This window comes from Molothrus aeneus, chromosome 5 (genome assembly GCF_037042795.1).
Source record: "Molothrus aeneus isolate 106 chromosome 5, BPBGC_Maene_1.0, whole genome shotgun sequence".
In the NCBI taxonomy this organism is placed as follows: Eukaryota; Metazoa; Chordata; class Aves; order Passeriformes; family Icteridae; genus Molothrus; species Molothrus aeneus.
In genome coordinates, this window is record NC_089650.1 from 18859981 (window position 1) to 18911466 (window position 51486).

The following is a 51486-nucleotide window of genomic DNA, read 5'->3' on the forward strand; positions in this document are numbered from 1 at the left end:
TGAGGTAAAGGTGAGGCATACAGTGAGGATGGTTTGTGTTGACACTGATCGATATCCTGGGATATCAGTCTTCCTTTCAGTGTAAAGGGCACAGATGGGGACAGACAAGAGGATCTTGTGCAGCCGCATCTCTTCAATATCATCATTTAAAGCCACAATCTGGCCCTAATATGAGCTTTTGCCATCTAGACCTCTGCAGCCACAGAGGTATCACTGGGGCTTCCTCCATGGACAGACTTGGTCTCCTAGGTCTGGTGGTACTGACACAGACAGTACTGCAGGACAGCTATGCAAACTTTCATCTTTAGGATACCCCGAGCTTTTCTTCTGTCAGATAGTTTAGGGTATCGGGGCAGGAATATTGGACATTTAACTTCTCTGATGCTCAATTAGTATATCAGGGTTAAAAGGATTCTTGAAGGAACATCCCAAGAAAAGGAAGAGAAATGGTTAGTGTCTAGGATAGGCTATTTTATCCCTCTGAATTTTCAGAGGGACAAATCAAGAACAGCACATATCACAGCACCTATTCAGGAGCTCAGTGAGTTGGCATTCTGAGAGAATTCAGAATCAGCATATCCCACTGATGCCAGAAACAGGCTACCAATTTTAATGTGAGAAGGATTTACTTCTGTAGTCCCACATAGTCAGGGAGGCATCCCATGAGGTGTAAAAGCACCTAAGACACTGTTACCAAGCAAGTCAGCTGACACATCATGACCACAGAGCTCTTGTATTGTATGAATTCCTAACATTTGTTTTCACATTACCATTGTAATGGTTTAGGATCCCTCAAGTGAATTCCTATAGAGGAAGTAGGTTAAACACATCAGATTAAGCCAGTAAGATGCTAGACTGGAGCACTATGGTGATGCATAGAAGAGTATTCCATGGATAGAAATTGTCAAGAGGTGGTATTCTCTGCCTTGGGAATAAAGGCCTACTTTAAAAAAGGAAGCAAAACACATAAGTCTATTTAGGCTTCTAACTCCATGTTTAGACAGTGAGGAACTGTCCTGATTTTCAGTTGTGCTAAGGAGTCAGCATCTCATGTTGAATTTAGAGGGGCTCTAAACACCTCTGAAAATCCAGATTTCTGTTTTGATGTTTTAATGTCGTTTAACATAATAGTTTTGATCTCATGAACCAACACATTTCTTAATAGAAATTAAATCAAAAGTTCCAAGGCCAAATAGTGGGTTCATCAGTATTTGACACTTTCAGTCATTTACTGCAGCTCCTCACCACTTTTAAAATTTTCTGGGAATGATCAGAAAGCAGCATTCATTTATATGGTGGCAAATCATGGGAAGTGAGAAGCCTACTGCAAAGCAAAACAATTCCCAGCAGTGCACTTGTTTCATACAGCCCCACCAGACCACGCTCAGGGCCTTGATGATGCCTCTCTGCCACTATGTGGGTCTCTTTGGCAGCTGACCCCAGCATAGGCTGACCAAACACTCCAGCCCATCCTCCAAGAGTGTGGAATTATGGCTCTCCTTTGTGCTTCTCTAATTTATTTGCTCAGTTGTTGTGCTCTTTAACAGAGCGAGCTAGTCTGGCAGAGGACACAGGGAAGCATCTCTCAGCCATGCTCTGAGTCCATAGCAGAGACATGGGAACATACACAAGAGTAGGCAGCTCAGAGCAGGAGAAAGGCTGTTTTTTCCCTGGGTTACGGGGGCGGCTGGGAGATGAGCAATTCCCTACGCAGAGCTGGTCCTCCTCCCATGCTCATCACTACTGCATTCTCTGACAGGATACTTTTCCTGTGTCTGTTAGATAAAACTATTCATTTGCCATCTTTCCACTAGCCAGTTTGAAATGACAAAACACTTCTCTATTTCACAGACCACTGGGACTCTTTGCAACTGACCTATATTGGTTATAAGCTTCATTTGTTCTGGCCTGCACTCCTCTCTCTTCTCCCACATGGAGCACATGCACTGCTCCTCCCCCTCAAACAAACACCTTTACACATCCAAGGACATTGTAAAAATAAAATTATCACAACCTGGCCCTCCGGGAACCTCGGTTTTACAGTTTGTCCCACTCTGATGCCAACAGAATTCACAACCCAGTTCAAGAGAGACAGACAGTGAGTGAGAGAAAGCAGGCAGACAGGCACAGACAGAAGGAGATGGAGGAATCGGGGAGAGAGAAAAGGAGCAGAAGGAAAGAAACAGGGCTCCTAGTCCAGAACACAATGGAGAAAGGGGGATGGAGTTATAGGGACAATAAAAAACTTAAAATTATAGAAAATTGAAGGAAGAGAGAAATAAGTAGATAGAAAAAAAAAGCAGAGGAAAGTACAGAAGAAAACAAATGGTCAAAGGGAAGAGGGGGATGTCAAGTCAGGCAGCAAAGCAAACTGGTGTCTGTGAAACAAGACAGAAGAAATAAGAAGGTGCTTGTGAATCTGGGCATGGGCACATACTTTTTCATGTCTCCTTTTCTATTATGAGTACACTGTGAGGAAAAGGGCAAGAGGAAAGGGAAAGGAGCATAAATAAATACCTGAGCTGCCATCTTAAACAGTTTCTAATAGTCAAGCAGATATGCTTGAAATAGGCAGTCCACAGGTTGCAAACACTCAGGTACAAATTGCAGTTCAGCAGGTAGGAAACTGTCTGCACTAGCATAGTGGCATTTACATTTCTGGGTCCACTGGGTCTCTGTGCACTGGCAGCAAGCCCTGAATGCATAAAAATGCTTCTGTTTAGTACTGGGGAATAGTGCTTTGATGGCTGCCCTGCCACCTCTTTCAGGTTCCAAGAAGAAAACCTCAGCCCCAAAGATACAAATGCAGTTAGTCTCCCTTCTTTTTGTACAAATCCCTTCCTCCCCACTGCCTGATGCCAGCTTGTTTGCATTCCAAGGGTTCATCTCTATATAGCATTGTTCTTTTGTTGCTCTGCTTTCACTCTCCTCTTTCCTTATGGCTCCCCTTCCTCAATTCCATTCATTCAGCTCACCCTTACACAGGCCTGTATGAACACACATGCACACAGAATTTACCTCTGTAGTTATCCACTTATCTATGAGTGCAGTACGTGGCTGGCACACATCTCTCTCCCACAGACAATCCATTGATTTCCACACCACAACCCTGCCAAATCTGCCTGTCTTTCCTTCCTTCACAGCCTTTCTCTTGCTGCCCCCCAGCCACTCGGTTTCTTTGTCTCTCCCTGCACAGTTCTGTATGTTTTTCCCTCTCTTCAATCCAGTCTTCCTTCTTCCCAACTCTGCCCATCTGTCTGTCTGTCCCTCCTTCCCACAGTTCTCTCCAGCTGATACACATGTACCCCAGTGTCTCTCTCCCTTTCTCCCCCTGCCACATTTCATTTCTTTGTGTCTCCTACACACCCAGGCCCACACTTGCTCTCTCCCATACTGAGAGAAGGCAGCAGCAAAGAATTTGCTGCTGACCGCTGCATTGCTAGGAGGCAAACACATGGCCAGCCTTGTGCAGGCCAGTTTCTGCCTGAGTGCCCCAAGTCACATATCCCCAGCATCATCTCCAGCACTGGGAAAACAGATGGTAAAATAAATGAGCACAGTCTGATAAAAGCAGGAAAGGGTGCCTGCCTCGGATGCTCCTCACCCGCACAGAGATACACATCCAGCATGGGGACAGCCCTCTCGCTCCTATACCAGTCCAGCTTTGTGCCAGAACTAGCCAGCTGAACAGGGCACAAGCTCTTCCCTAGCACCAGATGGACAGGGGTAGGAGAGGGTGGTAGTAGATAGAATGACCAGTGGCTATTTTTCTGACCACAGCTTCTAATCCTGGAAAGCAAAGTTCATGGGAGGAAATAAGCAGTCTTAAGGTCATGGGGAGGGCTGGTGTCATGGGAGGTGCAGCAGAATTGTGGGGACATATAAGACCTCCACATGCAGAGACAGGAGGAAAAACATGGACAGGGAAAGGAATCAGGTATCAAAACAGCTGTGGACCAAGATGGCATTCAGGGATCACTTTTATCTCAGTGAAGAGGGAAAGCCAACCTACTGGCAATCTTAGCTGTGAGGGTCATCAAGAGCAATGACATACTCTGCTGAAGGGAAATAGCTCCATACCTCAAAAGGGACAGAAACCAGAGAGCAGGGTTTGCATTACTTTGCTTTTGCTCATACAAGAACCATCCTCCTGCTCTTATCCACTTCCATAATACTGCCCAAGAATGTTCCTTTACCTCCTCTACTACCTCCCCAGATACCTCCATCCAGTGACTTGTAGCATTCTTTCGTCTGCATTTACCTGTTAGAAGAAACCTATACTTGTTACCCTTTCCAAACCCACCAGAATTCCTTCCTAACATTTTCACATTCATTGCAGCCTCTCTTTGCTGACAACAGCACTGAAAAGCATTATCTTAACCCTGCAAGACATCTTTCCTAGATACTCTGTTCTTCTGTGCCTACAAGCTGATTATATGCTTGATGCCTTCAACTGTAACCTGAATCTCAACACTTTCAGTTTTACAGTCCTCAAACAGAAGCCACCCATCACAAAATAAAGTCCTATAACTGGCCCACAATGGCCACACATAACTGTTAGACTAAGAGAGAGCAATGCTTCACAGGAATCAAAATGAATTAGCAAAAGCAGAGAAGGGAAACCAACACAGAAAATATTCCTTCCATCCCTTTTGCTGTATGAACTGATTGTGAAGTTTCTGTTGTGAGATATCAAGGCTCAAGTAATAGCAGGCATTTCTGCCTGGTCAGGTGGAGGTGCAGGTTCTCTTTCCATTTCCTGAATGTATTCATGATGCAGCATCACAATTAGGCATAAATGTATGTGTTGTTGTCCACTTTCCCCCTCCCCCTCACCAAAAAACAAAAAAAAGGGTTTAAGCAGAAAGGTCATGATAATTTTTGGCAAAGGAAAATAGAGATTGCGTATATAGCATTGGAATTATTTGGTGTTTAAAATGTGTTTATGAAGATGTGTGGGTACCAGTTGTAGATATCTATTTCCCTTCACTCAGAAATTCCCTCAGAAGAGCTGTACTCAAATATGAATTTCCAACACCTCTTCATACTCTTCCACCCTGATAGTCTGATAGTGCCCTCAGCATACCTACTCTATGTTTTCTGGTCTCGCCTAGGTACGCTGTCTCCAGCCACTGCTGCTCACAGCATCACAGCTTGCTGTGCTTATCTCCCCACACTATTCCTAGGTTTACCATTCTGGATTTTTGCTACTGCCCTTTCAAATTCCAGCGTCAACCCTGTCACACAGACTTTAACTCTTCCTGCCTTGTTCTAATGCAGGCCCTACATCTTAAACCTAATCTGATGGCTACCAGTAGCCTTCCTCATCATGGCTCTGAATCCCCCATGTCTGCCCTTGGCCCTGAGAGCTTGGCCTGGAAAATCTCCTTTCAGTAATTTATTCTTATCACTTGCCCTTCCACCTGCAAGGTCATCCAGCTGTACCCTGTATCCTCATTTTCCCTCAGTGGCTCATGCAAAAATTACTTTCCCACCCACTTCATTTCCATACAGCATTCTAAAAGACAGGAAAAGCCTCAGGTTTTCACATCCCTAAATCCCACCCTCCCAATCTGCCTCAGCAAATCCTTTGGGCTCTTCATGAAGGAATACAGCCCTACGTATTTCCTACATATTTCTGTTCCCCTAGTGCTCCTGCATTTTCCCCTGTCTGGGACACAGAAGTCGATACTTCTGCCTTTATATCCTTTTCCTCACAGTCCCTAACTGGCAGCCCTTATATTGGCTATTTTTCTAGTACTTGTGCAGAAAGATCACAGGCTCCACATATCTCTAATTGATGTATATCTGGCTGGAGGGAAACTCATCAAACTGACCCCATCCCTGACCCCAGCTTGACATGTAGGTTCTGTCACATTTCCCTTTTAAACATTTCCAGATTAAATCTCAGAAACCAGGAAAGGGAGCAATTCTAAGCTTCTTTTGACAAACAACTCTAGGGGAGGAAATACGTGAAGACATGACAGATAAATGAAAGACCTCCAAGAAGTAAAAAAACCCTACCAAAAATTCCCACCAAAACCCCAGGTTAGGAGGAGAACAGCCAGTGTCTGACAAAGTTACACTGCAGCAAGCTCTGAAGAGCCCAGATGAGGCTGCCAGGACTCTGTTAGTGGTCTCCTGCCAGGAAATTACACCCCAGACTGAGCAACATTCCCATCTCTCAGGTGACTTCCACAGGGAGTCACAACAGCTAAAGAGCCCTGAAAAGACTCAAGACTGAGTCTAGCTCTCTTCTTCCTCCCTCCCCCAAGCATTGTTGTTCTGGGTCAACAGAACCAAGGGCAACTGGCACATAAGACATTATTCTCCAGGCAAAATGACAGCAGGAGGAGGAAATAGGACACAAGGAGTAGAGAGATGATGTGCCCCTAGGCCAAAAGGGATGTTGTGGAGGCCAACATGGCCCTTGAAGTGCTCCTGCTCTGACTCCACCTTTGAGATGTCCCTCAGCCCTAGCTTCCACAGAGTCTCATCTGCAAGATGGAAAAATTACTTGTTAAGAGCAAGTAGAGGTGGATACTGTCCACAAAGGAGCAGATATGAGATAGGAAAAGGACTGAGAATGCATGGGGAGAGAGGGGTCCCATCATGCAGGTGTCAATAACAGGGATGTCTTCCTGTCACCAGCAAATAATCTGACATGATGCTGCTGACTTCGTGTAGGCAGATGAGACCACAACTGCAAGCAACTGCCACCTGAACATGAGAGATACAGTAATTATTAAAACAGAGCACAGCCTTGAGTTGCGTAAGGACCCCCACAGATCTGCACAAGCAGCAGCAGAAAGCAGTTGCTGCCTCCAGAACAGAAATGCAGAGTTTTCCCTGCTGTCAGCACCTGCGTCAGGCTCCCAGTTTCTCTTGAGATACAGCTCTTAATTGGGATAGATTGTACGTTTTCTGCCCAGCTCCCAGTTTAATTGCAAGTTTATGACTTAGCCTGTTTTGTGCTTTCCACGCTACTTCTTTCCTCACTTAATCTAATAGAATTATAGAAAGTATTGCTGGGAGGACCTCAGGAGGCCACACAGTTTATCCTTCTGCCCCAAGGCAGTATTTCATTTTCAACAACATCATGTGTCTTTTGCTATCAGGTCAGATCGGTCCAAGATGTATAGTGGGTAAAGAAATGAAGCTTACCCAGGGGAGTCAATTGGCATAAAAGACTAAATCCAGCTCTTCAAGTCACTGAAGTTATATCAGAAATAACCCTGATCCAAATGGTGTCATTTATCAGATCAGTCTTTTAAAAGATGTCCTTTCTTAAGTTTAAAGTCTTTAAAATGAACAAATCTCTAGAAGAAACTGTTTTGACAGCCCCATTTCAGTATATTTAATGCTTCATTATGAACAGCAGTGACCACTCCATTGTTAAGACTTAAGAGATCTTATCACAGTGTCATCAGCTTTGAAACTCCTATTAATTCCCACAATAAAACCTGATTTTTCTGGAATTTTACATCCTGAATTTCACTCCACAGTAGACTATGTCTGGCAAGACAAAACAAAACCATTAAAGCATCTTTAATATGACAACTTTACACAAATGAATTTCCAGTAAAATTTCAGAATGTCAGACAGCTTCTTAAGGCTTTTTCTTCCAAGACAATTTGACTAAAAATTCCACTTTTGTTTCCTTTTGTCTATTAATCTAAGAAGAAATGTCTTGCAGCCTTGGGAATAGATAATGTAGAAATTAGAAGGATAAAAAAAAATCATCTGGTGATGTATCAAGCTAAGTAAAGCAGGGCACAAGTATAACAGAGATTCTGTGCAGACCCATGAGGACCAAAGAAAAGGTAAGAAGGAGGGACTCCAGGGAGGAAAGAAATGGTTTTGTCTAATCAAACAAGCAAGCAGGAAAATGGATTACGTATCTATTAAAACCAGTTAAAGGACTGTTTGTTTCCTTCTCCTTCTTTTGAAATTTCAGTCCTGGTTGAGCTGAGTCTTTTCTGTGTTGTAACACTCATGCTGAGCACCTGCAGCACTGCACAGCTGGACAAAGCAGGGGAGCTGTAAGAAGACAACAAGCTTCCTGGTCAGCAGACAGGCTTTCTGTCTTCCTCCCACTGTTCTCCACAGCATCTGTAATTCAGACTGATGCTAAGCCTATAAGCAGCAAACACAAATCCTCACTCTACAGATGTGACTGCCAGTAAACAGGTAGGAGAAACTTAATAACAGCTCCAGACTGTTACTCATCCTGCTGGTCCAGCTCACTTACTCACCACCATGAACTCCTTCACATGGAGACAAAACTATTTCCCACAATCTTCCCATGTTTGGCTTCCATGCTTTCTACCCCCTCTTCACTCCTAGCCTCTACAACCAAGGTCACGATTAAGCCAGGAAAATAGCAACAACCACTACTTGCATCAGGATGGTATTATACAGCACATTAGCCAGGAAGGACAATATATTACGCTGTTAAAATAGATTTGAAAGGGTTGAGATTGTTATTGTCAAACACACTATTTTGAAGGACATTAAACTGTGTCCACACTAGTGCTTGAAACAGTCCTGTAAAAAGCAAGTTGGACAACATGCTTTAGACATGACTTCTTTTCTAATTGTGGTTGTGGCCTGTGGAAGAGGGAAAGGGGCAGTGGGTGAATCCCTACTGTTAGCTAATTAGATCATACATTTCCTCTCTCAGGCAATACATCTTTCCCTGCACGGGCTGCATTTTTCTTCACTAACTTCTCAAAAGCAGCTTCCCTATAAATCACAAATCACCACTGCAAGCATTCCCTTAATGAGCTCCTCCAGCCTTTGCATTTATTTTATAAAACAGCATTCACCAATCTTCATCTTACAGGTGCATTTAGAGTGTTTATTTGAAGTTAAGGGAGGTCCTTCAGGTGCAGAGAGACAGACTCCCTGGTTAAAGATTGCACAGAATTCATTTTATTACCTATTCCCAAGGCATTCTTCCCCCTAGACACACCACGTCACAGGTGACATACACAGCTGGTATGTTATTTTCAATATGAAAAAATACGAGTCTTGTTTTGTGATCACATTGTCAATAGAACCAGAGGGAAATGAAATACCAAATAAAAACAAACCTTCTTTAGTTCTTTAACTGGATCAGCACAGCATCCAAAATAGCTTTTATTCTTACTAGTCAGAGTAAGAATAAAAGGTGCAGATACCAGCACCTGCAAGGAAGAGTCTATAAGGCCTATGTAAATCAACAGAAAACACCCAGGATTAACAAGAAAACCCGTGCTAGATACAAATGCCAGTAATGCTAATCTGGTTGAAAAAGAGTGAGTCTTCTAGTTACCCTAAGTCCATAGAGGACTCCTTCCTTCTTTGGAGAAAGCAGGAGCTTTCCCAGCTTGTTCTGTCATTTTTGAGTTGGCTTTTAGCAAAAGAACCTCTTGTTTTTACTTCTTATAGATTGAGCTGCTACTCATCCTCTTTAACTGGTATTCATGCTCCCTAGTGAGTTCTCAGCATCAACACACTGTTGCCAGTGAAATGAGGCCACTGCTTCTCCAGATTATTGAAGTGCTTCATAAAGTCTGCTACAACATCTGCAGCCATATTTCTTACGTTCAATTTAATGTACTTTTCCTAGCACTGGGTATAAAAATGATTATAAACCACACATATAGAAGTCTTGAAACACAGATTCCTGAAAAGGCTGCCTGAAAAATCACTCAGTGCTCAGTCTTTACAAAACTCAGCTTCCCTTGCCCAAGGGAGTCTACCATAATCGGGAAGATAATGGTTAAATTTTTGAAACTCTTGGTGTTAGGCTCAGTTCAAGGCAGTGCCTTACCACAGATGCTTTTGCATACTGCATTAGCAAAGACTCTACAATGGAACATCAGTACTCCACACAATAGAGCAACTCTCTCTAGGCTTTTACCCTTTCTAATATGAAACTTCTAGTCAGACACAGCTGAGTCAGAGTAACTTAGCCAGGCTGTCTTTCATTTCCTTAGTTCTGTTTCCACTAGCAACATCAGAACCATGGTCTTTTATCTGAAATTCAATGACAAGCAGAGAGACTTTAATAAGAGGACTCTGATTTTGAGATTGAGAGCTGAACCTAATCAGAACAGTATTGCCAAATTCAGCTGACAAAAATGACACAACAATATGTAAGATGATAAAGACATGAAGAAGAAAAGGTAATTTTTTGTAAGTTTTAGATTCATCTTTAGAATAGAAAAGGTATTCTTGCAATTTCACTCCATTTTGCAGCTAAGCCAGATTGGATGTGCCTGCAGGAAGCCCTTCCTGCTCACTTCAAGGGAGGTGGCAGCCTCTGGAGAACTCCTGTGACCTGGGACCAGCAGAGGGCACTGCGTCACCAAGTGACAGCGGTTGGACGCGACACAGCTCCCACCAGGCAGGGACAGCGAGCCACGCCGAAGGAAAGAAACAGATTCTGGAAATTAGAAACATGCATTAGTGACCAGCATATCAATCCTACAACTGATAAAGGCAACACTGCTAAAACTGGCCTCCAACTCTGCGTGCTCCTGGAAACACACCGAAATCCATCTCTGCCTCCACACATCTCAGTCTCTAGGTGTTGATTATAAGGCACTAAGCCTCCTCCTGAAAATACTTTTCAAGGGGTAGGGCCAAATCGGTCCTGCCCTGCAGTATATGCATCAAGGCTGGCTTAAGTCGAAAAACATCCTGTCAGCTTCCTCTCTCCTTTTCCAAACCTCTAAATCCCTGCTTGTAGCAGCAGGAAGTCTGTTCAGACAAAAAGATATTAAAGTAAAGAGCTGGCAATTTCCATTCTGTCCTCCCCTTTTACTCTCCGCCTCCTCCAACCTAGCTGACTTTCAATGAGCAGAGAACCAAGTTAGAGGACATGAAAGGAATGCTGAGGTAGCAGCTTTAAAGAGTGTCTTTCTACTTGCCTATTTCTAGTTTATTTTGAATTACCAGAGGATGACCATGAAGTAGCAAATAGCTCATATTTTTTCTTCTCTCTGTATTCAGTCCAGTGGGACTCTCAGTACTAGAAGAAGCTTAAAGGATAAATAAATCATACCAGTCAGGCTAGTGAGTGAAAAGTTTCCACTTTCTCTTTGTACAGTTGGTGGAATAACTTTGCCAGGATGTGGAAAGGGGCCTCAAAATTTTTCATTTCCTTCTGTAAAGAAATAAGAAAATTGTCAATTGCAGATGGAATAAGCATTTGACTATTTCTGCTCTATTTCACCAAAGAAGGATTAAAACTGAGTTAGATGACAAACAAGGTGAAGAGAGTCCCCAGTTATCTTTCTCTGCCTGAAAGAGAAGATAACTTTACCAACACCCCCTTGCACAGATGGTGAAAGGAGCAGATACTCACCACTGACATCTCACAGTATTCCAGGCCATGTTTCTCAGCCCACTCCTGTGCTTGTTCCTGCTCCACAACTCGACGATCAGCTAGGTCTGTTTTATTTCCCACTAAGACACCTACAGAAAAAAAGACATGGAAAGAAATAAAAAAACCCCAGCTCATCAATGCTGACTTGTAAGCCATAAATACTGGAGTATTTGTAGAAGTAACTGAAGAAGTTGTAGGCGTGGCAAATAGTCTATAACTACCTAAAAAAGATTCCAAAAAGGAAACATATTCAAGCCTTATCTGTTTCTTGATAAAAGCAAAGGAGTTGGAGGAAGCCATGTCTGCCCCAACTTAAAATAAATGCTCTATTCCACAGCTCAGCAGAAACAATTGCTATCATACAAGAGGGGAGTAGATAACAAGAATCACACATTCTTACCTGGGATGTACATCCCAACTGCTTGAGCCCTCAGCTTCTCCAACCATTTGTTACAGTTGTTGAAGGATTGCTCACTAGTGACATCATACACAAGGCACAGGACGTTGGGTTGCTCCCACTGCACAGCAAGAAAGGAACACTGTCACCTCTAATGAAACTGATGTGGTCAACAGCCATGCTGTAAACGTAGCAAACACAGCTGCTAAGATGAAAATAAAAAGCCTAACACCCAGGAATCCTATGCCCTGGCTGAGGTTTCACATTTCAATTGACCCAACTAAATCACTGACATTGGGAGAGGTGGTTTTGCTTTCCTCCCCAGTCCTGTCTGTGCAGCCCTGCCCCTTGTATCAGCTCTGGCACTCATCTGATCCCCGAGGAAGCTGATTTTTCATGCTGAATCAGCACAAAATTAATCCTAGGAAAAAAGTAGAAAGGTTTTCTTCCAGTTTGAGAAGCTGAGCCAGCTTCTAGGGAAGACCCTTGCAAACCAGATCTAGTGCAAGTGTAAAAGTGGAATCGCTTTTGTAGACAATGAACCATTAGGTTGACTTAGCCATCTTATGAAAGCTTACATCAATTAACTGGTTCTGCTTCTCAAAATGAGATAACACAGTAGAGAACTGTATAGGGAAGGTCACAAATATGTGAAGGAAAAAACCCAAGGGCAGGATTATGCTCAAGGACAAGAATGAATCCTGTTGGACTAAACACATCACTGTAACACAAAAAAAACCTCCCACTGTTGAAGTTGCAGCAAAACAGATGTTTTTCTAAGAAATAAAAATAACTTTAAACAACAGTACACAGAAATTCTCCATTAAAGTTTCCTATTCTTTTGTAAGAAAACTGCCTCTCTGCTTTCCTTTCTCTGGAAAGTATTTCTTCTAGTACTTATGCAAGTTTTAGAGAGGTAGAACAGGATGCGTTGGCAACTGAGGTAATTGCTCCCATTTACACTAAAGACAAAGTTTGCTACATCTGCCAGACTGGGGAGCTCAGATCTTCAAAGCAAAAGCACTTCTTTGGAAGAAGAGGACTGTTACATAAGACTTACCAGTTTCTCCAGCATTTCAGAAAATAGATCTTTTCCTGCAGAGTCAAAAATGAAGAATTCCTGAAAGCGGAAACAGAAAGAAGGCTCTTGCCAACAAAAATGCAGTGTAGGGAAAGGTTTTGGAAGTAAATACTGCAACTTGTAACTCCAACATTTTATTCAGGACAGCAGTGTCATGTCCCTAAGGGACAAATTCCCCGCACTGAGAAAACTCCAGATAGTATGAGAAAATAAATAGCCATTTTTCAAGTATAAGCAGTAAAAGAGTTACTTCCAAGGCCCCAAGTCTAGTTTCTATCCCTACTGGAAACAGAATATGTTAAGTGGGACAGTAACTTCTACTATTTATACAAAATCATATATATTCCATTCGTGGGAGTATAGGGCATTAAGGAAAAATAACGGATAAGCTTCAGCTTTTGTAGTTCCAAGAATCATGAACTAAACCTGTGTGCCCTAAAGGACAGAACAGAATCTCAACAAAGCTGGCAATAACTTTGGTTTAAAATTTTGTGTTGGATACAAGTATATAAAAATTACACTTTTAAGACCAAACTAACCCTGGAGCATCAGCAATTACACATGATCAGCCTCATTTCCTTAATGCAACTTAATTGCCCTATGAACATGCATAGTGATCTTCTACCAGAATGAGACTTGTGTGAGGCTTGAGCTCTGGATGTCTCTTTCTGACCAAATTTGTGTCACAGAAAAACTCACCACACTATCATTTGTCTCTGGAACTGATACAGCCTTCACCAACAATTCTATGCCCGCTGTCTGTCAAGAAGAATCAGGAAAATGAGGATCAGGAGAGTTTTTAAGAGCCTGTCCAACGGCATACCAACCGTGCATTGGATTGAGGCAATTCTTGTGAATCATTACAATTTCATCAAACACAGACCGCTGGATACTCAGCAATACTCCTCCTAGCTCTGGTAACCTAATCTCACCAATATGTCAAAGGCTCATAGATTTGCTCAGCTGGGGGAAAAAGGAGGAGAACCAAAGAGATTTGCTTATTTACAGCTCAGAATATTAGCTGAAGTCTGCAGGTCTACGCTCATTCTCACACTGCTGCTCTAACGCACGCCTTAGAACGTTCTGCACTAACCATGTGATGAGCTAACATATGGGACTGAGATTATTTGTGCTTCTCCCACCTTTTATCTCATTCTGCTTTGTAGCTCATTTGTTTGTTCTATTTCTATCCTTAAATTCTGGTTTCCATCTTTATTTCAATGAATAAACATATTTTAGGGGTTTTTTTCCTCCACACTCATATTTTCCTTTTTTTACTTTACTTATATGTACTTTTATTTTTATCCTGCTTCTGATTAGTCATCACCATTGATTCTTACACTGAAAGACTACAAACTGTATCCTCTTCATCTGGGAACAGTTTCTGTAGATTATAATTATCTTGGGGCTATGCAGCACATCTTGGTGTTTGCACAGTGATAAGCGCACTGTCCACATCCACATTTAATAGTTGGAATTAAAAGCTTTCTCCTTCAGCAGGGCTTTTTCATAGAGTAGTCCCTAAAGGGGGAAGCTCTCTAACACCACAAAACCTTGTGAAAACATTGGTTCAATAGGAAAATCACAAGATTAACTAAATTATTCTGCCTTAAGTTTCAACACCAGCACCTACATAATGCAGACTTACAAAATGTTAAGCTCTTTCTCTTCAGAATCTAGGGTGCAAGAAAGAAAACCCTCTAAGATCCCACCTTGAATGCCTCAACTTAAAATCATATTTATTTTGTTCTAGGCCTCTCAGTTTTCCCACTCATCTTAGAAAAAATTTAGACAGCAGTCTGAGCCTGTTGTATGCTTACCAGTGTGTAGTTCTTCTGAAAATGAGCCCCATCACTGCGAAACATCTGGGCTAAAGCACTCTTACCCACAGCTGGATCACCTGCAAAACCAAAAACATAAAATATTTTTGTTTCATACTAGAGAATCTTATTTTTCCTCAGTTCTGATACTATGAATGTTGTAAGAGCCCAGGTGCTCTGACTCTGAATACAGGTAATTTAACTGTCACATGAAGCACAAAACCATCTCAAAGGTAATACCCACACAAGGAAATGAATATTGCCATTATGCATACTGGTGGCTGACATCTGATTTCTGATCTATGCACAACAACAAATGACTGCCACATTAAGGTGGAACTGCTGTTTGTTCTAAAATTCATGCTTACTCCACAGCCCTTACCTAGGAATTAAAATTTCCCAGATATGTTATCATGTAGAGAAAACTACAATGTGAAAAGGGACTGGGCTTCCTAGGAGGCTATTTCTTGTCCTTAGGTTACCCATCTCCCCAGACTCAAATCCTTGTTATATACTGAGACAAAGGTGCTTAAGCTGGTAACATTTCTCAATGAACTCTTCTTGCTGACCCTGCTAAGAGAGCAACTCTTGCTGACTCAATGCTGCTGGTGGCTCATTAGTCGCATCCTGGGCATAACAGAAGCAAACGTCAGAGAGAAAGCACATGGCTGGAGAGAAGAGCCTGCTGATTCATCCCTGTATGGAAGGAAAAGCAAGGGGCTTTGGTTTTTGCTCTTCTAGAGCCAAGGCTTTCTGATATGGCTTGCACAACACTCCAGGCAAACCTGATAGCTGCCTGCTTTGGCTTGCTCTTACAAAACTCTGAGATCCAAAGCAATCACAGGATCACAGAACAGATTATGCTGAGTTGGAAGGGACCCACAAGGATCACTGGGTCCAACTCCTGGCCCTGCACAGGACCATCCTCAAGAGTCACACCATGTGACTCTCAAGAATATTGCCCAAATGCTTTTTCAACTCTGTCAGGCTTAGTGTTGTGACCCCTTCCCTGGGGAGATGTTACAGAGCCCAATCACCCTCTGGGTGAAGAACCTTTTTCTAACATCCAACCTAAACCTCCTCTGACACAACTTCAGGCCATTTCCTCAGGCTATGCAGAACTCACATATGCCCATATCACTACATGAAAAAGATGATAAATCATAACCCTTCCTAAACAAAGACTTAATGCTTCCAAAGAGCTTATCATTTCTCCACATAATGTCTCGCTAGCCTGGATAGTTAAAAGGACAAGAACCAGTAATTAAAAACCTCAGTGCTTCAAGCTTTACCCTCAAAGGCACACTCATAACAGCCAAGCCTGGAATACAAGTCTTTCACATTATGTTGTTAATAAATAAAGCCAGAAAGGAAGTATTTTACATTAAGTTGTTAATAAATAAACCAAGAAAGGGGCATATTTTTGACTCCATTACAGCTTCCTAATGGTGTTTTGAAGGAAATTGATTAAGCCCTCTGCTCACTATTACAGAGGAGGAAGGGTGTTTTGGATAGTGACAATTACCCCTAGATGCATTAACCAAATGTAGTTCTTGTTTAAACATTTTTAGCATGCTTGCTTACTTTGAGCTGAGTTGGGCTCATAATATTTAGACAGGAAAATCTGGTAAGTCAGCTTGTTTGTTCTCTGATCAGTTCAAGCCTGTGCGGAAGACAACACTCTGTTCTGAGTGGAAGCTATTCTGTATTTCAATAGACAATTAGATCTGTCTTTGTAAAATGAGATAGAGAGGCACACATTGCTCCAAACTGTGCAGGCATCAGCCAGCACAAATTCTTAACTAATGCATTGCCTTTCTTTCACTTGACAGCCCCGGGCGTTCTTTCCCTCTTTATTCTTTGCCATCCTCTTAAGCCCATCACACCAGTACACTTCCTCAAAGTAAATTTCCTTGCCCTTTTCAGTTTAGTCTGGTGTGCCAGTAGGGCATCTCACAGTATATATTCTATCCATATTTCTGTTATTCTGCCAGAATCTGTAGAGTCTTTCAAAAATGCCTGCTACTGCCAGCTGTTTCTCTACAATGAAAACCTTTGTGTAAGTGTCTCCATAGTAAGCTCAGACAACAGATCTTTTTACTTTATGCCTGTAAATGACCCTTGAGCTAACACAGGAATCATCTTCTATTGTCAACTCAATAGTCTCTGTTTTGCTAATAAGAGCCCTTTTCCCCTGTTCTTTTTGACCTTGGTGTAGCTCCCACTTCTGTGTCACTGGCTCTTCATAACCATTTCCTTAGGTCCACAAGAGCTCCCAGTTCCATTTCTGATGGGTTTGCTCCTATTTACGTAATTGCATGTTCTTGTTCCCTTTAGGTTGTTGTGGTTACTCATGTCTTTGGTCCCTTTCACTTTAGTGGCTTTTTCTGCAACAGAAAATCTATTTTTCCTGGTCTGCTTCACTAATTTATTATTTTTAATAATACATGGATATTATTGTGGCGCATAGAAGAATGACATATGGGATAGGACATTCCTGTTCTTTGTGCTGGGAACAGAATTGAAAAGGCCACTCCAGACCCCATAAGGATTAAGGACATAAACAGGTCATCTAAAGAAAACCTATGTGATTTTAAAATGGTTGTGGAATTGGCCTTTGGTAACACTAAACAACAAAACTGGATAGACTTCAGCAAAGCCAGTATACTGGGAGCAGGAAACTTCCAAATTGGAAATGATGCCTATGTTTCAAGTGTGGAAGATAGGTAAGATATTCATGCTGTTCACAGCAGTAGAGCCACAAGGGAGATCAATTCTTCTGCCTTTGCCAAAGAACACATCTGGCTTTGTGTGAGTTGATGGCCAGCTGCTTCTGAGGTTAAAAAAGGCAAACATTTTATTCCGGATGAAATAATTTGGAACAAAGAGTTAAACCTGGGAGCTGACTGCACACAAAGGTTTTATGAATTTGTGATTTTGGCTGAGGCTGCACAGAGCTTCAATGTAGAAGGAGGGGAAAAAATGAAAAGATTTTTCACAAAGTTCTAACAGCCAGCTGTACTCACTTTCAACACCTCCATAATCCATCCTGACTAAATAAAGTGGTGTCTTCACCTCATTTTTTTCTCAGGTTAGCCTCTAAATTGTTTTGGGGAAAGGATGCCACTGTGAAGTGCTCATCCTTCTACTCTTTATCTAGGCTTTACCTTTCTATCATACTCTCAGAACCATCCTAATTTCTAACATGAACTTTTCACATCAGCCCAAAGCAAGGCTCACAAATTAGGCAGGACTCAGCTGCCTAGCCTGCTCCCTTCACGCTTTCTCCAGTCTCTGTATCCACCTTTCCACACTGCCGAAATACTCTTTTTGGTTTGGGTTTGGTTTTTTTCCTCTTTCTCAGATCCTGTCCTCGCATTTCAGCCGATCCAACTGCACCTCACACCCTCCCTGGGCACTGCTCGACTCCACGTGCTAGGCGAGGGCGGGTTCCGAGTGCTAATAACACACACGACCTCCGCTGCTCCCGTCCCCAGGCAGCCGAGGTCTCCCTTCTCTCCCACCGCCTCTCTCCCCACCTCTTCTCCGGCGGGGCGGCCCCGGCACGAGGGGCTGTGGGAAGCCGGGCCGCCTGCGCTGCCGGCCTCGCCCGACCCCGCGGCGCCCGCTCTAGTCCCGTGTGGGCAGCGGGGCGGATGGGAGCGGGCGGGCCGGACTCACCTGCCAGCAGGCACTTGGCAGCGAGCTTCACCATCGCGCCGGCCCGCGCCCGGACGGCGGCGGCGGGACCGCCACCGCGCTGATCCAAGGCCTTGGCAACCGCGTGGCCCTGGCAACCGCGTGGCCCTGGCAACCGAGCGACCGACCGACCGCCCGCCCGTCCCCATTGGCTGCGGGCCCTGTTCATCAAGGTCACCCACAGTTATTATTGGTTTTCTCGTTTCTCCCCGCCCACTAGTCGTGCTGTCAATCAAAACAGGCGCCCCGCCCCTCCCGGTGGCGTCGCGCCCGTACGGGAGACGCAAAGGGGAATTCTGCCTGGCAACTAAGGACGTCATCGAAAGCCGGCTTGTTATTGGGTAGAACACAGGGGCCTTCACCACGGGGCTGAAATGACCCTCTGGGGGTACGACAGAAAATGATAAAAGTTACGGGCAAGGAGCTGCGGCAGCCTCTAGGCGGGAAGAGGCGAGCGGGGGGAGAAGCCTCCACTTCCTGCCTGTGAGCCCGCGGAAAGCGATGTTCCGTGCGGAAGGGCCCCGGCTCCGTGTGCCTTGCTGCGCATGCGCACGGCGGGAGCGTGGCCTGCCGCGGCCTGCGCGTCCCTCGCGCCGGGCCCGGCATTCGGGTCACGCTTCCCGCAGGGCTCGGGCAGGAGCGGAGCTGCCCCGGGCCCGGCATTGGCGTCACGTTTCCCTCAGGGCTCGGGCAGGAGCGGAGCTGCCCTGGACCCGAGCTTTGCTGCGGCGGCTTCAAAGTCCGCCACGAAGCCGGGTCAGCGCGGCGGGAACAGGCCGCTTGTGAGGCCGCTGTCGCCCTGTGGGAGCGGAGCTGCGCTCCTTCCCTGGCCGGGCAGCAGCTGATCCGCTCTCCTTTGCTTCAGTACACACTTTTCCTTGTTTGGCAGTGTTGATGTAGTCACGGACAAAGTTCTCTTGCTTGCTGATTTCTTAGCTGCTTTCTCCTTCGCGCTCCCGCCCCTTGTTAATTTTTGTATCCTTTCACTCTGCAGTGGGTTAATTTCTTTGTTTTTTTATATTTTAAAAATATTTCTACAAAGCTCTCCTTTGGCTACTATTAAACTATTTCTGTGCCTTATTTTATTCTTTGAACTGATTTTCTGTCTTCCTTAAGCAGTCCAAATGAGTGGATTTGGGTAGGAGTCGGAAAAGAGGACCACGAAATTTCCTGGGTTTTCCCCTCCTAGCAGCTTCTTTGAAAGATCTGTGCCACCAAAAAACATACCATTATTAGCAATCCATACCTTTTTTAGGGTATAAACTTTGCTTGGCTGCACTTTGGGTTGTTTTTTCTGGAACACGTGTGCTTACTGCGGGAAGCAGTGAGTAAGGTTGGGAAGAACAGAATAATCAATAATGCATCTGTATTTGGGTTATAACACTGGACATTCCAAGGGTCAAAAATAAAGTTTTCCAAGTTATATTTTAATGTCAACATTTTATTTTAATGTGACTGTTTAGAAGGCAGCTCTTTCACCTTTCCTGGGATAAATTGCCTGTGACATGTCTAGCCAGGCAAGCAAATAACATAAAATCAATGAGAACCTATAGCTGAATCAAAGGAGTCTTCTATATGCACATAAAATACCATTGGGTAGAACATTTTTATCTATGTGATAAAAACATGAAGGGGACTTCACTAGCCTGAGTGGGCAGACTTCAATTGTAGATGATGACTTGTAGTAAAATATAGTGATGGAGTCACTACTGTTCCTTTAAAAGAGAAAAGAAAAATTAATCCCGGGTCTCATTATTTCCCTGTTTTCCATCCCCAAATCTTCCACCACATAAAACAGATGTGGGCTATTGATGTTCTCCATCACTTATGTCTAAATAGCTTGCCTCCTCTTTCATCTTTTCTGCCTTCCACTCCATCCTCTGAGAAATTCACTTGTCTCTGCATTGTTCCATTTTTGCAATCTTTGCATTATCCTTTGTTGTCTATTTGTAATATTGCCCCAGTTTACTGACAGGTCTCCAAGAGAAGGCTTTGAGGCTCCATGATTATGTACTTGAGGTTTACTGATCGTGGCTGCAGTGTGGTGGGATCCATCAGCATTCACTGAGGTCACAAACATCCCCGGCATTTTACACTGGGATCGCTGCAAAGGAAGGCATAGATTATGTTGCAAGTGGGATTTTCATTGCTACTGAAAATTTTTGCTTGGAATCTGAATATCTCCTTCCTGCTTGCTGCTTTCACATTAGCACCCTGTTCCTTTATCCCATTCCCTCATTTCCTGCCTCTGCATGCATGTGTACACAGAACTCTTAATGGATTTGTATCCTCTCTATTTCTGCTGTCCTTTTACCTCACAATATTTTTTTTTTGTACCAAATCTATCTTTTCCTCTGCCTGACTTCTCACAGGTATAAGTTGTTCCCCTAGCAGCATTGACAGTGATAGATTAAGGATGGAATTACTTATCTGCACCTTGTAATCCAAACAGAATCACAGTCTGCTGTTAGCAGTCCACAGGGGTTGCTGCTGAATAAATTGGAATGCTGGTAGCTGTGCTCGCTGAAGCTTCTCTCATCTTGAGTACGTGAGAAAGAGGAGAAGAGGAACCCTGTGGATTTAAACAAAAGAAAAACCCCAACAACAGAGGGTGATGCCCTTATCCTAGAGATGTGTTTATTAGGTTCAATCCTGTATTTATTAGCTAAGGAGGAATAGAACATTCACACATTTAATTTTTCCCTCAAATGAAACAAGATAATTTTGAATGGGAAGTGCCCCTTCTTTCATGTGAACAGGCAAAGTTTCCTTGCCAGCCACAAAACCCTGACATTTGAAGTCACATTCCCTTAGGTAGTGGTCATAAAGCAGCAGCCAAACTGCACGTGTGTCTGTGTGCTGTGTGTGGCTCGCATTTCATCCGGCTGCAGAAGGCAGCGGTGGTGGAACTGCATCTCCAGCAGGAGTGGCAGGGAATTTCAGACACCAGGTAAGGCTCTACAATGGGGATTAAACAAACAGAGGTCGTGTGGTCTTTTAGACTGAGGTGTGGTTGGTGTTCCAGGTTCTGTCAGGCACTGCATAGGTCACTTCATTATTTTCTTCACCGAGCAAACCTGCTAAAAAGTGATTTTTTTCTGAGGCAGAATTCACTAATATTACTAGGACTTGTTTTCACAGTTGTTCATCCATCGATGGAAACATTCTGGATGTGTTCAGAACTGAGCAGGTTACAACCTGTAACTTGAACCTGCTTCCTGATAAAAGCTAATGAGGAAGAACTGTAGCTTTCTTTGGAGTAAGCAGTGCTTCTCAGGAGGGCATTAATGTTGAGGAAAGCGAATTAGTAGGTCTTTCTGTAAGAAATCTCTCAAATACAAAGTATTTCATCAGTTCTTTTTTAAATCTTATGTTACTAAAAGGGAACAGTGTAACAAAATGTCTTCAGAAGTATCTTGTGAATGAATATTCAGAGTTCATGCAGCTTTTTAAATCTGCATAGATTCTTATAGGATTGACTATGAATGTTTACTGGTATGTCTGGAGAGTTGTGAAAGCTGCAAGAAAGGATGTGTAAATTTTATTGTAGATTTCCATTCTTTACACTTCCCCCAAGCGGTGGAATAAATAGATACTCCATCTATTTTGAGGGCTACTTCATTTGGCTTCCCCCAAACCCAGCTTTTATTTCTCTTCAGAGTGGGGCTATTAGCACAGAAGTGAGAATTTGGATGCTTTCTCTAGCTCTGTTGATAACACCATTATAGTTCAGGTCTTCAGATTTTGCTCTTTTATGGTGGGGGCTCAGGCACAGATCTGAAGGCTTTTTGGCTGAGAGTCAGTGCACTGAAATGTAAGATGATTACAAAATGGTTGAATCAGCCAAAGGATTTGTTGGCAGCTACAACAGCCCTTCTGACTGATCTGGCATATCTGCCATTTGTTTCTGATCTACTCCGTTGGGAGAGTGGAAGTTAGAAATGGATGGCAGTTGTGGCATCAATGGAAAGTGGTAAATTACTAAATGTAGGGTAGGTACCTCTACAACTTGGTTGGAGGATGCTGATTGTAACTGTTATGTTCTCTCTTCTGATGAATATGAAAGGAGGGAAAGATTTCTCAAGGATGCATTCAAATCCACAAGGATGAAGATAAAGAGAATTTCCAGAGAGTAATTATTCTGCATATGTCTGGAAAAATTCCAGCTTGAATCTTTATTTTCTTGTTCGTGCACATGGAAGCTTGAAAAAGTGCCGGGAAGAGGCCCTGAAATCTTTATTTAATTTTTAATACTACTCCCCAAAGCAGCAGATAGTGGGCTGTTGATCAGGGAGCTGGAACATCACAACAGAAAGTTGTCTGGGTTTCTCCACGGGGCAGCGTCTGTGACAGACTGAGGGCTTGCTGTGTGGCCTGAGCCTTCCCAGCTGTGAGAGCTGTTACTGGAGCCATCTCTGTGCTCTCCTGCACAGCGGGATTGGGTGCTGGGGAGGGAGCACCAAGCGTGCTCATGCATCCCAGGGAAGGGGTTAATCTGTCAAACAGAGAGTGCATGAATATGTGACAGCTTTAAATGAGCTACCCACAATTCCAGCATGCCAGTCATTATGTGCTGATGATGACTATGATAGCAGCTGGGGATCTTTTTTTGGATCTTTAGCTGCTGTCTGCTTAGAAGGCAGATGCTAGGCTTTCACTAATGCTATATCTTATGTTAAGAACTGCAAGACAGATTGCATTCAAATAATGGGATTTATTAAAAACTATAAGTTAATGTTTGGGTTTATATCCTCTTTTTTTTTAGGCTTTGAATGTTCAAGGCTTTCTCTGCAGGCATGACAGCTAGAATTTTTTTCCTTTTGCTGAAAACTAAGATTCAACCATGTGACTCCAGGACTTGGAGGTTTAATGGAGGAAGAAGAAGAGAAATATTTGAGACTCCTAATTAAATTTTCAAAAGTTTACAACACTCTGTTTTCTATTCTCATCCCTTTTATAACAGGCTAAATTTTTGGGCACCAACTTTTTCACCTTAATGATGTCCTTTCTTTTCAAGGTCAATTTATTATAATAAAATATCTTCCACTCCAGGCTTTTCAAATCCTCACTCTAATTATGCCAGTACTTCCTGCTCTAGATTTCCTTTTCCTGAGACCCTGAATTTCAATGTTCACCCTCTGACCTCTGTCTCAGAGCTCTCTGTCCATTTACTTCCTGCTTCAGAAGCAAAGCTCCTGCTCCTACCCTCCCAGTAGCTGCTCACACCAGCTACTTCCGTCCCATTTGTGGCTGAGCCTTGCTGGTCAAAATCTTTGTAGGCTTTCTTCCTACAGATGCAGGGTCTTGATTCCTGCATCTGATGAAGCTTTAAACTTCTGGGCTATGCAGTGAACTGGTAAATATTCTGAGGGAGAAGGATTCAGAGCTTGTAAAAATAGGATAAAAATTACGTGGGAGCCTTTCATTGTTACTTGTTCAATGCTTTGTATTCAACAGACTAGATGGAATTTCAGGTTAATTTTGACCTATCAGACCTTCACTGGAAGATAATTTAAGTTCTATTGTATCAGTTACCTTTCGAGCATTCAAAATAAAGATGTGTTTGAACACTAGGATTCTCAACAGCCCAAAAATGATAGAAACCCATGAAGTCTATGGGCAAATGTCTCTTAAGACTCTGCTTTGCTAAGAAGGCTGTCACGTGTGACCAAGGAAGTTAATATATGCAGAGAGAACAGAAAAACACTGGCTCTAGTAATGGAGGTTGTTACAGAACATAATTGAACACTGACTGCAGCAAAGCTAAAAGGAGACTTGCATTACAATGACAAAAAAATCTTTATTTTTTCCCCTAACCTCTGATTTCAGCTGTCTGACTAAGAGCAGGTGCTGGGCAATAGCTCAATTTCAACAACCCATTGCAGCTGAAAGAGTAGATGCAATTGTGCTGTATCCAGCAAAATTGAAAATTGCTTTAAAGAAGAGGAATGCAAATGTTTTTAAGACAGAAAATCTTCATTCATCTGCAGAACGAAGCATAAAATTAGCACAGCCTCATAATTTTTATTCCTCTTTATAAAGCAGTAATAACTGTGAGATAATTTGCTATTTCTTATGTATTTTAGTATCTTTCTCGTGATACATTTTTAAAACTGCATTGTATTGTGAATACACAGGGAGTAGAATTTATTAACAATTTAAATGTTATAATTTAAAAAAATCCTACCTGCCAGTGCTTCCAAAACCTGAAAATGTCTTTGAATCATTTGAGTTTTCAGCAATCTTGGGCCTTCCCTCCAGTAATCAATGGTTAAGCCTTTGGCCTCGGGTCCTGCACCCCTTATGACCCAACTGGAGTTATAGAATGGTTTATGCAATGAGGGACCTTAAAGATCATCCCATTCCAGCCCCAATGCCACTAGACAATGCTCCAAGCCCCATCCAACCTGGCCTTGAACACTGTCAGGAATGGCATGTCCATGGCTTCTCTGGGCAACCTGTGTCAGTAAAGAATTTTCCCCTGATGTCTTATCTAAATGCACATTAATAGAGAATTACCATGTTCTTACCACCTGAAGGCCTAAGTTAATGCCAGTGTTGTGCTACTGTCATACCAGTGAAACCAACTGTATTTCTGTTTTATTTCTGTACATAAACCTCACGAAGCATCTCCTGGAGTTAAAAACTGTTGTGGCAGTAGGAGTTGAACAAGCTGATTCAGGCACTGACAAGATCCCTTCACTTAGATTTTCCCGGGTGGGAGACTGAATGAATTTATGAAAGAAATATCTTTTCTAGCTGCATATTCCATAGGCTTATTAGCATAGGTCTTCCTGTTAGTTCCATAGGCCTTTCAGTATTTATATTTGGGTCATCTGATCCATTTACTGTGGTAGCTCATGCAACTTCCTGCTATTTTTCTGGTGGTTCGAGAAGGGACTCTAGCATTCGTATTTATATTAACTTCTGTCTTTAAAGGTGCATCAACCTTTGTTAAGCTTTGCTGCTTTATTGACCAGAAGAGCACTAACCAGAAAGGCACTTCCTCCCTTGTGAAGTAATTATCCCACATTAGGAGATCCTACAGTCCAAAAAGTTTTAATGATTGATTTGTTATGCAGACAGCTAACCCTGTGTAGACACATTTGGCTTCACTTTCCTGTGTTCAGAAGAAATGTAATTTTAAATGTTGTAGCCCTAGAGAGTGTTGGGATTTCTAAAGGGATTTCTTTGGGAAAGGGAATCAGCTAAAATGCTTTCTGGGAATGAAGAAGCAGGAGCTCAGGTTCAAGCCCATGTTAGCAATGAGAGTCTAGGACTTAGAGGAGATATTTAAACACCAGCCTGTACTAAAGCCAGTGCTCTTCTCTCTGTGCTAGCCATGGCTCCTGAGTGGGGTTAGAACAAGAATGCCAGCATGTAATTTAGCCACAGCTGGATTTTGCTGTGCTATTGCATGCCTTATAATTTCTCTTTCATTTGAAGTTGCTTTATAAATAAAAGAATGGGTTCTCTACCAGCCAGCCATTTAAATCTCAGTCTAGGATTTTAGAGTCAAATGAAGTTATTTTGTACATTATGCTCATTAATAAAAATTTTGTGGGCTAATTTGTGACTTCAGTGAACCTTTAGGCACAATTTTTGATGTTATTTTGTTAAGACAAGACTTGTTGCAAATATTGTGCAATGCTGCAGTTTTGTAATTCCATAAGAATATTAACTCTGTTTTGAACAGAATGTTGTTAATGTTTAGCTACTTAGCACAGAGGCTCTGCTAAAACTGTGTGTGTGTTGCAGGAAAGGGAAACATGAACTCTATTACCAGTCTTCAAAAACATTTTGTTTAGTTAGAAAAGGCAAAAGAAGCAAGCAAACAACCTTTACACTGATAAAGTGAAGGATGTGTGGAAGCAATGGCAGGACATTAGGCAGTGTTGATCTCAGGACTTGGTGGATAGACTGTAAATATAAATCCTAGCTCAGCTTCTGCAAGGTGAACAGGTGTTATGGCCTCCAGTCCATTGATTCCCAAAATAAGACATGTGGAAAATCGCTGATCCATAAAACTCCATTAAGAGCTTGGCAGGACCCTTAAAGCATAAACAATTATGCATTTGTTGGTTAAAGATTTAGTAATGGTAAATGGTGATTGGAGAAATATTAAGAGTTGGTGACAGTCTGCTAATGCAAACTCTTTCTGTTAAATGCTAATGCCATTTGTCAGGATGTGATGGTTCAGCTATGAGTTGAGGATTTGGCTCCTCTTCCTTTTGAATTGTAGCTCAGAGTGAGCAATTTCTTCTCTAGCAATACAAAATACCAGTTTGAACAAGCAGTGACTATATTTTTTGTCATTCAATTGTGTCTCATTGCAAACCATTGGATATGAATGTAAGTAAAGGATATGTACTGATTATTTAAAAATTTGTCTTCAACAGGATGGCTGAAGTATTTTTTTTCCTTTCATAACTTCTACTGTATTACAACAGGGAAGAAAATTATGGAGCACTTACTGTTCAGAGCAAGGAAGATCTAAGATGGCAATTAAGAAATTTAAGGTAAATGTTTCTTGGAGAAATGTAATTTTGCTCCTTTGCTTATGCATCTGAAAATTAAAACATCTTTCTTCATGAAACAGTAAATTGCAGGGTAGTGTGGATTTTTTGTATTTCTCGAGCATACTGTAATCCACACTGTGCAGAAAGCCTGATTAAATTTTGTAGCAAATTCTGCTTTCTTTGGCCTTACAGCGGTTTTGTGACAGTCTCAAAGACATTATAGCAAGAGCAATATGAGAATGAATAACTTACTATTTTGTATATGAAATGTTTTATATTTTATTGTAACTTCAAATTTTGCATTTGTTTGTTCTGTTTTGAGTCATGTCTAGATAACATCCAACAAAAAGGAAAATTATGAATTTTTTAAAATTTTGAAATGAAACAGTTGAAGATTTGGAGAGGATTTGGAAGAAATTTGTGTGGGAAAATAAGAGTCTAAGAGAAATATTGAAGATCCAGCAGTGAAAGGAAAGTAGTAGTTTGATGGCAATTGATAAAACAGTAATTTTTTCTCTGGGCAGAAATTTACTTATATTACACTTGTATTTGAGTTTTCTTTTCTTCTGTGATAGATGCATATTGAAATTTGAACTTTTAATTGAAAATGCAGTTGGGGAAGAAAAAGTGTGTTTAAATAGAGATTTTGAGAATTCAGAGTGTAAGATGTCAGAATACAGGATCTGAGTATACTAGTTGCATATTTGAATAAACCAATCAAATGCAGGTTTAGAATATCTTATACTGTCAGCATGAAAATAGAGATGGTATTTTGGAGGTCTCTCTACCCATTGCAAGTTTTTCAGTTTGAAAATAAAGGACATTTTACTTTACTCCATTACTATATGGCTGAAAATTTTCAGGCCAAATTAGGCACTGTTGCTTGTTCCAGAGTGATTGAGGTAACAACATGAAGAAAGACTGAAGCAGGGATCACTGGGGTATTCAGACTTTTATGCTAGTGAAACATCGCCATTGATGCTGCTGTAACTTTATTTATTTCACGTAATCTACTGTAATTATTTTTTAGACTCATTAGTGGCTTTATTTATTTGCTATTTGTTCTATTGGTTTTTGGGTTTCTTGTTTGTTTGTTTTTTTTTTTTTTTTTGCTAAAGCCCTGGATAAAATCTCAGCTTTTGTGCCATCCAGTGAGGCATTAAAATACAAACCCTTGCAGCTTCAGAGAATAGAAAGGGACTATAAAGGGCTTTGTTTTTACAGCAGCTTTTATGTCGGTTCTCGAATTCCCTGGTCCTTCATTCTGGCTGCTGCAGTAGCTGGGTGCCGGATGCCTTTTCGGTATCTCTGTGTGCTCCTGTAATGAGGCTTTATTGCCACGCGAGGTCAGCAGCTGCCGAGAAAAAGCAGGAAATAAACTCGCTCCACTGCAATCCGTTTTTATTTGCTTTATTTAGAATACTTAAAAATCAATACATCCTTCAGAACCGTATATACAGTGTGCAAAACCAAAGGATTTCTTTTGAACGCACAGCATCTTCAGCAAAAAGTCTTCCTTGCGAGTTACTACAGAGTGAGGATCTAAAATGGCTTTTGGAACGTTTATTGGCTTCCCGAGTAGCATTGGGTAATCGCTGGGGCAGAGGATGGTGTTCTGTACAGCGTGATGATGACAGGGTTTCAGCCTTATCTTGTTGTCTCCACTAAATTGGTGATAATAAGTCTAAATTGAATAAGGTTTTATTGCTGCAGGGAATAATTTGGAATACAGAAATGGAAAATACCCTTCCTTTTTACTGCAGTAATAATCAATGTTCTGTTAAGATGTGGGGGAGATATTGCCTGAAAAGATTTCCCCCCTGCTTTTGTCTTTGCTTAAAAGCAAAACACCCCCCAACAACTCAGGTAAAAAGTGTAAGCTTGGTGCCAAAGTGGCTGAACAGGATTTGGGAAATAAGTATTGAGCTCTGTTATAGGCTTACTCTTGTCTAATCATTTCCTTAGCATAAGTCTCAGTTTCCTATATGTAACTCCAAAGAAGATAGTCACTTATCTGGTAAAGTTTTAGAATAAATTTTTTTGGATGAGATTTTCTGATTTACTGTTTTTACAGTGGGATTATCAACTGCAGCGTCACACCTGTATCTTGGTGTTCTCTTTCCTGAAATTCATATTGTTATTTCTTCTGAGTATGCCATTCTTCCTGTCCTAGATAGTTGTGTAACATTGCTAGTAAGCATACCCTGTGTTTCCGAAGTGACTGCTTTTTAATAGTTTATGAAGTTATCTTCATGTATGATTGGCACCAGCTGATATTCCTGTCAAAGCTTTTATCCAAAAATCCCCCAGCACTGGGCAAATTTAACAAATGATACAGATGACAATCAATTTACTGATCACCAAAATGCAGCAGGGGAGATGTAGTTTAAATATTAGGAAATACTTTTTAGCTATAACACTGATTAAGTTGAGAGAACAAACTGCCAAATGAAGTTGGGTAATTGCCATCACTAGAGATTTTCCATCACTAGAGATTTTCCAGGCTATGAGTATGCATCCATTTAGCAGGGATGGCTTAAAAATAATGCAGTCAGTTTTGCCACAGTTCAGGACTTGGACTGAATGACTCATTATATACGTGTTTTATCTGAAATAATTTTTAAAATTTCTTCCTACTTTACCCTGGCTAGGGATAAAGCAGCAGGGATGTCAGCAAAAAAACTAGTAACATTTTCTCTCAGCGTGTGCCAAGCCTACATGAAATAAGAAACAAGTTGTAGTGAGAGAGAAGAAAGCCCAGATTGATGTGACCTTTATTATTTTAACAGTGTCTTTCAGCACAATTACAGAGTTGCAGGATTGCAGAGAACAGAGCTGGAGTATAAAATAACATAAATAAATAGAACAGGAGCCAAAGCAGTCAGCAGGAGGTGGTTGGAATTGGGCAGTGAAGGATGGGTGAAGGGTTTGCATTGGTCAAAGCCTTTATGATTCAGCCACCATAGTTGCAAATTCTGGAGAAAGGAAAGAATTTTTAAAAATATTTTAAAAACTAAAATTTAAAGAAGGAGGAAGCATATTACAATGAATACAGAGTCACTGGTGCAGCAGAAATGTCACAATAACAGAAGAATAAAGAAATCCAAGTTAATTAAAGGGAAAATATGATTTGGGAAATCTTACAGTGAAATGAAAGGATTTTTTGAGAATAAGGGAGAAATGTTATACATGCCAGACTGTAAGACTTCCACCACTATTTATCTAAAGAACTTGATTAGTTCTCAGTTATTTCTAAATCTCAATGGGATGAAGGCAAGAACCAGAAATTTAATCTTGCAGTGAGATAAATTTCTTTTATATCAGAGATTGGCAAAGAGAATCATTAATGAGTCTTTCAAAGTATTTTTGTCCCATATTATAATTATATTGCATTTAAACTCAATTTTGTAATTGTAAATTGAGTGAAAATGACAGATTACAAAAACAGAAGGCTAATACCAACCTATGTAATTTTGACTGTGTTGTAAGAATGAGAAAAATTCCTGTGGTGTCAGAGAGCCAGGATTTTACCCTGTGGCTTTTATTAGTGATACATCCATAATATTTACGTAAACGTATCTATCTGCAATTTAGGGTTATTCTATGCTTTAATATATATACTGCATTTCAGCAGGGAGATAAAGCATGAAAAAGGCACATTTGTGTCCTGGCGAATGGCTGACTGGTTATAATTCCTAACTCCATCTAACCTTGGAAGTGTTACACACAAGAATGCGTTGCACAGTTGTATGTGCCTCAGAGCACTGAAAATGACAGACTGGAGGGAATCCCAAGAAGAGCAACAAAGATGATAAAGGGATTAGAGGATATGCAGAGAGAGTGGTTTATGGGTTTAACATAATCAGCTGAGAGGAAAATGGCAAATAGGAGAGGGAGTTGTCTCTAAGGCTCAAGAAAAAAATACTGAAGTTTGACATAATGAAGAGTAAAGTCTGGCAATTGAAAAAGATAGAAGATTAAAATTAGGCATTTTAAAGAATATTCTGGTGTTCCATTGAAAAATGCTTAACTCTAACCAAGTGAGATCTTAATTGACTGTTGTGTGCAAACAGCACTTTTGATAGCATGTCCAAAAAATATGTTGCCAAATGCAGACAAACCAGACTGAGAAATAAAAAATGTCAGAGGGTTTAAATCAACTCCAAATTTATCCATCGTTTTGAAAGATGTAAATCCAAATTAGGATTAGTGACGCAGATTACTTAACACAAAACACCTATAAATCCTGTACATGGTGGGTACGTAGATTGAAAGTGTTGCAAACTGAATTTAAGAGATAACATGAAGTGCTTGTGCTAAAAATCCCAGCTATTCTGGTCAGAAAAGGAGAAAGGCCATGATTATTAAATCTTTGTGTGAATAAATCCTGCAGAGAGAAACATGAACTGTAATGGATCAAACCTTTCCAAAAGGGAAAACTAACTATGCATATACCATTAAAACAAGTTGTCATACTTATTACAGCTAAATTAAATACCTTTTATGATAATTTGTATCTACAGAATATATTTGGAAAAGGTTATTCAGACTTGCAGCCAAATATTTTCTATAATACATTTTGATTGTGCCATTATCACTTAATAGCAATATATTTTACAGGTACTTTGTGATAGCCAGCAAACCATAAAATACTCCTTCTTGAGCAATTGCAACAATTTCACTTTTCCCAGGATTTTCAATGTATTTTAAGTATTTCAAAGATGTTCCAGTTGAATAATCTTCTAAATTAGTTCACTACTCATTTTTGTATGAAGGTTATTCCAACCACAGGTGGCTTATAGAAGCATTGTTACAAAGTGTACTCATATATGCAAAACTTCTGAGATAAGGCAGGGTATATCACTCCCTTGTAAATGGTTATTGCCTCTGGCCTGTTAGTGAGGGAATCCTTGTGATCTACTACATCCTTGTTTCCAGTTGGAGTTACCCTTCCAAACAAAATTATGTCTTTCTTTGAACAAATAGTGGCTTTAAATTGCAAGGATTTAGACCATTTTGTCTTGTAAAATAATTTACTATCTGTTTTGTGTCAGAGCTCTGACTTAAAAGGAGAGGACACTGTGTTCAGTACAGTTTAGTATTATATACCAGCCTAATGCATGCCCTCTAGTATTTTACTGAAATGACAGACATGATTACAGAGGACATGTTGTAGGCTCGTGATTTCTCTCATCAGATTGTGGTTTTTACATTTTCTTTACAACAGCAAATCTGTTTAGGAAACTTTATAAGTAATGACTTATGCTAGTTTATTTTAGAAGATTGAAGAGGACAAAGCCGGATAAGAAAAAAAGGAATTCCAAATATTTTTTGTTGTTGTTATTATGGCTTTCACCTGGCAAGGTCATGACTTAATAGTTGTTATTTTGCATGTTTAATGTCACATTTTTACAACATTCTGATTTACAGGGATAAAAATTTGGATTGTGCTGCCCACAGTGCATGATCTTTGAAAGCTCTCTATGTACTTTCTCAAGTCTATTAATATCAGGAAACTAAAAGGCATGATCTCCATGTCCAATGCTAATACACAAAATAGATTTAAAACAACATTATGACTAGAAATTTTCCTTTTTTTTCTCATCTTTCTTATAAATATTTTCCTGAAGCTAGTAGAGCTACTTCAGCATCCTTTTTCAGCCCGATCTAGAAGATAAGGTTGCTTGTGTTATGAGGTAACCTGGTCTTGACCTGCAATTTTTTTCAGATTCATCATCTTCTGACCACATTGGTGGAATGTGGAGGGGGTCTGACACTGCACAGAAGATGATCAGGTCTTACAGGAAATGGCTGCAAGTTTTCAGCTCTTTGAAACTGCTTTATTGGCCACAAGTTGAAACCGATCGGACAAGAGGTAAACTGCTAAAACTATTTCAGAGCTGAATGGTCTTGCAGAAATGAGAAAAGGTTTAAAGAAGAATCGAAAGAAAAGAGAGAAAATTTGTAATGTAAGAGAGAAAATTGTAATTTGAAAATTCCCAGCTAGAAGAAGGCTGATTGGGTTGGGATTAATGTTTGTGATGATACATCTGAGCTCGTTATCTCTGTGGTTTTAAAAATTCCTAAAGATCAGTTCCTACAACTGCTGCGGGCTCCTGAGGGACAGCATTCAAGGGCCATCAGGAGAATTAACATTAACCTCTGTGAAAGGCTGCTTGTTTGCAATTGTTTAGTTATTTAGGAAGCTGATGTTTGAAACAAGGGGTGGAGGTGATGCCTGACAATTCAGCTGCAGGGAAGCAAAATTGGTTTGCAACAGAAATACAGCATCACAATACTGCATATGAATGGGATGTACATTTGTGACTTTACGTTTTATTTACATATGCAGTTATATTATTGGATTGGATTTATGGGCCAAAGGAAAAGCTGGGAAGTATCTGTCCTCTTTGTCCTTTGGTCAGTCTCAGCTGTTAACTTTTGTATGTATTTCAAGCCTTTCTGGTGTAAAAATTGGCTGTTAAAGTCAATTTAAGAAATGGAAAAGAAACTGGTAGTGTTGTATGGTAGGGATATGGTCAGAAGAATCAAAAGAAAAAAGCACATCATTCTCTTCTCATTATCAAGTGTAAACACAGAGTATTTCCATTTCAAAGTTAGGGAACAGTAAAAGCTGCAGAAGAAAGAGATAAGGAAAAGAGGCATTTCATATTGCTTTATTACAATGTACTGGGTTTCAGGCACTGTTTCAAAGGAAAAGTTATGGTAATCTTAAATATGAAGGTTAATGCTATATTTTCTTGTACAAGCCAAAATCATTATGCAATATTGTTCTTTTATTCCAATTAAGACTAGTTTTGATTTGCAGCCTTCTGGAATAGCTGAAAATTTATCTGTTATGAGGCTGGTGGATCAGCTGTAAGCTTACTTACCTGAATTAAGTTTTCTTTTGAAAAACTTACTCAGTGATTTTAGTACTACTATCACTAATTTTAGTGTGTATAAAGAAGACCTGTATAATAAAGAATATGAAGTTTCAAGAAATGACACCCACGCTAGATTCAGCAGCACTGCTGAAGTTTAGCAAGAGCTTAACCTAAACCATTATAAAGTGATGATTGGACAAATTAAGAGGCTTTGGTCTAGGGACATGGCCATAGTCACTGATATGCCAGTGTGCATCTCCTGACTGATATGTCAGTGGCTGATTTTGTGTGTTGTCTTCTAAGCTGGGAGATTGTGTTAGTTAATTTTGCTTTTTATTTCTCTTTTAATTGACCTATTTTTTTGAGATAACAGTTTTTTTATATTGCAGAGATTGAGTAACACAGAGAGATATGAGAGGGTTTAGGTATTTTTTAGATTTCTACTTATGATATGGCGTATTGATATGTCAAAACCCTAGCAATTGCCTGCTCTCTAGGTGATTTAATACTCTGGCCACAAACTTCTATCTCCTTCAATGAGGAAAGCTTTAGTTTAGAATTGCATCTCTTCTTGTCTCCTTCAGTGTGTTTCATTCACTGTCACCTCCGAAAAAAGAGGAAAAATGAGAAATTTTGTGTGTGGGCTAAGCTGATTCATCCCAAGGGGGAATAGAAAACAGCACTAGCTTTTTAAGCAATGCTGTGAGAGGAAAAGTTTTTTTCTTGTATATCTCATATGTAGTAAAAGGGACTGACAAGCTTTCTTAGGTGTTAAGACCCACGTAAACACTAGCATAAGCTAGATAGACTGTTATTGTATAGAAATTCTGTAGCCAAATGGGTGTACTTTGAATTTTAAGAGCATTGCTTTGCTAAGTCATGCAAAGTCATTACTTTCCTGCTAACTAAACATCGAGCATAAATGCTGGCGCTGAGCTTTTATTCTTTCCACGCTTTCTAGTCAAGCCTCGGTCTCTGAACTCGCAGTGTCCTGATCCCCACTCCCTGCTATCAACAGACAAATTACAGTAAGTGAAGCAGAGTTTGGTTGGGTGCTTAGTCCTGCTCTGCGGAGCGCCCGACCCACAGCCGGGTTCCGTGAGCTCCTGCCCCCTCTAGTGTCACAACTCGGCTCCTCTTCCTCTAACGCTTCCGAGCAAGGTGCAGCAAATGGAGCGGGACTTGGCATTTCATTAAACCCAAATTGTGCCCTTCAGAAGGTCACAGCCCCCCGTGATTCCTAGGTTTCCTCAGTTCTTGTGTGTGAGGGTAATATTCGGTTGTTACTGTCAAAGTTTACTCCTCTAATTACATACCATCAGCGCCAATTTTACCATCACCGTCCTTATCTCCAGCAGCCAGAAGAGCCTTCGTTTCTTTGTCTGATAGGTCTCTTCCTTCTGGGGTAAAGCCCTTCAGGACAAACCTAAGGAGGAGGCATAGAAAATAAAAGAACGTTTGTTTGGAGTTTTTGTTTGTTTTTGGTTTGTTGTTTTTTTGTTTTTTTTTTTTTTTTTTTTTCCCACAGAACAATTACACTTCATATCTATTTGTACCACTGATTTGAGACACAAGTTGGAATCGGGCGTTGTGTCTTCTGTTGTTGACCTTCTTTAACATTCAGAAGTGCTTTACTCTGAAACTGCATTTGGCTGAAGAACTACCTGTAAGGTATTGACCATTCATGTGTTTCAGGGATCCTGCAATCCAAGTGGCAACTGGCTATCTCCAACACTCTTCAGCTCATGTGCTCAGCAAAAAACTGGCATAACACCCAAATACTATACTCAAGAGTTTCAGCTGTATGTTACTGCCTAGAGTCTTGTAAAAATAACCCACAGGAAATTAGAGCCTTAAAGCAGGGATATTTGAGAAAGGATGTAACTTTACTTACTTCAATTCTTCCTCTTCAATGAAGCCGCTCTGATCTTTATCAAGAATATGGAAAACCTTCTTCACATCTTCTGCGCTCTTCTTTTTCAATCCTACCATCTCGAAAAACTTTTTGTAGTTAAAAGATTCAGCCGCTATAAGAGATGAAGAACAAGAAAACTGCTTAGAAAAGTCATTGAAACACACACACCAACACATACCCGTGGTTTTCTTCCATGCTGCTGTTTTTCCTGCCCTGAGAGTAACAGTGGAGCCCAGCTGCGGTAGGAGCTGAGTGTACTCAATGTAATCGTCCGTGCTTCACAGGTGCTAATGGAAATAAACAAAGGCAATGTCTCCATTTTGCAGATGAAGAGCTGAGCTACAGAAGGATGAGACTTGCCCAAGGTCACACAAGAAGTCTGTGATAGACTTGGGAGCTTTGGGAGCTGAGGTCTAACGTGCTTGGTCTCACCTCAGTGCCTTAAGCCTTCTTTTTTTTTATTTTTTTTTTCCGCTAAGTTTTACACTAGAACAGACATCTGAGAGCAGACTGAGTATTACATAGCTGTCACTTTTTAACATTTCCACCCCTGGAAAAAAAACCCAAACAAATATGCTCTTGCTCAAGCACTGGCGAGAAGCATTTCAGAGCACTGTTTGACTGTTTGTTTGGTGTTTTTTTTTTTTCATGGAGACTTACTAGAAATCAGTGTTCCATTTCAACCGCTGAAGGAATGTGCAATCGTGGTGTGTGAGCTCAGACACTGCAAGGGAGTGCTGCGCGGCGCGCTGCCTGCAAGACCTTGTGAGGAGCTGTCTCCGGGGAGGAAAAAAACAAACAACCCAGAGCCCTTGAAATCGGAGCCGAGTTTACCTGCTCCACCTCCCTTGTCCTTTCACCGCACCCGCTTTTGTCCCACCCAGGTAGCCTAACAACAGTGATGTGGATTGGAAATACCATACAGTGACCTCCAAAACGTGCTGTGGACTTTTTTTTCCCTTCCTCATGCATTCTTATTCCCGCCGCGTTAAATTTTCCTATTACATAAAATTAAGGAGGCTCAGTCTTCCGTGATCTGCCTGAGATCTGTCATTAGTTGCTGCTAATTGCATCTGCTCCGGACTTGGGGATGGCCATAGAACAATGGAAGCTAATGAGTAAAACAGCTGCTGGATCCAGCAAAGCAATTTGTCGCTCCCTCTGACTCCGGCTTGTGAGCTGAGCCGGGCTCAGCGGGTCCTGCTCTTCTGTCTGTTCGGGAAGGTCATCGCACAGAGCAGGACTGACAGAGGCGGCTCCCGGGATGGTGCGGTCAGCCAGGTAGTTTGGGGGAGGGGGGGATAACGTGCATCCCGGAGCAGGATTTCTGGCTTTCTTTGATAGCAACCTTAACTACCTGAATCTCTGTAAACACGAAGAGGGTTTGCTGTCAGTTTTGGGGGTCGCGATGAAAGAGAGGGGTAGGGAACATCTGATACCCGGAGGAGTGAAAAGGGAATGTGGACCACTGCAGCCATTCGACCTGCAGGGAGCCCCTGCAGTCGAGCAGTGCACCCGCACCCGTGCTCTACTGTTGCCTTCTGTCCATCCCGAAAAGCAAAGCCCACCCGGGGACTCTGCATAGAAAGTACAGACTGGTTTCATAAATCCTTGAAATGGGAAACAGCAGTTCTGTAACATCTGAAACTAAATTTCAGGAATGAGTGGGAAACTGCTGACATCCACTGCTGACTTCTCTATCCCACACCAAGATACAATGCAGCTTTGTTTGCCGAGGGGTTTGTTCCCTTTGAAAGTATCCTCTCGGTAGAAGCAAAGTCTCTCCGCAGTTACTGCTTACTTTCCTTAAAAATAAATATTTCGCCTCTGTAACGTGCAGGACAACTTTGCTGAGGATGCAGCCTTGTACTTTATAAACCTGTCAGAGGCATTCATTGAACATCTGAAAACACATCCTCATTTGAAATTTTGTCTAGCTAGTCCCTCTAATCTTCCCATAGCTGAAATAAATGCACAGCTATCCTAACCTGAAAAGATGAAAGGAGGAAAAGAGAGAAGAAAAAAAAATAGGAAAAAAGCACTCACCTGAAAAGGCTCCCACAGCCTTCTTGATATCCTCAGCGCTGAGCAAGTCAGTCATAGCCATCCTGCAACTGTTTGAACAGGGAAGCAAGTGCGAAAAGATTAAAAAGTGCTTTTCTCATCATTTCTGCTCATATGACCAAAGCTGCAGTGCTGTGTGGGGATGGCACACCGGGAAAGGCTGGACCCGTGCCAGCTCTATAGCTCTGCGTGGATAAGTGCTGTGGGCTGTCGCTCTCCCGTTTGCAGAGCACCAAGTAGTCCACAGACGCGAGGGTTCAGCTAAAGAGAGGGCACGGGGGATGCCTTTGTGGGTCTGGGGTGGGGGAGGACGCAGGTGGGGGTCGCTTCCTGGGAGGCTGGAGCCTAAACCTTACTGGAGCAGTGCCAGAGGCTGCTGTGATACCGGCTGGAGAAAGAGTTTTGCCAAGGTCAAGTCCTCGGGTGCAATGGACAAACTAGTGGTGCAGAGCAGAGCCTTTTCATTTAGAAAGTCAGAATGAGCTTTACCAGTTATATTCGGTGATGAGTAAGGAACTGCAGCATATGCCAAGCTTCAAGCTACTCTTGAGGTCGGGAAGCAAATGTTATGTAGCTTTTGAACATTTGCCTTATCGTTCAACCACTTTAAACGTCTCCCCCTTCTCCCTTCCCCCTCCCCTTCACACACATATTCCTTTTAGACCTTTTTTCTTTCAGGCCAGTCCATATTAAGCATCTTCCTCACTGAATTAATTATCACATCCCAGCGAATCCTACAGATCCCGTTTGTAATGCACAATATGCTGCAGAATCTTCTGTGATAGGGTACGGCAAAACGAGATGCGAGGTGACAACACACTCGTGAGGAGCTCCTGTGCAGTAGTGGGTTTCTCAGGCAGGACCGGGCACTTCCCGTTAGCATCAAAAAAAGAAAGCATTTAGGATTTCTAATGTGTTTTCTAGGGTTATTTTTTTTCTCCAAGAATCTGTGCCCATTTTTCGCATAAAATATGGCAAGTCCAACTTGCTCTCAGAGTTTGGGCAGGAGCCATTAGGCTGAGGTAGCCAAGGTTAGGGCCCAGTAGTAGGGCAGATCTCTGCAGGAGTATTGGCATCGCTGCTCCAGGAGAGACGGGGGAGGACAGAGTGGTGGCAGTGAGATCCCCGGGCGCGATCGACGGGTACGGCCCGGTCCCGCTGCCACAATCACACCTCTCCTCTGAATGGGGCCGCCGGAGAGCAGCCTCGAAAAGGGGGCGGCTTGTGCAGAACCTCGGGTTGTGCTGTCAATAATTGCTCGGTGCTTTTAAAAGTACGAGCCCCGTCCTTTTTTTTTTTCTCCACGGCCCAAGTTCAGCTATAATGGGTAAGTCATTACTATGACACTGAACGCAGGACTGAGGAGGAGGTGACATTGGGGTGTCCCCCTCCCCTTTTTTTTCTTCTCCTTTTCTTTCCTAAAGGTCATCTCTTCATAGTGGAAGGGACTGACGTTTTTCTCTCGTTGGAACTTCTCCCCCCCCACCCCCGGCCTCCTTTTTTCGTGTATTTCCCGAGATGCAAGAGATGCTTAGTTTTCTCCAAGGACAAACAAGGAGATGGATGGTGGAGCCAAGTCCCTCTCCCTAGGCTGAACGCATCCTTCCCTGCTCTACAGGGAAAGAGGAGCTGAGCGCTGGGATGCTGGACTGAGAAAAACACCTTCTCGCTTGGGTCGTTCTCACTCAGCAGCCCCCGTTCTTTTGGAGCTGGAGATGGGAGGGTGCAGTAAAGACAGCACTCGGAGCACTGGGGTCTCCTGCTTTAGTGGAGTTCAGCGTTAGGAGCCTATTGTTAGTCCGTTTTAAACGTAGGATGGGTGCAGACCCATCAGTATATGCAGCTATTTGCCGGAGATCAGTGTGCCTATCTTATGAAATTGACGTCCCTTTACCTTTCCTTAGCTGAGGGAAGAGAGGACAATCTCTTCTTGTTGCCAGTGCAGACCCCGCCGGCCCAATGCTACATCGCCCTCTGCTTTCCCTGCTCTGCTGCGTGCGGCACCGGTGTGGTCTGAAAAGGAGTTGGGCCTCAGTCTCCGCAGTTTTTTTCCCTTTCTCAGGAATCTTTTACAAACCCGTTGTTGAGCCAGGAGCTTCCTTTTAGGTCCCTACAAACAGGAACGCACCTGCCCAGCCGCCAGTGAAGATGCTCTCCTGGCGGGTGACTCGCGTTTCGGTGTTAGCCGCGCTCTGCTGACAAGGCAAGAGCGCATTTGGACGGCTGCCCTCGGGGGTAACTCGAGTCGGTGGCTGGCAGGGGCGATGCTCAGCGCTGCCCGCTGTGCTGGCAGACGCCGATCAGCTTAAGTAGCCTCATGCCAAGCAAAGCGGCCAGAGGCGCATTCCCTGTCTGTGTCCTGGGGATGGGAGCCGGGCGGCTCCCTCCGCATCCCTAACGATGCGCGAGCTGCCCCGCTTTCCCTCCGTCATCGGATCTGTCAGCCCTCTACGGCCTAATCATGCTGTGGAGGCGAAAAGTGAGAGGTGTCAGAAAAATGAGGCTTCAGATCAGGTGGAGCCATCTGTAGAGCGTAAATAACATTTCCCCCAGCTCAGAAGCCGTGTCTACCCTCCACAGCCAGAAAGGTGAAAGCAGCGACACAGGGTTTGCGAAGTGGACAGCTGGGATCTGCCATGGAGGAGAGGCTGAGGCCCAGCTCCAGCCTCAGCAGTGTCTCTCTTTAAGGACAGCTAGCAAATTTCCAGACCCTTTTAACCACCAACCTGCAGTCTATACTGTTATTCTAATAAAAAAGGTGTTGCACGAGTTGACAGTTTCTCACTCGACCCTTCATCTTTTTGTCATCATCCCTGCGAGATGAATGACGCGTTTTCCTTTATCTCTGAGATTTTGCCAATTTTCCTGCCCGAACTATTTGCAAAATCCACACCATGGATTTCCAAGTTGTCTGCACCAAAACTTTTGTGTAGATCAACTCCCCGTTCCACCAACACCAGAATGATGATATTGTTACTAAGTAAACGACCAAAGAAATTAAGTAGAAATCAGCCCACCCTTGTCAAAAGCAAACCAGGGAGAATTTCCTGAACAGCACGAAGCCCTCACACCAACAACTGAAGCAGAAAGACGGCGGTCCTTTGCAAAAAGGGCGACACATTTCCTTTAGCTTCCTAGTGACCACACCAAAGAGAGCAACTTCATCCCATCGCTTACAGTCATCTGTGCAGGAAGAGACGTGCCATTTCTAGACGTGTTCTGGATCTTGTGGTTTTGCTTGTCTTTGGTTCACAGCTGGCTATTTCAGTAAAGCCTCTTCGGGAGTTCTTGCTCTCGTTCTCGTTCACTTTCTTTCTCCCCTTTTCCAATTTTGTCATTTCCACCTTCTCCCCTGCTTTTCTCCTCATTCCCCTTCAATGAGCTCACCTATGTACTCCTTTTAATGATCTATTCTTCTTATTTGGAGTCTCCTTTGAGGGAAGCAATTCCTCAATGTTTGAGAGATTTGCATCTCTTTGTTTCTGGGCTTTTGTTTATGGAAAGGGGAATGATGCCGAAGTGATAGAAGATACCCTTATCTTCGAAGATCCTGCTTCTTGCCCGGAGCTGGTGAATCCACGTTTGCTGCGGAAATTTGAGCATTTTCTTGCTACTTACCTCTTGGACCTCTCGTAAGCACGCTTGAAAAGGTGTTAGATAGGGAGGTGATCAAAAAGAGGTGGAACTCGGGGTAGGAACCCCACTTATATAATCTCTGTCGCTCTTTCTATTTTCGGCAGGTGATACCCACTCCTCACTGGTATCAGATATTCAGGGGTTTTGTTGGTGGTGTCACATTTATCTTTCCCTTAACTAACAGAGGAACGCTATTAATAATCCTTGGCGCTTACCTTTCCCTGGCTGTGAAAACCCATTACATTGGCAAACTGATGGTCCGCATGAAACTTGAATGTTAAGGGGAGAGGCAAGCAGTACAAGTGAGCTGTTAAGGGACAAATAGGCAAATAACAACGACGAAAATGCCATTGAGACCTATTTTCCATTGTGTAATCCATCTAGGGACATTTTTCCTGATTTTTAATGTTTTTCTGGCAAGGGAAACCGTTTTGCAAAGGACCATGAATCATACATTGCATGAAAGTGGCATCGGGGATATCATGATGCATTAGGAAGTTCAGTTCGAGAGATGGGACTCTGCTGACGAAGGGAATAGGAAGATGTAACCCCCTCATTGGCGTGAGGGAAAGCAAAGATAGGGTCTGGAGTTTGCCCTTTTCTGTCATTAGCGTTGACAGATACTACTTGAAACAAAACAGAAGAGCTCTAAATTGCTTCCTGCACCTAAAGCTACAACATTCAGCTTTACCTCTTGGCCTTGAAGGAAGTCAGAAATTTTTTTTTCCTGCAGGCAACAACAAACTCAATTGTGTAATTCTGATTGCTCATACTTACAGGGGCATGCAAAATCTGCATTCAGGGCCCCATTGGGCAAGGAGCTGTAGAAGTCTAAAAAATTTACAACCTGAGCCTTCTTGGGAGAGACAGGGAATTATAAATTAAAAGATCCTATATATACAGCCATAATACATTGACTGTAACCTTTTCAGCATATAAATTCTCTTTATGCTGAGTTGTCTATTCCAGGGAAAGACACCTTTGAAGACACTTCTATTTTTACTCTGCCAAGCAATAATAACAACAATAAAAATGCCTATGAAATGTATTTGCCATTCTGTAATCCATTTGGGGACGTGTTTCCTGATATTTAATGTTTTTCTGGTGTGGGAAAACATTTTATAAAGGATTATGCACTACATTTATCTGTACTACATTTATGAGTAAAAAAAAAACAACAACTTTTTTCTGTTTCAGCACTCAAACCCAACATTTCTTGGGTTAAAAGCAGCGAAGGTTTTGTGATATAATGGAAATTATCTTTTGGGAAAGGCAGGTGCTGCAAAAGCTCAGATTTTTCTAGCTTGATAAATTGATCGTAGAAGTGAGGAAAGATAACTGAGGTATGTATAGGATAGGAATATTTAAAAATATTTCTCTACTGCCCATATAATTTAGATGCTGAATTTTGTGATAAATTGGAAGTACTCCATCAGCTTTAGATAATTTCTAAAGAGGCAGCTTTATTGAATCAAACATGACAAAGGTTAATTCAATCATTTGTCTTCTCTTATTTTTTTTCCTATTACATTTCCTGTAGTGGTTTTTGAGTTTTCAGTGTACTGCAGTAGTATGGGAAGTAATGTTACTTTTCAGCAGTGTTGTTAATTTCTCACAAACACTGTGTGCATACCCTGGCTCAGAGCAGGTGATAATTACAGTGTGAAGAAGCTGGCTCTTGTAGGTCCAGATGTTTCAACCAAATGGTTCATTTCCTTAGGAACAGTATAAGTCATTGTATACTGTTTGCTAAATTCAATCATGTGGGGTTTGCATCCCCCTTTCCCATATTATAAACCCTTGGTGTAGTACCAGGGTTAGATTCTGGTTTAGAGATACCAGTATCTCATGGTTGCTAGCTGCATGCTTAATTTCCATTTGGTAGCTGCCAGAACAACTTTTTAACCTTCCTTTGGCAGCTTAGAGAGGATAAAGATTGTAGGACTGTCTTTTTGGCTAATGGACTGTGACTTCCATCTCTGTCTGTGCCACTGGAATGACTGCATTTGTGCACTGGTGAAAGGAGAGCAGGGCCAGTCATTGAGATTCTTCTGTGTAATTCAGCCATGTGAAAGCAATCCTGATTAGTGGAAATCCTTTCTTATCCTTTTAGTTAGTTCCTACTAAGGCTTATTTACAAAGAGAGAAGCAGATTTTTGACCACATTGGTGAGGTCTTTGTTACATGTCAAGTATTTAATTAATTAAAGTGGGGGTTGTTGTTGGGATTTTTTTTTTTGTAAGAAGAATACAATCAAAATCTGACACATCTAGGTGATTCGTACAAATCCTCCTGAAGCTGGAAGGTGTGGAGAGTTGTGGCTCACTGAGATCCCGAGATTTCACCTACATGAAAGGGTAGAATTTGGGGAGGCAGTTTGTGTTACTGCACTTGTCAGTTTTGATAGTGTGGTTGCATATTTACTATCATCTCAGTCAGGTTCATTCACAAAAAGATTAGGGCTGGATTTCCCCTTTAGGATACATGTACAGTGCAGAGTTGTGGATGCTCACCCATTATAATTTCTTTTTCTCTTTCCCACCACACATAAATAACTGTAATCCAACTAATAAGGTGCTCCATGTTCCTATCAGCCAATGTATCCAAAATTTGGGATGGTATATTCACAGCACTAGCATAGCACCTTAAAAGAAGAAGCTTGACCTGCTGCTATCTCATATGTCTGCTATGTGTTGTGACAAGCAACTTCAGTCTTCAAGGACAGCAGCCAGACATCTTTTGCTCCTCATAGATTTTCCTTATTTGTTAAAGATGGAAGAGAATCACAGAATCATTAAAGTTGGAAAAGGCACCCAAGATCATCAAGTCCAAACTTTGACTGAACACTACCAGCTCCAAGTGCTACATCCAGTTCTTTTTTGAACACTTCCTGGGATGGTTACTCCCACACTTTCCTGAGCAGCCCATTCCAATGCTTACCCACCCTTTCAGGGATGAAATTCTTCCAGATGACCAACTTAAACCTTTAGTCTGCCAAGGATGTTGTGATGATGAGCACTATTATATGTTGGAGAGGAAAATGGACAAATTCATGGAAGAGAGGTCCACTGAAGGTTATCAAACTCCTAGAGGCCACATCCAGCTTGTGAAGTTCCTGAGCCAGAATGGTTGTGATTTGGGATAGGATTAGGGGAAGGTGTAATCTGATTGCTTTGTGATTACATTCCTCCAAAACACTTTTTTTTTTAATGTCCACTGTCACTGCTTACACTACTGAAAGTGTCCTTTGTTTTGTATATACTAATTTTAATTTCCTCTTCAATGGCCTGTTCTTGGCTTTGCCTGAGGGAAGTCTGTATTCCTAGGATCAAAGCTCAGTGGTTCCATTTTTACTGATTTTTCCATTCCTCTGATAATTGTCTCAAAAGCTGAAGATAGCAAATAGCTGCAAGAGATACCCCAGAGGTATGAAATAGGTCACTACTAGTCCATGCTACCAGTGGGCTTTGGGGACTCCCCAGCTTGTATTGCAAATGGTGTGGAAAAGAAAGTGAAATATCTCACCCAGAGGGGATAATACAAATAAAAACCCAGAGATAGGTGTAAACCCCTGGTGAGAGTTAGGCTCAAATTACCAAAGAAGAAAAAAGCAAGTGCTGAAAGAGTAGGTCTGTGTATCATAACACCTCCTAGCAACTTCAAATGGATATTTACAGCAGGAAAAAAAGCTGTTAGTCCCAGTGGGAAACCCTGACCCCAAGGTTAAGAGAATGGAAACAGTTGGTTTTCTTTACAACAGACACTTGTGGGTATCAGACATTTGTCATAATTGACACTCGGGTGGTGTTCACACTGGGATGGATAAGCCCCAAGTAATTATTACCACAGGGGTTATATTCCAGAAAAACTAGCACAGCAGAAAGATGGTTTCATTACTTATTCCTCCTTATACTAGGCTGCTGGTAGGAGAACAGTCAAAGTATTTAGATCAGGGTAAACAGCTTTTGGGGAAATTGGACTTTAGTTTTAGCAGCTGGAAACCTATGGTAACCCAAATTTTGATAGTCATTCTTTGATTAATCTGTTGGGGTTTTTTTCTTTTTTCTTATTTTTTCTTATTTTTTCCTTTCTTTTCCTTGTCTTTTTTTCCCTTAAAAATAATTAATGCACTTCTAATTAATTTCAGAGATATTAGTGCCCAGTGAGATGGATTTAAAAGTCAAAGGTTTGTAAAGGAGTCGTGGGTTAACATGGGTTAACCCATGGGTTAACCCATGCTGTTAACTTGGGTTAACAGCAAGTGGGAAGAATTTTATAGTTGTGATGCTCAAATGGCAAGTTGGGGCTTTGCTGCCAACATCCCAAGTGTAAATTGCTAGATAAGGAAGTCTATAACTATTACCAGAACAGGAGCACTGTGGTATCAGCTGTTTATTTATTGTTAATATTTCATTAGAAAACAGTTCTTCCATTTACACAATTGGTAAATGAGATATCTTCTTAAGTTAAAGTGATGATTTGAATCCAGCTAAGGTGAATGACAGTAAATAAAAGTCATTATTCTGAAATGCTGCTTCAGTCACTCTGATGAAATGAGTTGAACAGCATCAGTACAGTTGTTAATAAATAAATACACACAAAATGATCTTATTTGCACTAAAAGAATATCTCCATGTTGTTCATAGCCTGAATCAGACCCAAATTGAATTCTCCTGTGCTTTCACCTCTCTATATCTTTAGGTTGCCTAAATAGAAGGCTACAGGAAGGAAATCTTTGCTCTGGCTACCTGTTCTAAACTTCTTAAGAGAATGGACAGACATTCAAGTGTTAGCTCGTCCAGCAGCACTCACCTGGGATCCCCTCAGGTAAATGTCAAATTGAAAATTTGAGTTTATCTCTTGTAAAATCTTTATCCCCTGTTCAGGAGAAAAAAATACTAAAGAAAGAGTCACAGGCATATTCCTAAGGGAAGTATATTTCCCCTGCCATTTCCACTGTATCTCAACTTACAAGTTCCTTTTAGATATTCCTTCTGATAATCATCACATTGTTCATAATTTTATGTATAGGGATTTCTTTATTTTCCTATGAAAGTGAAAAAGTTTATTCCTACTACTAAAAAAATGATTTGCAAAAAGGAAATAGATTTATTGGACTAACCATTTTTATAGAAACTTATGGTTTTTTATATTTTGCACATTTGAATTGATCCTCATTATGGGTATACTATACTTTTTTTGCTTGGAGATGTTTGTATTGTTTCTCCTTCCCCAAAAGATTCATGGTGGCAATCTCTTGCAGAAATTATACTATTGCAGGGCCTTTTTGAATTCAAATTGCTTTTGAAACTTTGTATATATGCCTTGTGTAGGTAAAAGAAGTTGTAATATAGAAGTAGAGCATCAATGCATTTGGTAGAGATACATCAGCACTTTAGGCTCAGGCTTTGTTATTCTGTTGGTTGTTTGTAAGAGGCAATAGCCTTCCAAGCCTTTTGAGTTTTGATCTCACTGGGACACAGAAGCTTCTGTCTTGAAGAAGAATGAGATATTTCAGAAAATTGATAATTAATAACTTGCTTGTGGATGATGCAGAGACTTGTAAGACACAAGTGATGTGCTGGTTGGCAGCATTTTGCCTCTGAAATTTATGATCTCGGTTCTTTTTCCTGCACTTCTGTTGACAATTCTGCTCTGTAATTTGTGAAGGAAAAAGCAAATACCAGGGCATACTAAAAACATTGTTGATCTCAGAGGTAATGTGCTTCTATGTCTTCTGTTACTATGGCCTGGCTGCCTAGAGACTTTCTCCTGTTAAAGGGCAGACAAGTGAAACACCAACAAATCAACTGTTTACATAAGACCACACAGTACAGCGGCACAAGAAATTGCCTGTTACATCCTGTCATGGGGTGGTATCATCCAAAATGGACCATCCTTTTCTTTTTGGTGACAAGTATAGCTTGTGACAGCAGTTACACTTGGGTGGAGCAAAGAGATCATTTCTTTCACACAGAGGATTTGTTAGTTACTTGACCCCTTCTTTACTACCATATTCACCATGTTTATTGCACAGAACATTGTCTCTTTTCAGCTGGGCTTCTTTTACCCCTTCTTAATAGAACTAGATTTGTTCCAATTATTAACATTATTCATAAGCCTGTATTCATAAGCATATTGAAAAAATGCTTAAAGCTGTGTTCACAAGAGACAGGGGGATGAGTGGGGCTCTTCCTTCTCCCAGGAGAGCTAAAGTTTGCTAATGCCCCGTGAGGGAATGACAGATGATTCCTCTCTCAGGTTATACATGCTCTAAATCCTTGCCAGGGTTTTTCTCCAGCAATGAGGAGACAGATGCTACTGTAACAGCACAGAACTTGTGCAAATCCCTTACAAAGACCTTTATTACTGCTATAAGTAAAACCAAGTGACTTGCTTAACCTTTCATACTATTTTTAGATGAGCTTACGTTTCTGAAGGATGTATTTGATTGCCTTTCATGGTTTTGGCTAGTTTTCTGTTGATTTCTTTCCCTTTTCTTTTAGTGTGATATGGGAGGATGAGGTGTGATAAAGTGTCTGTTTCTCTGAGCCGTTGTGTTGGTATTTGTTAACCTGACATTTTGTGTGATGTGCCCAATTCCCTTTCTAGCAGTTTCTAGTAGCCATGGGAATAAAGACAGCAGAAATCACACTTTTCACAGACAATTTCTCTCCTGAAATAAACCCCAAAACTGGTGTAAGAGATAGACAAATGATTTTGTGAACAAATCTTTGATTTGGCCTCAGGGCAAATGCTATGAAGTCTTGGGAGAGGAAGTTTGTTTTTATTTCACCAGTTTAATGTAACCTGGTTTGCAAGAATTGCTTTTAAATCCAGAGAGCTGCAGTTTCAACTCAGATGTCTTTTGAGGGTCTGAGCCATCTTCCACGGTTGTCATTGAGAGTCTTGTGGTGTTTTTAATGGAGATTTCACCATGGTCCTGTTCTAGAGCTTTTCTCAGGAACTGCAATGTGATGGGGATCAATTAGTAGCACTGAATAATTACTTTGCAGAGAGAAGGCCAATTGGTTAGGAGTTTCATTGACACCATAAATCTATGTGGGTGCTGATCTCTTGTTAGATATCAGTGACTGATGAAAACTACTGATGTTTTAGATTGTAATCTAAAAACCAGGTAGAAGATTTGTCTCTTATGCTGTTTCTTCTTAAGCATCCGTATTCTATGCATGTGCTTTTTTATTGTTTATAAGAAAGAGTACATACTGGACTGTCATATTATGTTTTGTTTTGTGGTTTTGTTTTGAGGGGTTTTTTGTTGTTGTGATGTTTGCTTTGGTTTTGGGGTTTTTTTTTGTGTGTGTGTATGTAAGGATACATAATTTTCCATCTTCTGACATGGAAGAACCACAGAAGAATACAGCTCTGGAATGAGAAATTATCCAATATTGTCACCAAAGCTAACCAAGTATTGACATACAAAGTTTTAAAGCACTGTGTATTTTATTACTCACTAAGACTAGGAGAAATATCTGTTCTAGTAAGTACTTATGAGTATGTGAGACTCATAAATAAGCAAACAAGGGAATGATTGATTGTGTGAGGATGAAGGCTGGGGAATGGATACATACATGCTGAGAGAGAGAGATGTAGATAAATACCTTTTCATTGTGGGTGTCTCCTGGAACAGATGCCTCAAGCATGCCTGCAGCCTTAACCTTGTGTGTGTGTGTGTGTGTGTGTGTGTGTGTGTATACATTTCTCCTCCCTACATAATCTACACCTGTAGAGGAGAGTATGTACCTATGTGGAAAGAGCAAGTGCATACCTGATGTAGAGTTAAATAAAAAGTTGTTTCAATAGCTGAGTTCCTGCTCTTATAAAATCAGGGAAATTGTTGTCATCTTGAAAAATATGTAGAAGCTTTGAGAAACCTATAGAGAAAAACATAGTTCTTCTACATTTTGGTAAGTGGAACATTTGGAACTTTCTGCTCCCCTAAGAGAAGTGCATCTGATACACTGTACAGGGATTTCAAAGTTTAATTTAGCTTAACTCTTGGCTGCAAACAACTGCTGATAAATTTAGTTGGGGGATTTGGGAAGACTAATAGCTCCTTAAAAGGAGCTTGAAGATGAGACAGCAAAACAAAAACATCTGCTAGACTCTCCCTTAGAATGGTAGCACACCATACAGTCATATTTTAAAGAAATAAATAGGTAGGTTTTGGGCAAGAAGTAATTTTTGTAGATATAGACACTTGGAGAAAGAAAGCCAAATGTGTGATTAAGGGAGTTGTTCCCTTTCCAAAGTGAAAGAGGGGCTATCTTGACTGGAATCAGTAGTATATAGCAAACATCCTTCTCCTGTGGTTCTAGATGGTCTGCTAGTCCTTTAAAAATAGCCATTGTTGACTTATTTTCCCCATTATGTTTTTTGTTGTTGTTGATTTTTTAAAATAAATTGTCATGTTTGTAACTCTTTGGATTTCCTTGTCAGCATTAATTCAAGTGCACATTCTTAAGCAAGGCTACCATACCTTCTTCAATTTCTCTGTGGTTAGTAAAGTATTAAGCAGTATTTCATATGTCCAGTCAAAATGGAGACTCAAACCAAATCAGTACAAGAAAACTCATTCAGGTATTTATTTGGAGAATAGACTTATTGGAAATTACTAGAAGTTTCTCTTCCTAGATGCTTCTTTCTCTCTTGTTTTATACTGCATCAAATTTTCTAGATCCATCTGTAAATGGGGCCTATTTTAAGTATTGTACTTAGATGTCTCATAGCAAGAAACAATTCTTATGCCAAAGGCAGTGTGATCTTGCACTTTGATAAATTAAGGATAAAGTCTTCTTTACCCTTAACTTTTAGACTATGAACAGTCCCTCTGAAGCTAGATTTGGAGTTTAAATGAGAATGAAGTAACTATTTAATGCCTTTTTTTCCTGCCTTTTTCACATAGCCTTCTGCTATCCCACAGTTACATTTTTAGTTTTTCTATTGCCCAAGAGCCTCAGAGAGAACTTACATGAGAAAAGGTTAAAAAGAAAAAACCATTTGAATAATTATTATTCAAACTAAGAGGGAGTCATAATTTGATAACATTTCAATCTGCTTAAAAAGAAATGTCCTTTCATAGAATGTTTAATTATCTTGTGGGTTTAGCAGCTGGATGGCTATTATTTCAGCAAAGAGTTTATTGAGATTTGCAGAAGGATTATATGTAAAAGCAGAGTGTCTGTTGTTAGCCTAGCTAAATCTGATAGACTTTGAAAGCATAAGACAGTCATCTGTAAGAATTTGAACTGTATTGCCAAGTCAAGCAAGTGTGTTTTGTTTTCAAATTTTTTTGTGTTTTGCAACAACAACTGAAAAGAAAGTATTCAGATTAGAAATACAGGTCTGCTCTGATGAATCAGAAAATGGATTCAAGAGGAGATAAATTAACAATTTTTCTAGTATAAAATTTCTGTTATGTTCATAAACTCTTTGTATATTTTCATGATGATGTAGGTGGACTGGCAAGCCCCATGTCTTGCATTCAAACTATGTGAACTGTAACTTTTCTGTAACTGAGAGAAAAATGTCACTGACTTTTCAAGTTATATCTCTAAAATACCAGTTGGAGTTATGTACTTAAGTGGAAGTGTTATTTTCTGTGATTTTTGTTCTCTGAATCAGGTCTACTTATAAAATCTGCAGCCTTTCTGACTGCTCACTAGTTAACAGCCTAAAGAGCCCAATTTCAAGTTGTATAAATGTTTCTTCATCCTTTGTTTCACTGTGTCAGCATGCCAGGCATGGTGAATGTTATAACTGTTTTATTTCTTCTACTAAGACTCTTGATGTCTAAAGGCCACAGCATGAGCAATAAAGAGACTGAGGGTAATGGGAGACAAACTACTAAGGCAAAAGAAAACCCAAAGAAATGTATTAGTTACTAATAAAATTAGTGCAGGTCCAGTGGTTGTGTGGTGCATAATTTCAGTCCCTCTATTCATTTTCATGGCAGACATATTTCCCTCCTCCCCCTTTTTGGAGCACTGAATACTTGAAGTGTCAGAGAACATTTGAGGAAGGCTGCTCAAAGGTGCTTTACACATCTCTCAAGCTCTCTTGATTATTTT

The 51486-nt window shown here is 41.2% G+C and overlaps 2 protein-coding genes across 3 annotated transcripts; both read right to left on the reverse strand.

Annotated features, from left to right (window-relative positions):
* Positions 1-7329: 7329 nt before the first annotated feature.
* On the reverse strand, positions 7330-18459 carry IFT27 (intraflagellar transport 27). 2 transcript variants are annotated; one of them, XM_066550540.1, is made up of 8 exons: positions 18357-18459; positions 14676-14755; positions 13555-13614; positions 12835-12894; positions 11778-11895; positions 11357-11466; positions 11054-11155; positions 7330-10432 (listed from the first exon to the last, which is right to left on the reverse strand). In XM_066550540.1, exons 1-7 carry the CDS (start codon positions 18388-18390, stop codon positions 11057-11059), a joined length of 561 nt encoding a protein of 186 aa, XP_066406637.1. In that variant the 5' UTR covers positions 18391-18459; the 3' UTR covers positions 7330-10432; positions 11054-11056. The 2 variants fall into 2 exon arrangements, with proteins under 2 accessions (XP_066406637.1, XP_066406638.1); XM_066550541.1 differs by lacking the exon at positions 13555-13614.
* A 9828-nt stretch (positions 18460-28287) lies between these two features.
* Positions 28288-37911, reverse strand: PVALB (parvalbumin). Its single transcript, XM_066549666.1, has 4 exons — positions 37742-37911; positions 35675-35807; positions 35097-35206; positions 28288-29868 (listed from the first exon to the last, which is right to left on the reverse strand). Exons 1-4 carry the CDS (start codon positions 37800-37802, stop codon positions 29840-29842), a joined length of 333 nt encoding a protein of 110 aa, XP_066405763.1. The 5' UTR covers positions 37803-37911; the 3' UTR covers positions 28288-29839.
* Between the last annotated feature and the right edge of the window lie 13575 nt (positions 37912-51486).

Bases quoted from the DNA above. Each gene is read 5' to 3' on its own strand.
- IFT27 (XM_066550540.1), bottom strand. From the start codon at position 18,390: ATGGTGAAGCTCGCTGCCAAGTGCCTGCTGGCAG. The intron at 13,615-14,675 runs GTAAGCATACAA...TCTTCTTGACAG, and splicing joins TTCAGAAGAACTACACACTG to ACAGCGGGCATAGAATTGTT. The intron at 11,156-11,356 runs GTGAGTATCTGC...ATTTCTTTACAG, and splicing joins AATACTGTGAGATGTCAGTG to AAGGAAATGAAAAATTTTGA.
- PVALB (XM_066549666.1), bottom strand. From the start codon at position 37,802: ATGGCTATGACTGACTTGCTCAGCGCTGAGGATATCAAGAAGGCTGTG. The intron at 35,808-37,741 runs GTGAGTGCTTTT...CATCTCTTATAG, and splicing joins GGCTGTGGGAGCCTTTTCAG to CGGCTGAATCTTTTAACTAC. The intron at 29,869-35,096 runs GTATGTAATTAG...TCCTTTCTCCAG, and splicing joins TGGTAAAATTGGCGCTGATG to AATTTGCAACTATGGTGGCT.